The sequence below is a fragment of the Leptosomus discolor genome, chromosome 22, assembly GCF_034619465.1.
Source record: "Leptosomus discolor isolate bLepDis1 chromosome 22, bLepDis1.hap2, whole genome shotgun sequence".
NCBI lineage: Eukaryota > Metazoa > Chordata > Aves > Leptosomiformes > Leptosomidae > Leptosomus > Leptosomus discolor.
The window spans coordinates 6,307,536-6,379,624 of NC_141412.1; the positions used below are offsets into that span (position 1 = coordinate 6,307,536).

The 72,089-nt window shown below is 45.4% G+C and overlaps 1 protein-coding gene across 1 annotated transcript; it reads right to left on the minus strand.

The window, feature by feature from the left end:
• Window positions 1–22,601: 22,601 nt before the first annotated feature.
• On the minus strand, window positions 22,602–57,087 carry BARX2 (BARX homeobox 2). The gene is made up of 4 exons (XM_086476884.1): window positions 56,901–57,087; window positions 26,787–27,084; window positions 24,098–24,182; window positions 22,602–22,853 (listed from the first exon to the last, which is right to left on the minus strand). Exons 1-4 carry the CDS (start codon window positions 57,085–57,087, stop codon window positions 22,602–22,604), a joined length of 822 nt encoding a protein of 273 aa, XP_086333010.1.
• Between the last annotated feature and the right edge of the window lie 15,002 nt (window positions 57,088–72,089).

The window sequence follows — 72,089 nt, forward strand, 5'->3', positions numbered from 1 at the left end:
GCTCGGAAGGGGCACTGCGAGAGGCACCTCCTTTTGTTGCTCCTATTCACTTTAACAGGATAACATGCACATTTGGGTGGAGGGGCAGCTTATCCTGGCACTTTGCCCTCATGCAGCAAGATTTCCTGCTCCAGGGAGGGAAGGCTATTGCAGAGGGCCCTCAAGGATGGAGAATTTTGCCACACGTCCTCTTATCAGCTTTGTCCTGTCACGGCCCTCTTCTGCATCATCACATCCCCCCTTGTCCCTCTCCTTTCGTTATCTCACCTTGTCCCCACCACAGGCTCCATGTTCTCCCAGTCGCTTTCTCTTCTCATCACTGCTACCTGCTCCTCTTACCACCTCCAGCCCAGCCCTCTTCTTCCATCATGGCAATTTTAAGCGCAGAGTTCTCACTCTCACCCCAAACCCCAACTACTGTTTGCAGTCCATCTCATACCCTATTTGCAATTTGCTCCTCTTTCCTTCCCTGGAAGCCTTGGGAGCTCCTCAGAGCAAGTGGGTCACAGCCAGCTTCACAACTCTCTCTTTTCCACCCCCAGCTATAGGGATACCCCAGATTCTTCTCTTTTTCAGAGGTTCTGTGTCCTAAACCCAGCCAGGGCAGAAGTACTGGGTTCCCCTTAGCACTGCGGATACATCGCCTCTTCCTCGTCACTCTTCCACAAACTGTCTCCAAAGGACCTCCTTGTGCTGCACTGCTCTGTTCCCTCCTCCAGCACAAAATCCCAGAACATCTCATATATCTTCTCATTTTCCTTTCTTCAGGCCCAAATCTCTCCCAATCTGCCCTACACCAGGTGACCTTCCCAGCAGATCCTCCCCTTCCCTTTACATTCAGCTGCTCCCAAGCACACACTTACCTCCTCTCCTAGATTTTCCTAATGATTTCTCCCGCCAGGACAAGCATGGCCTAATTTATACCCCTTGCCTTTCCCAGCTCCCACCCATCCCCAGTTGTTTCTCATCAAAAAAACTCATTGAATGTGCTTTTGGCAATTGCTGCCCCAGCTCCTCTTCTCCCCTCCTCTGTCCAGTTTCTCTTCTGCCAGTTGCCCACCTTCTCCTTACACAGAGTGTTTCAATCCCATTAAATCAACATTTCCCAAAACAAAGACAGCCAGTATTGAGGTGGAAAATTTCTTTAAGAAAACAAATTAATTCTGCTCTTGAGATGAATACGCATTACCAAATTGTTTCCCAGCTACTCTGTTTATGTAACCTTGAAGCTATTTTGTACAATCCTTTAGTTTTGACAGCTTAAGATTTGTTATGAACTAATATTTTAAAATCAAAACCACTCAGAGGTACAAGAGATTGTTAAAGATCGCCCAGACAATCTGTGCAGGGATTAACACCGAGAAGCAACATTTTATTTTTTTTTAAAGGAAAGGCTTTTACTGGGTTACCTTGTCTTCAACTCAGGAGATGTTTGGGTAAAGTAAACCCACTCCCTTTCCAATTTGATGGCCTTTAGGAAGTTGAAAATATACACATGGATACACGCTTATTGTCTTTCTACCTGGCATTTCTATGTGAATAAAGGGCTTCCAGCCAAAACCAACCCGATAAAATCTTTCAGGAACTTTTACAATGTCACATACTTGTGCAAATTGCCAGTGTGTTTATAGCAACAGGCACCACAACAGACCTCTATGCTTTCAATTAGGCCAGGCAGATCAAGCAACCTCCTCGTCTGTTTATGTGTGCGTATTTGCATGTGGCATCCTGCGAGAGCTCACCCCGCCAAAGCACGTAGGTGCTCGAGAGGGGTGGGGAAATCACTGCTCTCCACTGACCCTCCTGCCCTTAGACCCTGAATGGACCACGGACACGTCTGCAGGAACCCACTGGTCTGTGCAAGAGGATGCAGCCCAGCACGGTGCTCAAAACAAATCAAACGTGATGATTTCGGGTCCTTTTGTGGCAAGGCCCTGAACTGCTTCACCAATTCCTGCCTGTCTATATGAAGGTGATTAAATAACACTTAATCACCTCGCTGAAAGCGCCATGAACTGTCAAAGACCTGGAAATCCTGAAGTGAGAAGGAAATACTATTATGCATGATGGTGTGTATCCATCTTGGTGAGGAGTTGCCTAACGCTGGATATGGAGAAACGAGCTTCCAAGCTGCATTGACAGAGGGAAAAAAGATGTTTTTATTCTGGAATGCAACCGTTCCTACCAAAATAATTATTCCAGAATAGCTAATTTGATAAATATCCCAAAGCAGACAACTTCTGTGTACTGGAAGGAAGGAGCTTCATGACTTTTAGGGATTATTTCTAGGCATGTTTTCGGCTGTTTTGCCAGATAGTGCCTAAAACGGTGGGCTTCCATCTACCTGTGCCAGACAGAAATATAAAGAACATCTGGGAAGATGAGATGGAAGTGATTGATCTGAGTTCTCATTAACAGAAAAATGGGCTGGAAGGATAAGGCCAAGACATCTCTAACCATAAAAACCCTCCCACCAGAAGTGGGATTTTTACCCAATATACTGATTTCTTTGAAGAATAAATTACCTGCTTTAACGTTTCCATTTCTCAACGGAATTCTTTTCCCAAGAAGCTGAGTACAGTCTATTTCCTTCTCGATGGACAAGTCCTTTCCCCTTTGCACCTTTCAGCAAGGTAGGAGGTGCAACCTCCACCTGCCAGGCGTGAGTGCTGCCCTATTGACAAGTAAAATGGGGCAGCGCAGGGTGACGGAGAGCTCAGAACCGCGCGTTAAAACGGGACGGAAAAGTGTCCGGGCTGCTGCACGGGGGAGCCTGGGAAAGACGAGCCTGATTTATTGCGCTCAATCACACAAATAAAAATAAGTAAGTGACTCAAGCATGTGCTTGCCTTAGCAGGGGTCAGCGCAGCAGCGAGACACATCCCTCTTCCCACCTGGTGGAAAACCGCCCCGGGGGATCCTCCCAGGATCCAGTTACTGATCTGGGGAACATCACTTAAGCCAATGTATTTCATTTCCAATCCCTCGGGATTCCAGATGAACAATCAAAGGGGTGAAAAGGGAAGCTCCACCCAAGTTTGTATTTCACGGGATAAGAGGCGCATTATCAAGTGACAGTGAAACGAGCCCGAGGCGCAGCGAGTGCCGATAGAGTGCCTACGTAGCCATGAGGTTTTGATTAATCACTGCGGTACGGTTTTATCTGTCTCTCCAGCTATCATTGAATTAACCGCAGGCACCGGGCGGAGGAGATGCTCCCGGCCAAGAGGGAAGGCGACAGAGCCCCCACTCCCGGCCTGCAAAACCCTCTCTTGCTGCAAACCCCTTTGCAAACAGAGATCATTTTGGAAGGGCTACGTTATATGGGGTTTAAACAATAATTACGCAGGGCCAGGCTGTGCACACGCAGCTCAGCCAGAACTGTCATTAAAAGAAGAAGAAGAAATGATTCACTCCATCACCTTTCAAAGTGACACTGTCTCGTTGTGGGTGGATAGGAGAAAGTACCAACTGCCCACTCACCAAACCCCGCTCTCCTTACTCAGAGGAAATTTTTATATTGCCACCCACACAAATTCAAAAACCCATGACTCATCTCCAGGGATAATGAGATCAGCTTTAAAGCGATGAGATTTTGAATACAATAAAGGTTGCCTCCTAAGTTCTTCACTCGTAGAAAGCACTTTTTCCAGCTTTGCCCACCTACTCCAAGAGGTAGAAATGTACTGATTTATTTCCATCTCCACCTCTCTTGGGCTCCCAGGAGATGCCATGACTCCTAGAGCCAGGGCTTTTTGGATGAACACCACCTAGCCTTGACACACAGCAAAAAAACAATCACAGGAGCTGGCAGAGCCCTCACGTTGGTGGGAGCACTGCCCGAGCAGGAACCGAGAGGTCTGGCCTGAGATCAGCTCCATCTCGAGACGTTTCACTCGTTCCTGGCTTCCCTCCCACTGCTTCATTCCCAGCTCAAACCCAGCGGTGGAGGACAGAGAGAGGATTTAACACCTGAATACACCTCCTATCCTCTGCAGCTGCCGTTGCAGGGCAGGGTCTAGCTATGAATCACGGACCCCTCTGGATTTCGGACAAGAAAATCATTCCCAGAGGGATTTTGAGGCTCAGCTTCACGTTTAGGGTCTCTTGAACACACTGTGGTTGTGTTGTGGTTTTGTTTTTTTTACATTACCCCTTTGGGCTCAGGCTTCCAATTACTCCTTTTCATTCCTTTTTTTCTTTAATGATTTGGAAATATTTGAGTGACAGATCTTTTATTAAAACATCGTTATCAGAAAGCATCCAAGAACGGGCAGGGCTAGCACTCCACTCAGGGTTTCCATGCCTCAGGGAGAGCGAAGCTCTTCCTGGCTCTCGCCTGGCCTCTGATGAGCAGAGGTTTGGTATGCAGGCTTGGGTAAAGAAGGCAGAAAAAAAGGTTGATAGGAAAACAAATGTCCATCGCACCAGAGAGATAAGTGGCGAGGCAAAGGAGACACCCTTCAAGAGCTTCTTCCCATCCCACTCCTGGCAGGAGAGCCGTGATCAAGAAGGACAGCTGATGTTGTTACTCACCTTGTTCCTTGTCCGCTGGGTGACCACCTGCCCAGCAAAGAGCTGCGTGCTCTCGCGCTAACGCTTCAGGCGCCCAAGCTAAATCCAGTGGTGGTCATGTCTTAATCCCTTCTTTCAGAGCACAGCTTTGCATGGGTCATCTTCCCTCGCTTCGCCTTCTCTCCTCCTGCTTTGCCCATGCAGACTGCAAGTTCCCTGGGACAAGAAGCCCATGATGGTCCATCACGTGCTGGTGCAATACTCAGTGCCATGGTCGTGTCTTCTGACACAGGCACTGCACATAAAGGTCTATATATTATGTTCTGTGGGAAGTCAATTAATTGCTCATGGATCTGATGGAAAATTATGTTTTACCCATCCATCCTCCCCCCCGCCGCCCCCTGCCAAGTGCATATTTTTTCCATTTTTCTCCAAAGATTTTTTTTAAAAATGAGACTTGGAACACTGGGGCCGGAACCTGAAACAACAATGTTTAAAAGGGCCTTACCAGGGGTTGCTATTGGGTTGCTGCGTCTCTTCTCAAAGCTCTCCATCTTCCGCAGCGTGTTACAGCTGCAATTTCCAAGAATCTGGGCAAAAAGAGTCTGGCTGCTGTCTCCAGCTCGCCTCGCCCAGGGGGTTTTGGATTTGGGGATGGTGGGATCGAGTGCCAAACACCAACTGCTCTTTGTCAGAGCACACACTCGTCATGGCACCGCTTCCCAGTCCTCCTGGGCTGATGTGGTTTCTCCCCAGTGAAGTCAACATCACACACAACAGTCGTGGAAAAAGAAAAAAAAAAAAGCAGCCCAATTTGCTCTCTTTTGCCTATCCATGAAGCAACTCCAATTATTTAATGGACTAAATGAACCTGAAAGCCACAAGGAGCAGCTGTGGTGAGAGGAGACGAGTATTTCACAGCTGGATGCGTTTGGCGGGTCACTCACAGGTTTTGGCATGGAAGGGCATTGCCAGCATCCGGAGCTTGGCCGCACCGTCCCTCCGCTGCTCCCAAGTGGGAGGAGGTGGGGAAGGGGGAATTTCTGATTTTCTAATTACTCTTGCTGAAAATTTCACTCTTACTGAAATTGGATGGATGTCGGGCAGGTTTGCTCAAGGCACGGGGCTAAGCCTCTTTCCTAGAGGCCACCTATCTTTCAGGAGATGAGGTTTTTGGGAAGCTAACATGCAGCTTCACCGATGAAAGATAGGAGCAGAAAAATTCCACCTGACGTGCAGGGACAGACCTCACCGAGGGCCCGGGGCTACACACGCCCCCGTCACGGTGCCAGGGGGTGCCAGGCATTAGCATGGCTCCATCCCGCTTATGTGCTCCCCAGTGCATGTTCTCAAATCCTTTTTTCCAAACCAAAAATGATTATCAGGGTTTTCGCCTCCTTTCTTTTTCTTGGCTGGGTCACCTCTGTTTATTGTTTACCGCCGTGCTCGGCTCGGCTCCCGAGCGGCTGGAGACAGGCTATGCCAGCGGGGAGGTGCGGGACGGGGGAGAAGGGTCTGGACACGCAGGATGCAGCGCTGCCTGCACGAGGCTCCGCTTGTGACCCGAAACGGTGGGAAAAATTCAGCCAAAACTTTGTTTTGACAGAGGACTCAGTTTCCTGTGCGGCCCCAGAAACTGTTACATCACCATCATTATTATTACTATTAATTATTATTTTCTTGTACTGAAATACCCAGCAACAACAAGCTTTTGCCTTGTTTTCCCAACAGAAACACGTGTATTTATTTTTGAGGGGAACTCATGAACTAAGCAAGCAACGGGGCAAAAACCACCTAAAACTTTCAGAGCGAGGTGAAGCGAGCTGGATGGGAAGGAGCGTGGGAAGGGGCTGGGAGCAAAAGTGCTCAGGTTGGAGGCTTTGAACCCAAGCAAGAGACATTAGGGGAGAAATACCAATAGAGAGGGGCAGAAAATAAATGTAAAGCACCTTTCCTGCACCCCTGCTCACCCATGAAACTGGACGAGCAAAACAACGTGCTCCACGTGTGCCAAGGGAAAGGGGAGGAGCGGAAAACCGACAGCATCACCAGCTCAGCGAGATCTTCAGGAAAAAAAACAAATGACCTTTTGTGCCATCTGGGGAGAGACTCTTCCATCATCTTTATGGATTTCCACCTTCGGCAATAACTAAACAGCCTTGCCTATCTACCATCAAGACACTAACAGCCATGCCATAAATCTTAACCCTAAACCGTCGTTACTCGCAGGAGAAAATGAATGGTTTGCTCTGCACGTGAAAAAAGAGCACAGCTTCTGAAAGAGGAGACCCCTCTCGGGCTGGGCATCCTCCCTGGCTGCATTTCGGGCTCGCTCCTACTTGTCGGTGGGACGAGTGCTTCTCAGTATTCAGCTTCAGAAACATCCACGAAAATGGGCCGGTTTCTGTTTCTTGAAACTGCTGTTATCTGGATATTACCTGCTGCTCGAAAGAACGAGTCAAGTTGGAAAATGATGCTGGGCGGTCAGGTCTCAGTCGCTCAGCTGCAAAATGGAGTTAGATCAACTCATTTGGAATAAACACTAGAGATTATTGGGGTCCCAGAAATGATAATAATCAGGGTTAAATTCATCGATACAGCCAGAGAAAGGGTCCAGAGCTTGTTTTGCCTGCCTGCTCTCCCCCAGGAAGGACACCCAGCCCAGGTACGGGCTGGAGCCAACTCCTCGTGTCGGTTCTGGGGCAGCTGCAGCGGGATTTAATTCCTCTCCTCTCGTTACCGCTTCCTCAGCCGGGATGCCTGCGAGCCCTAAGGGAGAGCGGGGGATGAGGGGAAAACATCAGTTTCTTAACAAATTCTTGTGTCATCTTCTTGACAGCACCTTTAAGCGCTGAATGACACTCAGGAATGATGTGGCTTAACCTCAAGAGTTCAAGCGAGGGAGCATTTCCCCTTGCCAAGGAGCAGCACTAATCACCGGAGAAGAAATCCTTCCCAGCCCTCCCTGCCAGCAGCAACCGATCGTTTTTAACCCACGTGGCAGGGACACAGCCGAGGCACCCGTCTCCCTCCCCGCTGTGCCACTACGCCAGCGGTAACGGCTGGGTACGGCCGCGTTCTGGAAGAGCGTTGGGATATTCGTGAGTAAATGGGATATAACACATCGCGCAAAACCACACGAAACAGCGCAACTGACCTCATACTCTCTCTTCCCCCGGTGCAAACGGAAAATAAACGGGGTTAACCCAAAGCACGGGGAAGGGGAGCACGAGCGGAGCGAGCGTCGGCAGCGTCCGCGGTCCCGCGGGATGCGCACGAAGGGCGCCTGGCTCGCTGCGCCGGCCCGGCGGGCGAGGAGCTGGATGCGAAGGCTTTCCCGCAGCACTCCCTTTCCATGCTTATTGTCTGTCTGGAGACCCATAAAAAGCCACAGTCTCCAAGCCCAGGGATTAGAGGTTTATCATGACCAAGGAGAAGCAGCCTGGAAAGCATTAATTAATGTTTATATGTGGTTTCTACCTTCTCTTCACTTTTTCTTCACCCTTTGTCTGCCTCAAAAGATAATAGGTGGGAACAGCTTTTTCTGCCAATGCCAGGCTTCGCGGGCTAAGACTCTTCTTTCTCCTCTCCAAAACCTATGTAACAATTTAATGCAGGGGCTTATGATTCATGTGGCTTTCCCAGTGTTTATCTGCAATTAAGGCTCCCTTTGTTCTCCAGCCCTGGCCTTTTCTTGGAGGTTATGTTCTCCACACGATGATCCCTATCCCAGTCCTGCAGCCTTAGCCTGGGAAACACTCGGCATTGCTGCCTCCACCACTGGAGCACACCCTTCTCCTTCCTCCTCTCCGAAACAGAGAGGTAAATCGCATCGATGTGGCATTAAGAGCAGACATGGCTGCAAATTCCCACCCTCGCTGACTTCTCAGGAGCCGGTGTGCGCAAGCCTGACCTTTCTTTCTAACTTCTTCAGGTCAAAGCTACTCCTTGTTCATGGGGTGAGCCTTGGGCAGGGAGGATGAAGGATGAAATACCTAATCCCCAGCCAGATACTCAGATAGCATAAATGGCTCCCCACTGATTTATGTTGGCTGAAAATACAACTCTACTACGTCTCTAGGTTTCTATATAGCGTTGCACTGCGCTGCACTCAAACCCAGTTATTTTATCTAAGCAAAAAATTCAAGCTACTGCATCAGGTGAAAAGAATGAGGGGCTGTTCTCTTCTCCTGCCTCGACAGAATACATATTACCACCTTCTTAAAAAAAACCCACCAAAGCAGAACACAAGAAAAGAACAGAAAGAAATCCCCCATCAGCTCTTCATCTAAGCTCCTGAAGTTTTTTATACTGTAATATGCTTTGGTTTTCATGCTCAGCCAGCAGAGAGGATGCATTGCATGGACCACACTGCAGACAGGGGAGGGCGGGATGGCAGCGGCCAGGGTGCAGCATCCCTGCAGAGATGCCTTTGCATTGGAAAGAGACTTACACTTGGATACGACATTCGTGTTTGCATGAAGAAACTTCAAAACGAACTTCGGGTATTTTAGCTGCAAACTCCAGGACTTGGAAACCGGGAAATGCTGGAAACTGGGTGTTGCAAGAAACGATCAATTAACCTCTGTTTTCTTCAAGAAACATAAATAAAAGTAAAGTGAGTGAGATACGAAAACCTGCGGTAACAGATGCCCTCTTCTCTGCCTTTTCCATCATTCCAGCCTACCCTACCCTCAGAGGTGTGTCCCTCCCCTCTTTCCCTCCTGTCATTCATCCGTTTCCCCAAAGCCCATTTGGAGATGCCTGCTGACGGGGACGGGAAGCAAGGCAGAGCCTGCAGCTCCGTGCCATCCATTCCTCCTCCGCTATAGGTTCAGAAACCACATCACGGGCCCTGAACGCTCCTCGCTTGTAGTTTTTGCATTCTGCTCCCTCTGTCGATAAAGCAGGACGGCCGGGCGAGGCACGCCGGGCAACCGCGCAGTGCCAAGGCAGGATCACGCCTCGCCGCATCGCAGCGATCCCAGGCGAGCAATCGCGGTGCCCCCCGCCGCCGCGCGCAGCCGGGGGCTTGGTACCGACCCACAGACACGGCCGAGAGCTTCCCTCCGCTCCCGGGGGGGTATTCGGTCCTAAAGAGTCGCGGCGACCCCGACAGGTCATCTAATACGGGGAGGGGGGACCAGTGTGACCCCCGCTTTTCACGTCGCTTATAACACAGGCGCAGAACTAATTTTAACTAGAGGAAGTTTGTTAAGAAGAGAAATTTACTTGGGATATCAATGATTCCAGTAATGGAAACTCCACCATAAACTAGGCGCGCTGCTCCACGATCAATTAGCCTCGCTGTTAAAAAGTCTCTCCTGCCGTCTCCATCGCCCATTCTGTCCATTAGGGAAAATCAGTAGATTTAAAAATGAGATACCTGTCATTTCAACTTCTATACCATTTTTAAATGGAAAAAAAAAACCCCAAAAACCCCCAAAAGTATAAAGTTAATTAAAAAAAAACCTTCCCCAAAAGGTATTATTTTCCAGAAGCTGCAATTATGGATCTTTTGCTTCTGACTCTCGACCAGGAGCTAATGAACTCATTGACAGTATAACGAGCATGCAAGGAAAGGGACTTGGCACAGCAAGAAGCTGAGCCCTATGAATAGAAGGTTTCGTACAGCCTCAGCCACGTTAGCGCTGTCTCCATTCAAAAACATTGTGCCTGAGCATGGGGGAATGTTTCCACGTCTGCCAAATGGAATAACCATAACAGCGAGTTATTATTACCCCATTAAGCAACCGCAGGTATTTCTCTCCTCTTTCCCCAAGTTAAAAAACAAAGGCGGAGCAGAACATACCTATTCACAGCCTAGTTAGCAAGATCACCTATTTTTAATGCGACATCTGTTATTACGCCAAAGTACCCATCGCTCCTGAAAAAAATAAAAAGCAGCTGGATAAAAATAGAACTTTATTAATTATTATCACCAGCAATTAGAGACAATGGGCCCGATTCTGGTCTCACCTACAGTCACCACAAGCGCACGATGCCAGGGGAGGGAGGGAAGGCAGGTCCGTGAACCCAAAGGCACACGAGGGGTTGCCCAGGGCATGTCCACGCACCCATCCTGGAAGAGCAAGCAGCGGATCGGCGCAGGAGCGAGAAGGAAGGGTGTCCTGAAGAGCTTAACGAGGCTGCAGGACTCGCTGCCACACGATGCTTCTGAAACCCAAGAGCAAAGTGTAATTTATGTGGATGATAATACCTAGGGTCGTTACAGCCAGAAGTAAGAAGCGTTTGGAAGGCATGTACCATGTCATGTACGGGGCTGAGCCAGCTGTTAGAGGTTAGGAAAAGGGCCATTGTGGAAGACAGATTGCTTTGCTTCTGCCTGCTACTGTTCCTCGAACAGTTCCCCATGAACCGAAAGCACAGGAATTTGGGAGACATCATGAGAAACTCTGGGAAGATTTACACCTCGGTTCACAAGCCAAAGCTTTTCAAAGGAGTTAAAATACATTTCTTACGAGCAGCTGAACTCACGTCCATGCTCTTACTGCTATCAGACAATCCCCGAGTTCTCCACTCTCGCCACTCTTGTCTTGGCTATTTTGAGAGTTGCGCTTCATCTGTTTGTGCCTTTGGTTTCCACATCTGCAAAATGGGTGCCTCACCTAACTTAGAGGGTTTGCATCAACTCATGTGGCTAAAGCGTTTAAAATCATGGCCATGGAGTTCTTGTTTCTTGATTTCACCCTGTAAGGACAGTAAAATTAGAGCTAATTGCACCAGAAAAAAAGCCTTTGTGTCTCATCTTCCTCCATCAGATTAAGTTTCTAAGGTATGTTAAGAAATGAGACCCCATAGGGGTTAGTGGTGTCCATTTAAATCTCTCAAATACCTACACGCAAATATACCCAGTGCACGAGGATTAACTCTAAATCTGAGTGGATTAGTCAAGAAGCCTTGCATGGCCATGTGGAATTGCTGGAGAAAAATACATAAAATTGTCATTTTTGTCAACTTCACAATACAACCTGATCCCCCGTGGATAATGAACTGTAAGCCTGGCAATATCCCAGGATCAGGTGAAGAGCAAACTTTCAGTTGGGGAAAAAAACAGCGGAATTCACAGGGTCGGAGCATCAGAGACAGGAGAGATGGGAAACCTGAAGCCACCTAGCTCCCTCACTCAACACCCAGCAGTCCTCACCAGCTGCATTCCTGGAGCTCATCCAGTCCTTCTTCAAATCTATAGTCACATATATATATATATATATATATATTTTTTTTTTTCCTCTCCCAAGTAATTAAAGAGAACTATGAAGGATTAGGATGTGAAGGACATGATTAAACATACAAAATAAAACCTTGATCCATCTTTTGAAGGCTATAGACATTATAATATCAAAAAAAAAAAGGAGACAATTCCCTTTCAAGAAGAATTTAGAATAAAGCAAGCACAGTTTCCTGCAGGACTTCCCTTGCTTATGAAGTGTTTCAGCTGAAGGAGAGCAGAGATAACCACTCACGGTGACCTTACTGGTCTGTGCGCTGACCCATAGAAGTTGCTACCGGGCTACAGGGGTGGAAGAAGCGACCAAGGGAAAAGTCCAGCTCTGACATTTGGCCTGAAAAGTTTGTAGCTCTGCGAATCTATTGGCAGAAGAAAGGACGCACCACTCCGCCCTTCTGCTGGGTATGGGGCAGAAATCACAGAATCCCAGTTGGAAGGGACCTCAAGGATCATCTGGTCCAACCGTTCCCAGGAAAAGCATGGCCTAGGTAAGATGGGCCAGCACCCTGTCCAGCTGAAAATATTAAAAGATTTATTTTCAAGGTTACCAAGGTCAGAACTGCTCCCAGGCTCCCAGAACTGGGATGGCACTTGAGCCACAAAACTCTCCTCATTTTTTTCCTAAAAATTTCCCTGCCTGGAACTGGTTGTCAGTGGCTGCATGACTGGTCACAGCTTATTCATAGCCTTAATTAGCAGGTGTGTGACTGCCTGTTTAGCCACATTTTTAGATCTCCAGGCTCTTGCAAGCTGTCAGAAAGAAAGGCATCATTTTAGGTAAAATACCACTGCAAAAAGAGTGACATTCAGTTTGACGTGTGAGGATAAATTAAGGATGAAGATACGTTAAAGAAAACTCTGAGCGCCTTCGTCACATTCCTGTATTCGAGGAGAAATGCAGCTGAGTTTCAGTTGATCTTGGCTTCTTCACTGACCTGTAGCAGTAAATTTTCCCCCTTTTTAGTGTCGAAATAGTTTGTCAGTGAATGATCCCATTCATAAAGTGCTGGTGATGACAGTTCTGCAAAGCTAAATGGCACTTAACTGTGCACCTAATAAATCTGCAACAAAAATAAACAGAGAGAACGAGGGAAAAAAAGATTAACAATGCCAAAGAGCTAAAAAACCAAACCAAACCAAAACAATCACTGGCAGGTATGAAAGGATATTGTCATTAAAACTGTTTGAAATGGTATTGTGCGGGATTGCTCCCATTTCCCACCCCTGTTTGGCTGACCTTTGAATTCTCCGAAGAAAACGGGCTTGGCTGATATCTGGGAACTCTGTGTTTGGTCAGATAAATTTGCTGCAGACAGTGGAGATCCTTCTCTCGGTGTCTCTGTGCAGGTACCCGCTTCCCCTGGGACCTCCTGAATTAGCGAAAAGGCATCTCCACTCTTGTGGAAAGCAAAATTTGCATTTATGAAACGGTAGCCCTGATTCCACATAGGACAAATGAATGCAAATACTGAAATTCCTGAAAGCAGGCATCCAACTGGGGGAGAAATTAGGGCAGAAAATCTGGAACTACGACAATCGACTAAGACACAAATCTCAAGAGAGCGCAGAGCTCTTGTGTCGCAAACAAGACGCTTCTCTCAGAACCACAGATTCCAAGAGCAAAGTCTTAACAAATCAACCCAGCCGAAGGTGGCACCAAAGAAACATCAGGTATATTTAAGAACTGGAAAGAAAATTTGGAACAGACTGAACACTGGTTTTAGTTGCTTGGGAAAGAAAAAGCAACCCTAAACGTAGAGAAGATACAGGGGAAACGGGATCATGTGGAAAGAAATTTGCTATGCCTAATCTCTTTCTTCAATAAGATAATGGATTTTCTAGACAAAGGAAATGCAGTACACCAGTAATTTGTACGGACTGTATAATTCTGTGTAGGGAATTAATAACTTCACTGGCTAAAGTGGGGTTTTGTATCAGAGGGTACAGAGGCGGCTAGAGATCAAAGGAAAACGTGTTCAGAGGGAGACAAGTGGGCTCAAGGAAGTTTATTAACAGAGTTGTTCAGGATTCAGACTGAGACTAATTTCATATAAGTCTTTAATTAAAACCCTGGGCAGAACAAGCAGAGTTGAGCCATCAAAGTTTGCTGATGACAAAATGCTGAGTCAGATTGCCGTTACCGAAAAGGATTGTACAACCCGCAGGAAAACCAGGAGATGGAGGACTGGAGCAGAGGAACGAGACATGGGAGGAGCAAACCACGAGTGGGGTAATCGGTGAATGATTAAACAAGGTTTCTGGCCAGCAAAATCAGGTGGCCCATATTAAAAAAACCATGAAATTTTAAGCCGAAAATGAGCCAGATAAGGTATTTGTGCTGGAAATAGCACCGCTGCGAGACCTTCTCTGTAGCAACGTGTACAGTTTTCATCACCTATGTTCAAGAAAGATAAATTCAGCCTGGAACAGAAGCAGCAAAAGGATAGAGTGATCGGAGGAAGGAGGTTATCTCATGAGACAAGCCTCCAAGAGCCTAGCAGGATGAAGACTGCATGGAGATATGATCCCTAGCTATAAATACCCAGGGAGAGAAGCAGCAGGGAGGGAGAACTGTTTGTGCTAGTGGACAGTGCTAGTAAAAACCAAAATAAATTTTAAAAAATTACAGTGAAATGGGGCATATACAAGTGTAGATGGAAAATGTAACAAAAGACTGCTACAGGAGTTAGCCTCTGAAACTGCTTTCCAAGAGGAGTAGAAATGTACAAACCTCCTTGATTTGTTTTTAAGCGGAGACAGAAATATTTATGAAAGGGAAACTATGAACACACACACGCAGTCCCAACAACCTCCTCTTCGTAACCCAAACAGACCCCGCTCATCTCGACCTTTCACTCCTGCCATCAGATAGGATTCCATCTTGACGAAGCGCCCCTCAGCACTAACAGCGGAGAATCCTGTTGCGCGGGCAAATGGGGAATATTTGTATTACATTTCACAAGCATCCATTTCCCAGCTTGTTGTTATTGTGACTACGCCGAGCTTAATCAAACTAAGCTGTTAGGAAGAACAAGCAGGAAATGAAAATGATAAAAATAGGATCCTCCGAAGGGGACAGCACGGCTCTTAGAAGCACTTGAGGAACATCACTGATTTGGCAACCCTCCCCTGTTTACCTGCTCCAGATTTATTGTTCGAAACCAGAGCTTAGTTTCTTTGCTGACAGCAGATCTTTAAAAAAGGGCTGTTAGGAAAGAGTCGGGACAGCATGCGGGACACCCTCAAAGGAGCTCTATCTTCGGCGGCAGCATTATCTGCTGCTTGAAAATTGGGGTCTCTCTTGGGTGTTTCAAATTCAGACTCTGAAGACTTCTCTTGGCCCCTGGTTCCCGGGCCCATATCCCACACAAACTGCACACAGGGCTGAGTATATCAGGCTAAAATCCCGCTCTCTGCTACCTCGGGCTCTCCACAAATTACTGCCTGAACAGATGGACTCCGTGCTGCATCCAAAAGGTCAACGCGTTTGGCCTAATCCAGACCAGGGCTGGGAGCCAGGGAGCAGAGCATTCCTCAGGAAGGGGTTCAGAGGCACAGCTCCACAGCTTTCAAACAGCTTTTACGAAGGGGAGGATCAAGTTCACGGGGCTTTTGTTTATCCCCGGGTGGCAACGCGGCAGGAGGAAAGAGGCAGATCCTTGGGAAGGGGAATAACGAACCTCAGATTTAGCAGGGAAATGTTCTGGCTGATGCTTCACAAATGAGTTATCCCATTTCTCCTGGCAAGAGCTTAGAAAAAACGTCAAGCTATGCTCTGCTCTTTGACATCTTCATCTTACTGCTCGGGCTGGGTGACTTTTCACTGCACAAATGGATCTAATTATTACCTCAGGGGTAAATATTCACTCGGGCACACAGAGAAGAGGGCAGATAACTCCCAGCCTGGGCTTCTAGACCCGTTATCAGACACCTCCTCAGCATCATTATCCTAAATAACATAAAATGAAACACAGGGGGGAAAAAAATACCACTGTATTTCCAGTAATGAGAAGCACGGACAAGAGAGGAAATAGTTTCTCTGAGTCATGCTCCCCACCCAAATAATAGAAATATCTCCATGTGGAGAAGCAGATGACGTTATGGATTAGTTGCACTTAATTTTCATCATGAAAGAGTTCCTATGTGCAAAACCCAGCACAGAAAGCTGTCTCTCCCTACTGAGGTGGCCTGGATTCCAGCTATTCACTCTCCCTCAGGTTTGCAGGGAGCTGTACATCCCTTGTTTGCAAGGGATGGGTCCTCTCAGGCTGAGGCCATGCTCCTCCGATCATCCCACATCAATCCAGGGACGGGCAGAGCCGCAGAATAAAGGGAGCAATTGTTCTGGAGGCAGAAAGCAGTTCTGATGTGGCAGCTTGTGGTTTGGAAGCAGACGCAGGATCTGCTGCTCAAGACTTGGCAGCATGGGTGGATCAGAGCTCCTACCTCCGGGAATCCTCGAAGGTGCAATCCCCCAGCTGCTGAAGCCCCAAGGACGTCCTGCAGGAGCAAAGCTGACCGGGAAGGGGCAGACACAGGAAGGTTTGGAAGGGAAGCCAGAATTACGAGCGATTCAAGCTTCCAGTAAGAACAGGGAAATTCCCCTCTCTCCTGGCAGGAGACTTGTACGTGCACGTATATGCTAGGGACAGGGACGGGTGATGGAGGAAAGGTTTCTCTCTTCTCACCGAGCTGGTGCCATCGTCTCCCAGCAGAACGGCTGAGAGTCAGAACCCCCCAAGCCTGTGACCTGTTTGTGTATTTATCACTTTTAATCCACCACTTCCAGCTTGTTTGTTTCTCATTGAGCTACTAGACATCCAGGAGAGTCTGTATTCTCCAGAGGCACCAGGAGAGCTCTACAGAGAGCAGCTGTGTGATCTGGCTTAAAAATAACCTCCCCCCCCCCCGAATGTTAGCTTGCTAAAAAGTATCTGAAAGCCACAAAAGCATCCAGCAGCCTCAAGGAAGAAGCCCTGCTGTTTTCATAAGAGTTTACATCTTTTTTTTTTTCCTTCCCCCCACTACTTTTGCAAAGACTACTACTGTAATATCATAATTATGAGGTGACACTGCTGGAACAGCCACCCAAGCCACCTAGCTGCGACATGACAAGATGTCGCTGCAAACTTTCTCCCAAGGGTTTGCTTCCTGCAGAGATGCTAGGACCTGACTGACTTAAAGCAGCTCTGGGACCCGCTTTGACTTAGTTCACTTGCTGCAACAGCCTCCCTGACACCTTGCAGGGGAGGCAGGATCTCTTGCACGTTCCTCTACCCTGCCAAACCCACCCTCGCTCATCGGAGGTCTGTAAGACTCTGCACCCATCGGAACTGGGTACCACAGCTCCGATATAACTAAGAAAAGCTTTGCTTTAGCTGCCTAAGAGCTGGGATTTGGGTGTGGTGAGAACCCTGTGAAACCTTAAGCATCCAAGAACTTGTAGCATTCACCACCTGACAAGGATGCTAGCTACCGTTTGGGAAAAACATTATGGGAAGCATAAAAGGCCTGAAATATTTTAGTATTTACTATCTACAAAGGTTTGGTTCCTTTGGATTTATGCAAATATGAGAAGCATTTGCCCAAGGGATAATAATTGCTTCCTCTGCTTTTGTTAGTGCTCTGGCATGCTCAGCCGCCTTCCTCCCCAGGAAATTTTGGCTTATGGAATTTCTTTTAGATAAATTTGTTTCTCGCTAACCTCTGGAGGAAAAAAACCTCCCCGCAGCTGCAAGCAGGAAGGTAGGCTGTCCAGGACCACGATGACTTCAGGAACCTCTCTTCTTGAGTAACTCTCTCTGTTACTCTCAATTGTTTGACAAAACAAGAGCCTCAGTGTTTCCAGCAGTTAACTGATGTGTCAGAACAGCCTAGAGGGGTTAACTCTCTCCATTGGCATCCGCCTAGCAGCACACCTTCTCCCTTTTGGCACCTATGGATCCCAGCAGTGATAAGAGCTTCCTTCCTAGCAGCTACTGCCATGCTAAGGTGTAATTATCCTATTGCGCTGGGACAGTACGTTCAAGGAGACTAACAATGTGGGAAGGGACTAGAAGTGGGGGAAAGTCTAGAAATCACAGGGTATCTGGTTATGAGGAAAAAAAAAAAAATTAATCTATGTGTGGCCAAAGATTTATGCCCCCAAACCAGCTATTCTGCAGCTTACAGTAGGATAAAGCCTACCTGGCAGTACCAGACCTTGGGAAGAAAGCAGAGTGAAGTTCTTAGAGGATGTTCATGCCCAGCATCTAGGATCTAGGCTTCACCAAACCTCTGCCTTTGTCAAGACACAGATTTGGGCCCAAATCCTGTATTGTAGCCCGAGTCCAATCCAACTGTTCTTTACTCAGCTCTCTAAGTTATACAGCATAAGAGGAAACTTATGGAAACCCTGTTATTCACCATCCTTGCATGTATAGCTGAACCCCAGAAAAATCTCTCTCTTTACACAACCAGAGCTTTATCTGTTAAAATTTGCCAAAAAAGGTGGACTTTTCAGCCTTATTTTTCTCCTTTGTTTTTATTTTTCATGCAGTTTGATAGTTAAGCTTTTCACCTTTGCTTTTTCTTTCACCTCCATTTTCTCCGCTCTTCTTTCACCCATTCCTTTCTTACCACCCTTTTCCATTTTGATTCCGAAGAAAGATGATGAATATAAGGGGAAACACAAAACCCACCCAAACACCCAATTTCTTTGTACTGCCCTGGAGTTAAATGAATACTTTTTTTGTTTTGTTTTAAAAAAAAACAAACCCAAACCCAACAAACCAGGATGAAAGCCCATTCATCCTGGCTGGGACCTGGGGGGAACTTACTGTCTTGCATGATGAGCTCAGTGCTTTGCAAAATTATCTAAACAGTGGGTACAATGCGAGGTGGGTCCCCGCCAGCACTCCGGATATGAGCACTTTCCATCCCTGTAGGGGAGTTCGGATTGCGACACCGGGGCTTGTTTCTTGCTGTCAGAACTGGAAGCCGAACACCCCTGAAACACCAGCAAGGTTCAACGCCAAGGGCACACGTCGAACTCCTCCGACAAGGGACAAGCAGTCCTAGGACAGGAGAGCTCAGTGCCTGGCGGGCAGAGCAGTCAACAGCCTTTTAAAGAAATAAAACCACCTTCAGGACCAGCGCAAAGGCGCTGGGAAGGCCCTTGGCTGTCACTGTCGGTAGGGATGAAGCCTGTTTGTGCAGAATTCTGCAACGGCGACTGCAGGTAGCAGGAGGCTTTGGCTACGCTTGGGAACAAGGGTGCCCAAAATGAGACTTGTCATGTTCTTCCCGGGTCTCAGGAGCACGAAGCAAAGAGAACTCTCAGCCACCAGAGCTGGGCAGCACCGCAGCCCCCTTTCAAGGCTCAGCTCAAACAGCCAGCCTTTCTCCAGCCCAGCCTTGAAGCCTCTCTCCGCTCAGCCCAAAGCAAAGGGCAAGAGTTGCTCAATTCTTCGCATTTCAGTGACAAGACCAATGGAGGAATATCTTAAAGCAAGAGGAAAAGGAGCACTTGCCTACCAACAACGGCTGGGACCAGTACGTTCAGTTCTACTAAAATTTGTAGATGCTCTTCTCCAGCTGCAGATGTAACACAGAACAGACAACAAGTATGAAAAGATTTAGCCAAGAAATAAATCAGTAGTTTTACCATATCTTCCCTGCTGTTTCCTTCCATCCAAACACATGCGTTTTGAACGTGCTTTCCGTGAACATTCAAGAGATTATCAGGAAAGTCAGCGAAAGTAACTCAGTGTGAGCAAGTACTTAAATAATCACACTGAAAAATTAGATGCTAAGATTGCTACTCGTCCAAAAGAGGAACAAAAACATCTTCAATGTCTTATGGACTCATTAAAAACTAGCCCAGACAGCTAAAGTATTGCATTTTTACCCAGACTGACTCATAAGTGATTAGAATGGGATTAACAAAAAAAAAATAAATCACTGAAACTGTTCCCACTGTAAAATGGGGTTGAGTCAGAAACAATTATTTTCCTCTGGGAAGTGGGAAATGTCGTTTTCTAAAGCTTTACTCTTTGCTGGAAAATGACTAACTTTGCTTTGCTTGTGATTTAGAAACGTAACTTTAATATTGTTTGAAATTTTCTGTTTTCCTATTTATCCGTTTCACTGCATAGCACAGAAACACCACACACCACTTCCTATTTCAGGGCAAGAAAGTGATTTTTGTTTTCTTCTTTCTACTCTTCTTTTCCCCTCGCCATATAAATCTATCCAAATTCCTCAAATTAGACAAATCCACTGGGTGCCAACTGCAAAAAAAAACCCCAAACTTCCGCCAAACCCACATACATTATCTATTTTATGGAAGACAATTTGCAAATGCCACATTGCAAATACACCTCTGAAAATTTTTTGAAAAATTCACTAGAGGATGGTTCAACTTTGAACTCAGAGAAGTTAAAATATCTTTGGTGCCTTCCCTGACCGTCAGCTTTTTATGTTTCTGGAACGATCTGCGCATAAAATTTGATTTACTGAACTAGTCAGGCTTCCAAATAAACCTAGTAGAGACTCTTGCAGACTTTTTTTGCAATCTGATGATGAAACTCATTAGACAAATTATTTCCAGTAAATTGCTCTCTTCACCCTCACCAAGTACTGCCGCATTTAAGACTTGTGGAAACATTTTATTTTGAGATAACAGCGCTGTTGCTACTATCCAAGAACAATAGAGGACGATTATAGATTTCATAGACCATCTAATCTAATTCCTGTATAAACAGGCCATAGGCCTTTTTTAAATTAAATGCCATTTCCACTCTAATAGATACAGTTGAACTAAAGCACAGTTCTGGAAAGAAGAAAAAAAAAAAAAAAGGAAAAAACCCCAAAAGACATCCAGATAAAGCCTGTGCAACAACACGCTGTATCACAACACCAGCCAAGCGCCAAAATCCTGCCCCACCACCCTCACCTCTGTGCCTGTCACGAGTGTGTCAGGGCTCAGGGCACAGACCAAGGGTTCAAAGACAAACTAATTTTGATGGCAGAGGAAAGACTTTGTAGTTCACACCCTGCGTTTTCAACACAACGGGCAGGAGGGAAAGCTTTTATCCCATTTCCGTCTTTCTGTGCCATAAAATGAAGAGCTAAGTGGCACCAAACGCCTGAGATTTTCAAAGTTCCTTGCAAACGAGCACTTCCCAACTCTGGTGAATTTGTTTCAGGTTTAGGTGCAAACCTTTAGTTTTCCAAAGCTGATTCCTGCGTATGAAATACACAGTGAGTGGATCAACGTCCCACCCTGGCTTCGCTGAAGTCAGCTGGAGTTTTGCCGTGTAAGTATTACCCGATGCAGATGCACGTGCCGTTGCAGAGCTAACGTGGAGGTGGAACTGAAGTCTTACAAACGCTCCTTTCTCCCCAATCAACACTCCTTGGATAAGACACTTGGGATCTATGTGTGTGAATCATTACCACCACCCCAAAAAAGGGATATTAAGAAATCATCTTCACCAGGTCACAAAGACACGTTTATTGGATGTCCAGGCGCAACCGCAGGAGGGGAGGTGACAGAAAACAGCTGGACCACCAGTGCTCTCCTTCTGACACACTCATCTGCACCCAGCGACAAGGCGGCACTAACACCACCCCTCACCTACCTCCGCAAGGTGCTACAAGGACGTTTGCACAGGAGTGCCACCGAAAGTCTGATGACTCCCATTTTCTCCCAGCTTTGTTAGAACAGAAAAACCTAGCCCAGAAAAGTCTCTGTCTAGCATTCTGAAAGAGAAACAACAACAACAACAACAGTTTTATTTATATATTTCATTTTTAATTAAAAAATAAAGGTTATCTTAATACATCTCTTGCAGCCTTTGGGCAAAATGCACCCTTAACAAGACTTTATGAAACACGATGCACATCTATTCTTGGCACACATCTTAAACAAACGCGAACTTTCCGCAGCAACTTCTTAAATCCATCCTTCTCCCAAACCCCTGAAAACATTTCAATGTTCTTTTAAAAAACCCTACAAAAATAAGAAGTGGGCCCAAAGCAAAAATCCCAGATCCAAGCGTCCCGAAGCTTTTGGAGTAGACTCAAACCCAAACCCTCATCTCATTCGAAGTTTTATCCTGGATCACTGCAAATTCACAGACACGGCACCCAAACAACCGAGAGAGATGAAATCTCAACGCTGACCCGGGTATGAATCTCGCCTCGGAAGCTTTACACTGGGCCAAAGCGAACCTATGGGTCTGAACTCCTTCCTAAAATTCTTTAAGCTGGGCCCCTCCCTAACAGAAATAAGTGCTGGTTACATGCTGAAATGGTGCTATCAGAGCCCCCCATTTCCTAGCTGTCCCTGATCTGAGAGCAGACCAAGTACTCCGTCCATTTGCACCACTTTTAAAGGCAAGGGTCAAGTCAAGCGATCACACTGAACCCTCCAACACAGTCACATCGAGACGCATTTGCCTCCCGCAGCGCGGAAGGAGCCCTGGACTTCCCCTTCGCTTGCCAGGAGCTGTCTCGGGTTTCCAGACGCGGTTTTCTCTGGGAACAGGATCAGGCCCCCGTCACTAGCTGTGGGAAGGCTCACGCACGCCGCGGGGGGGACGGGTCGTCACACGCACGCGGGATGCCTTTGTTCCACCGCGGCCCATGATGGCTGATTCCCAAAGGCACAAAGTGACCAATCTTTAGACTTATACACAAGGTCTACATATATATATATATATTTATATATATATGTACACACACACAATTACATACATATTTAAATATATATATATACATATATATATTTGGTTTTGGTTTTTCTCTTTTATCTTTTTTTGCTTTTCTCTTTCCCTCCTTTCCTTCCCTTTTAACCTAATGGTGTAGTCTCCTCTGAGGAGGGCTCTGGTATATGTTCTGGAGGCTCCTCTGTCTCCAAAGGGACTTCTGACTTCTCCTCTGTCAGTTTAGGCTCCTCAGGGGCTTGAGATCCCTCCAGCTCTTGACTCTGAGCCTGGCTGTTCATCTTCTCTTCTGCTTCAATTTCCTCCGAGGTGGGAATGGAGTTCTTCTTTGGACGGCCTTTGGGCTTTGTTGGAGCTTCCTGTCCACCCTTCAGCACCTGGAGCAAAGAGAGGAACTGTCAGGACCAACCTGAACTCCGCTGCCGTGAGACATCCTTTAGAGAAGGATGAAACTCAGCTTTGACCTCCAAGTTAATCCATGACTTGGTCACCATTTCAGCCTCACAGAAACGTCCTGCATTCATGGAGTGAGCTCACCCATTTTCTCACGTAAATAAAGTGAAATGCAAACATTATCAGCAAGGACACCCAGAGATCTGGAGGTCTCTAAGTCAGTTCCTACAGGAGGCCCAAAAGCAACCGAGGCACACGGTCCTCAACACTACAGACAGACAGGATTGTATGCAGAATTCAGTTCCTTTCCTGGGTGATTGCTTTATTCAAAGCCCGAGTAAGAACAGCCGTAAATCTTAGCCAGGATTTCCTCCGACTGCCTTTCCTCCAGCCTCTTTGCCTTCTGAAATAGCCTTTTGGTTTTTGGGTTGTTTTTTTTTTTTGGTAACACCTGTATTAAAAATGCATGAGACCCCCCCCCCCCCTCATCTGAGTAAAAGGCGTGAGTCAGCAAGACAGGTCTGTTCTGATGTTTAATTCCCTCTCCCTTCACACCATCACTGCAGCGACAAGACACTTCCATCCAAAGATCTGTATCCAAGCTAACCCCAAATTTGTTTTACGTGGCAGTAACTTCTGCAGCTGTGACACACATTCAAAGACAGGGTCTAGAACTGCATCTCCTCTCCCGGATCAGAGCACATAAACATCTCCACTGTAGAATGTCACAGTACCATGGTTCCCACCAGGATTTATTGGACAGTTGTCCTTTCTGAAAGCATTTTAACTGGAAAAGGGCCATGAAGCTGAGAATAAGCGAAAGAGGTGAAAGGAAAATATGAAAAGCAAGAATTAATGATATTAGCTCTCAAAACTGCATTGGTTTCCATGGAGCAATACAACCTTTTTTGTCTATGCACATAACCAATCCCACAAGCCTTAAGATCCCAGGAATGCCAAAAATGCAGAGGGAGATATTTTGGTTCTCCCCTCTGTTCTGTTCCCATTACTTTCACCCCTTTGCTTTGTATTCTGCCTATGGCCCCCTCTAGCCCACCACGTATGCCGCAGTATGAATTTTAAAAAAAGGGTTATGTCTGTACAAAAAGTGACCAAGAATAAAACAAAACTTGGTATAAATAGACACCGACACTACGCTCAGCTTCCAAATCTGTTCTTTTGAAATCAGTTTTTAAGGACCATGGAGAAACGGTAACGAACCACTTACCATTTTCTTCCACTTCATCCTGCGGTTCTGGTACCACGTCTTCACCTGGAGCTGTGTCAGCCCCAACGACTGGGCTAAGTCAAGCCTGGGAGGCAAAACAGACGTTGAAATGAGTTTACAGAGCACATGAGCAGCTCAGATGACAAGTGCAGCCAATCCAACGCTGTAAGAGCGTACAACAGTGGGACCACCAGAAAAGACGGCAGTAAAGGTCAGACAAAAGCGGTAAATACTGTGAATTTAGGATGTAAAAACAGATGCTCTTATGAAAGAAGCAAGAATACTTAGGAGTTTGCAGGCTACCTTTTCTCCTCTACGACCGCTGGACAAACGAGCAAGCCTAGAAGTCGCAGAAGTTTGCCTGCCCTCTTTGAAACACAAGCCTGCTGTACTCCAACTGCTGACACTCCTCGCTTGTATATGGAGCAGGGAGCTACTGTACACCCCGTCCCTGAAAAACAGGTCTATGGTGTCTGAAGCAAACACGTAAGGACCAAGACACCCAGCATCAGCCTGCCTTTGAAAGTGCTGCTCTTTGTATCGTATTTCTTCTTCACTACCTACATAATGGGGATAATAATACTTTCTCATTTCTCATGGAGTATTAGTACATCTAAATCTATTAATTTCTTATGCATTCTGCTATTATAGGCAATTTAGGCTTATAAATTCGTCTATTATTTGCGTGTTTAGCTTAAGGGTATATGTGGCAGACAGCCCATAATCCCGATTCATCCTCCACAAATCTCCAACCTATGCAAGTTCATCTGAAACCATTCATTATTTCTATATTAAAACCCTGGATATGAAGCAAACACAGCTCAGAGTAACTCTTTATCCTTCCCCACAGGTGACAGCACCATGCATCTGGCAGTTTTGTAATGGAGTTGCACAACAGACGGAGTTGGAAATCCTCAACGACGCTGGGCAAGTGCCCCACGGAGTCACGCAAGTCCTGCAGGTAGGACAGCTCAAACTCAGAGTCACATTCCAAGGTGTTCTGGATGGTGTGAGGTTTTTTTGGCAAATATTTCCCTGTCTTTGGATGGGGAAACACAGTTGTCAAGGCCAAGTTTTCCATAATAAAACTTTTGTTTCAGCTGGGCTCCTAGGGCAGACTCACTCTTGTATTTAAACACTGATGTACCCACCACCAGCTCTCTGTGCTCAGACTCACTCATGGATTCGTGCCTTTTCCCCACTTTGGATTCACTCTAGACCTACTGCCTTGGTTTTCCTGCTGCCTATGCCACTACATGACGTCTGAAAGACACCCCATTGACTTAAAGACACGCTTACTGTTATTTGAAGTGCAGAATCTAGCAGTGGCATTACCCTGTTGTGCTGCACTCCCTTACTACTGATAAACCAGGTGCTCCAGTTGCCCTCCCAGCAGTACAATCTGGCGTCCAGGCCAAGAGCTGCGGGAGCCAGCGCAGATCACAATCCACTCCCTTGCCATCACGTTTCCAGCCATGAGTTGACAGAGAGAAACACTGCTTGACTAACTCTTCTTGCCTTAGTGCACGTCTTACCACACTTTGATTACCTGCAACCAGTTGCCATCTCTTGCCACACATGTTAGTGTAACCAGCATTGCCTGGAAACCCGAGGAAACAAACAGAGGGGAAGTGCTACACGGACAGGAATTGCTCACCAGCCTCAAACACGTACAAAACCAAGGAACAGTCATATGATAAAATTAATTAACAGCCTCGAGTGCTTCACCAGCCGTGTCAACCACCCGGTTGTGCGAAGCTGCGAGGAGTCAGTACAGGTGCATTAGGAACTCTGAAACTGTATGAGACAGCCTGGCCATGCCCACGGAATTTGGTGAGGCTGTGATCCTTGGCTTTGGTGACAGGCAGTACAAGCAGTGGATGCGGATCTTCCAAACCGATTTAAATATTGGGATGCTGCCATCTGTGGAGTTCAAGGTCTGGTGTACCTTTCAAACCCTCTCTAGGTTTACAAACTTCACAGGAATTGCACAGGTCTTTTCCCCCATAATTTAAATTCACAGAGTAGGATTCAAAGCCTTTAAAAAAGCTAAAGCCTTTGTTTGGTTTGTCCATTTGGTACCAAGTATTCCCCAAGAACTTGCCTTTTCCTTCACAAAGACAAGGTACTTGCCTGTGCCTTCACAAGGGTAAGGTAGCCTTCAACTCTGCGCAGCCCTGGCTTTGTTTTCCAAGTGGATGGACAGGCCACCACCTTCTCATTTAAGTGCTGCCCAAGTTTACAAGATGAAAGCTAGTTCAGCAGCCAGCTGAAGCTACAGCCAACCTCTCAGCTGCCATGGAGACACAGCCAACCACCACCAGATCCCAGGAGGAGACAGGTTCCACCTTTTTTTTTCCAAGTGTGCAGCAGGAGCAGGAAAGGCAGAGACCCTTCTGCTCCGTACCTTGCCTATCTCTGAACCTGGATGTCTGCTAGCAAACACATATATCCCCATGTGGCACTTTCACTGAAATAATCTATTCGTGTCACCTCTGATCCCAGGAAAAGTTAGCCTTGGAGTTGATTCTGGTCACCTGCCCACGTCCTTGGCCAATGGTAGAGGCATCTCTGTGGAGCCAGAAGGCAGCACACTACAGCCAGGGAGCGTTCAGTAAGGGAACAGCTCAGGAGGGCTAAAGCAGCCCTTTTGCTCATTCTTTTTCCCCAGTGTACAAGACAGACCTACCTGTCAGGGGTAGAGAGATACTTCTGCTTCTGGAATTTCTTCTCCAAGCCCATCAGCTGGAGCTCTGTGAAGATGGTCCTACTCCGGCGCGGCTTTTTTAACCGAGGTGTGGGCTGCTCTGCCTCCGACTCGCTGCTGGCATGGGTCTCACTGGCAGGCGTCTCTGAGCTCGCAGTCCCCGAGGAGGTCTGGGCTGGCAGCACGCGGGAGCTGGTGGCAGCTGGAACGAGGTGAGGGACCACGGAGGGCTGCCTGGTGATGACGGAGATGAGAGGATACGCCCTCAGAGAAGGGGACCCTGGCAGGGAAGGAAACAGAGGCGGATAAAGGCCAGTTCAGCGGCAACACAGTTAAGAAATGGGAGCACTGGAAAGAGCAGGGAGAGAGCAATCCCTTTCCTGGCTCTACCATTCACTTGTTAAGCAAGTCAATTCCCCTCTCTGGACCTGCTCCTTCTCCCAAATTGCGTGTGTGTAGTTTTCCTTGGGCTGAGAGTGTGGATGTGCATTTCCCCAGCACGGGGAAAGGGGGGCCTGAGTTTCAAATGCCTTTTCTCTTTTTTTTCGGAGCTATTATAACACATACTGTTGAAGTCATCTGTCTAATTACCCCTAGAGATTAAACTCAGCAGATGATGAAATCTGTCCTCATTCATGCTTCTCTACGGACACTGGGACAGGGTTCACTTGAGATAATTACCTGATCTCCCTTGACAGACAATGGAGTTCGAGACACAATTCATCTCAACCTCTAGTAGGTAACAGAGTCAAGTGAATCACACTTTCATCCCCCGATGTCTATACTGACCCCGTTGACTACACAGGCAGATGAGGATGAATAGATCGGAAGCCGAGTTCTTCACCAACTCTTAACTCTACATCTTACACCAACCGGTTGCTACCAGCCCCAAAAAACAAACCGGCAGTTCTGCTCCAAGCCTTTCAGGCCAGGGCCAGTCTGGGATGACAAATCTAAATGTTCCCAAACACTGGAGGAAGCTCTGATTCACATCAGACCTTCCGAATTTACAGCTATAGACAGATTTCTGCTCAGCCTTAGCCCCAGGAAATCAAGTGTTCCTTTAAAATTCGGGCAGGGAAATAGGGCCACTTATGGAAAACATACATCCACTGCAAGAGGACACTCCATACAGCTTTGGAAGCAACCTGCACAGTCTTGGGCAAGTCACTTTCTTGCTCTGTACCTCAGTTTACCTCATTTGCCAAATGGAAACAGTCCTCCTTACCTACTTCACTGGTGGTAAAACATGGATTGAAGCTTAATGTACATAAAGTATTCCGAGATCTTTCGATAAAAACGGTACTGTGCAAAGGAACATATTACACCAGCAGGCCTGATTGTGAAATTCTTAATATGAATCACCACTAATGAAAATAATGATCAGCACATCTCAACGAGTCTATTTTGGTGAGTAACTTGTCACAGTGGAAGAAAGGAGTTGCCAAGCTGGCCTGCTGATGACCTGTATTCCTCACCCTCCTCCCCCGAGTGAAGGGCTGTGATCACATAAATGAGGTCCCAGGTGAGCTGCAGCCCACAGGGTACAGCAAAGGATCGCACAGCATGTTGACCATCACTTTTCCCCACAACCGCTGCCAAGTTGTGCAAAATCCAGCCACTTACAAAGCAAGCTTGGAAAAGTACTGCCAAAACACCGTAAATCCCAACAGACTGGGATTTAAGCAAGACTGCGACTACAGACTGTGGGTTAGGCAGACCGGGACTTAAGCCTTGCTTTCTCCTCCACATCTCCGCAACACTAAAAATCAAATTATTTCCGTTAAATTTAAATTATTCCACTTACACCACCAAGGAAGTACTTGAGAGGTGAGATCAGAACTGCCAAGCCAACCTTTAGCTTGGGTAAAGCATTATCTACCTTTTCCTTCTGTGGATTTTTTTTCAGCTGAAGACCGTGCTGATCTACAGCATCACCGAGTAACCTTGTGGAAATTCTGCCTTGATTTACAACCTCGGTGGCTGTTCAAAGACCATAAATTAGGATGGAGCACGTAGTCCTTTGCTTTACACTACCAATTCTGCCCTCGCTGATATTTATGCACCCAGTGACACCAGCCAGCTGTACAGAAGGTAAACCAGATCCTGCTCCCATAGTCTATATCCTCCTTGCCAGTACTGACTACGGTTAGTTTCTGCCATTGCGGGATGGCAAAAGCAATGCTGACCCACCAACGGATCAAACGGCTTCCTCCGTTTCAGCCAAATTTGCTGAAAAGAATCAGCCCCTCTTCCCTTCTTGAAGGGCACCTCCATTGCAAGAGTCCTGTGCAGAAACCTTGAAACCACTTCCACCGTAAGAGATGTTCCAGGGCGAGTGATGGGGTGTGTTGATGGTCTTTTCATGTGGCAGCAGTCCTGGGATTTAGCCCTTCTGCACTACTGCTGTTCTGCATTAGTGCTTTTGTTCACAGAAGCTCTAAGAGAAGAGACTTCACGGATCCCAGTTCCAACCTGCTCTGAATAAGGAGACTGAAAACTGATGCCCTAGCTTACGCACCATGAAGGAGTGGGATCAGTCTTATCATATACCCTTAACCCGCTGTTAGGGGGTCCTGGTTCAAACCTTCCCATCATAGAGCTCCTGCTCCCCTGCAGGTTCATGCTCTGAGCCTTATCTCATAGCCTGAAACCCCACTCCTGTCCTTGCACATGGGTGGCTTTTGGCACCAGATCACTGGCTAATTGATACTTTTACCCTTGAACCCCTGTATATTTCCAGCAGGGCTCTCCATAAACCACAAGATTACTAAGGAGTAATAAATCACCAGAGCTCAGAAACCCCTGCAAGGCTCCAAGTGACTGAAACCTCTGGACAAAAGCATTTTTACAAGGAACCCTCTTCAAGGGAGGTCAGCGAAAGGTACTTGATATCAGAGCAATCAGGGATATTTGCTTTCCCGTATGGCATGGTAGCAGCATGTAGGACTGCTTGGAGTTGGGGGAGGCTAGCTACAATGGCTCCAGAGCTTAAGATCTGCCTCCATCAAACAGGAGAAAGTCTCTTCAGGCTATTTTTCTAATAATCAGGAATCAAAAAACCCTGCTCTCCTCCTTCCAAGATCAGCAGCGATAACTCGGCTATTTTTGCAGGGTAAAACAGTGCTTGGTTATTAGAGGAGCAGATGACATCAGAGTTGTTCACGTCTACGTTTCCAAGTGCCGAGCACCTGAATGAGGGGATACGTTTTCCAAAATGTTCAGCAGCCAGCAGCTGCGACCTGGCCAAATGCTCAGAAAAGCTCAGCACATGCTTATTTTTGGTGCCCACGTCAGGACACTTATTTACTCACGGCACTTCTGAAACCGCTGTTCTACTTCTGGGCAAGTAGTGGTTTGCAACTGCTGAGTTGCTCTGAGCTCCAGGTGGCGAATAGATTTGCGAGGCTGTTGACACCAAGTGTCTTATATTTGTTTATCATTTGTGCTCATAAGAGAAGCCTTTGCTTATGGTTTGACACCAACAGTTGCGACAGTGCTTTTAGAAACCACTGTAAATAATGAAAGCATCTGCTGATGCCCAGCCGTATACAAGACTTCTCAGCTTTCTGCCCTCAGGCTGATGAGGACACAGGATGGTTAGGGCATAGAGTAAGGGCAGCATTCAGAGAAAGACCTGGGGTTCAAGGCTTTGGGTATTTTCTGGGGCAAAAATTGCTGCCCAGAAAGGGGGCAATGCTTCAGCAGCCAACTCTCTTTGCAGACAGAGTAAACCAGAAGTAGTTAGCCTCTACATTGCACCAGCTAGCTCCTAGATCACGAAGAAAAAAGCATAAGTTCAGTGTCCTGTTCTGGATCTAGTTATCCCGAAGTTCAAAGGTAGCTGAAGTTGAGCCAGTCCATTGTCTCTAGGTACGCTGTTAACACGACTCCCCTCAAAGCATCTATACAGTTCTTACCCGGATAAAGCCTTGGCTTCCAAACACTATGAAATCTGAGGCTAGATCTATATTTCACATCCCCCAGAGTTCAAAGGTATTTCTAGACTGACACGGTATTGTAAGAATGGAATAATTTCTTAATCTTCAACAAATTAAAAGCTGGCAAGCAGCTCTTGTCTGCTTAGCACTGTTGTGACATGCTCTGTCTCCCAAAATGGGAAGGAATGGAAATGAAGCGCTCCTCCTCTCCGTACCTGCCTTGCAGAACCGTTTCAGCTGAACGCGTACTTTCCTGCCTTGCTGTCCGAGTGCCTTTTCCAATCCGGACCCACTGGTCTTTTGCACTTGAAAACCAAAAAGTAGCCCACGTAAGCCAGAAAAGGAGGAATTAGTTTGCTACCCTAGCAACACACCTCAAGTGTTTTATTGTTTCCACCTAAAACAATCAACAGGCAGCACGGGCCAATGGTGAAGCCACCAGTGGTTTAGGACTCGGGAGGTTTCAACGCTCTTCATAGGGACAGTGGTTTTATGCAAAAAGTCCTAGTTTTATCTATTAGAAGAGTCTTAATCGCCCCAAAGTTTAGGGTAGTCTCTGGCTCATTTTGCTGCTGAATGCTTCTCAAATACTCGGGAAGTGCTGGCATAATCCACACTTCATACCACGCACAACTGAGGGAGTGGTGCTTGAGCAACAGAAGTTTTCCTGCAGTTATTTTTTAAGCATTTGAATAGCCTCAATTTCAAGCAGCAATAAAGCTCTTATTTCTGTCCATCTCCATAAAGCTAACATCTGGCCACTCAGTTGCTAAAACTAACCAAGAGCTAAAAATAAAAAGGACATTGGATCTGCAGAGTGTTTTCTAAGGATCCGAAAACATTTTGCTTTGCTATTTAAATCACACCATGTTGGCAGCTGCCTTGCACAATGCACTGACCACACCGACGAGTTGGCTTACTCTAGCCACCCAAGTCTAGTAGAACCCTGGACTCCCATTTCCTAATTCCATGTGAAATATTCGTCCTAGAAATGTATCATGATCTAACATACCTAAAGATATGGGTTTTTCCTCACTTGTTTTGCTTTTCAGCAGTAACACCAAGAAGAAGGACAGAGAATTCACCCCATTTTCTCCAGAAGGTTTCAGTCAGGAATGTCCATTTTTACTAGCCAAAACAAGCCGATATCCCAGGTGTAAATCTGCAGTGTGTCAGCCTTTTAACTCCTCCTTAGCCCAGGTGTGAACACACGGGGTGAGGCAGCAAAGGCTCAGCCCTCACCCTGCTGGCTCCACGAGCAGGAATTTGGAACACTTGCTTTTCATCAGATCAACCTAAAGTCATTTCTACTCCTCTGCTGGGACATTTCTATTAAACTTCTTCGATATGATGCGGAAGGTACACCACCACTACACCAGATCACCTTGCAAAGGTTTTAATTAAAAATAAATACTTCAAACAAATTTTTTCCTTTCTTTCTCCCCTTCCCCCTCCTCCCTGGCTCACTTTCAACCCCAGCAGACACAGACTAGAGGGAAGAGAAAAGGGAAAGCACTAATTAATTGCACTGTTTGACTGCCGGCAATGGCAGAACAGTTTTCCTCCTAGGCAAACTCAGCTAATTCTGTTTTGGAAAGAAAGAAAAAGGAAGGAAAGATTTATGGATCAGCTCCTCTTGGCAGGTCAGCCCTGCTCGGAGGCAGAATGAAATCTCACTCAGAATGGGCTGCAGTGAAAGGTAAATAATAAAAGAAAATGAACTTACGACTCAGGAAAGTCTATAAATCTGCCGTCTCCAGAGTGTCAAAACAAAAGGGAATCAAGGAGTTGAGTTCATTTAGGAAGGAGCTTCATTTTGCTGAAGGAGCAGGCAGTCTACTGAAAAGCAGCAAGCCCCAAGTGAAGGTAAAAAGAAGCAAGACGACGTTGAGAACAAGTTGAACCATACACTGATTAGCAGGGAGGGTGTAACATCTAATTTTTCCACCACAGAGCCCCAAAAGCTGAGATTTGCCAGCCATGCCATTCCCACGGATCTTGGCTGGACTTTACCACCAGAACCAGAGCTGAGCATGGACCTGGTACAATCCAGAACCTCAACATGGCCCAGGTGCCCACTGGTTAAACACAACAGCCAAATACCCACTGTGTACCCCAGGACACAGGATGTCCTCTCAGGTCAGCGTGGGCTCGTTTGCCTCGTGGTTGCTTGAGCTTGCCAAAGGCTGGCCAGGGACCTCACGTGACTCATGTAAGGGCTGTGCTCCTCCTGCTTAGCATGCACCACATGGACCTGTAGCATCTCTCTTGTCCATCAGAAACCCCACTGAGGGTAGCAAAGCAATTCTTGCTTTCAGGTTAGGTCTTACCCTATCTATTTTTGCTGGCATTGGATTTAAGCCTTCTCTGCTCCCTCTGTACCAGGCTCAGGCTCTGAGCAGTCCCCGGACACAAGGGCCTCTTCCTGCATGTCCTTGCCTCTCCTTTGCTGCCCCTCAGCACCCCAAGCACTGGCAAACGTGGGATCAGCGTCTCCCCGGGCATTGCTGCCTGTCTTTCCTGGAGAGGTGACTTTCTCTCACCTGGCAGGGCTTGTCTCAGCCTACATCCAGCGTTTTGTCCTTGCATAGCCATGCTGTTGGCTCTCTTCCTGAGTGCATAGGTCATGAAAGCAATCACTTAAGCCACTGTGTAAGGAAAAAACCCTGCACTCATCTACTCTTATTGTTTTCCTTAAGCTCCACTTTATGATCATTAACTATTAGGAGGCAGCTTGCATCAGGTTCTTCCCGAGATCAATGCTGTGCTCCACCCAGCACCCTGATAAGGATGTAAAGGCAAAAGGAACGACAACAGCAACGGGCCGTGCATACACCAGGCAAATTCGTTTCCCCTTAGGAACAAGCGCTTAGGAGAGGGTCGAAGGGTCCCCCAGCCTCCTTGCAAATAGCCCAAGACCCAGCCCTTTCCTAGATGCCCCCTGCCCACTGGAGCACTGTCATTTACAAACACTTGAATCCCAAGTTAGAAAAACGACCTGGGTGATGTTTACGCTATGCAGCATGGTGCTGCGCACAGATCCCTCAGCTATCACTAGAACGAGAAGCAGCACGGCCATGCCAGGGTATGATTGCACCTGAGCTAATTATGGTCTGAAGAGAGGTGGGCTAATTAGGTTGTGAACACTGTGTCGACAGCTTGACAGTTTCCAAGACTTGAGTTGGTCTATTTGCACGGTGCAGCCCTTGCAACGTGTTGACACAGATGGTTTTTCAGAGCTAGCCGCCCCTCTTGTGTCCTCTCTAATGGGCTGAAAGTCCAGGCAGAGCCACAAAACCTTCCTGAAGCTGTCCCCCGCACAAGTCAACTGAGCCTCAAGCCCAGAAGGGGAACCTAAGTATGGACCTAAATGCTTTCAGCATCTCTGTCAAACAAAGCTTGGCCAGAGAGGTGGTGACAGATAGTTTGCCAGGAATCTGTCATATCAACCAGTTCAGACACCAGTTCTCTGCTCATTCTTTCCAGTCCTACTGTAAGACAACCCTACAGAGCCTACCTCTCTTTGAATACTGAAATAGCTGGGAAATCTGCATGCAATCCTCAGACCCTTTAAAAGTGGCCTATCTCGACACTATAATCAGATCTTTCTGTGGCTATTACGTATCAAATAGCAATTCTAGAACTGGAAATGCTTGAGAAAGCTCTTTATTGCCATTCCTAGTCTCCAGCATCTCGGCACCGAAGAGCTCAGTCACTTCACTGGGTTAGCACTGTTTTGGGAGAGGAGATTTGTCTTTATTTTTGTTGTTTCTTTTTCTACTAGCTCTCCTTTTCTTTGGTTACATGTGGAAACCAGTTGTAGCTAAGCAAGAGCCAAAGTCTCTGCACATGAGCAGAGGTGAAGGGCACTTCTGGGACATCTTGAAAGCTTCCAAAAATAGTCCCAAGACTCAGCCCAATTGCACAGAGCCAAAATTTCCATGGGAATCGTAAGTGTCACAGAGGCTACAGGAAAGCAGAGCAGTCAACCCTGGAAATCAACTCTGAAATCTAAGTGCAGAGCTGGAGCACGAAGAGACACTGGTGGTGCTCCAAAACAGCATGCAGCCAAGTTCCTTGGAGTAAAGTCTAACTGCTCCTCAATCAAAGATTGCAGGTACAGTTCACACCACATTCTGCTTCCACTTCAATTCAATGAACGCTATTAGCCTGACAAGGACCATAAGTCTTGTGAAAATGAAACCCAACTCAGCTCCACAGCAGAAAGTCTGTTTGGTAGCAAATGGCTTCTCTGCTCCGTGGAAGAATCCAGACCCAACTGATGTCCATGACAAAATGCCCATCAGCTTCAGCGGAGCCGGGATTTCACCTGTGTGCGTCCACAGGAGGAATACTGAAAAGAAATTAAAATTAGCGCAGCTAAAATGATCCTTTTTGGGGGCATTCTGGCTGAAGACCAGTTCTTCAGGAGTCTTACACCTTCTGTGACGAGCCAAGTGTAAGTGGCAGAAAAAAGCGGCACCTTATCAAATGGTATTTTTTGACAACAGCCTCTTAGGTGGGGGAAAATCAGGGCTCATCCAGGGGTCCTATTTTACCTTCCCTGGGCACATTAGAGAACAATCGCTTTTCTCTTCAATCACATTTTTTTGAGGGAGTGGGTTTTCAGCTAAGTCAGTTGCAAACAAAAACGCTGATGTCTGTAAATGTTAACTTTTATAATAATGAATATAACATATTGCAGCTAAAAGGTGCTCTTCCTCCAAGCATCTCGCATCATGCAACTACCTGTCCAGCTACCCAGGGGCGAAGGGAGCTGGACACAAGCTTCAGGTCCTTTTCCCCAAGCTGTGGGGCACCTAGAGCTGTGGTTGAGTTTGGCCCAATTTCAAAGCCACAAGTGAAATTTCCTCAGCGCTTGGAGCTGCAAGATCCAGGTTTTGTTTCAAGCCTGTCCCCATTAGCAATTTATCAACGTAATGTTTCAGTATAACTTCTACATAATAACAGCAATTAATAAGTTTGAATGCATCTGAGGCATGCATGCCGGAGGCCTTTACAAAAACTCACCAGAAAGATAATTAATCCTTACTTAATAATGACATTTGATATTTATATTGTGCTTTTTTACATGTTTACATGTTCAATTGGCCTTGAACAAATGACGAGCCCGAGAGCCTCCCTGAATGAGAACTTGTCTCGCTCCCTGCTGCCACAGGCAGATGTATAATACCCTGCCTTGGACAGGACTGGATGTGGGGCAATCATCTGTCTTAAAAATGAAAACTCACCTACAGCATCAGTGTCTCCACGGATGCCAGATCCCTGAAGGACGGCACCAGGGTTCTTCTGGCAGGGTTGGCAATAACCATTCTAACAAGCTGGCTTTCTTCGAGGGCCATACTGGTGAGGGAGGAGACAGGAATGCATGTTGAGCCTGGAGCCCAAAGACTGGGCTGTGCTGCTCTCCTGGGGCTGGTCGCTCCGCCACGGTTAGCACAGCACAGCAATGCTCATCTGCTGAGTTCCTTCTCAATCGCCGGGAAGATATAGGCATGTATCATCCCGGTGCTATAGGTTGTTCTCCTTGCACACAGCAGCCTTTCTTCTAGGCTGTCTGTCAGACAGGGGAGTGTGCCAGGACTGTGTCAGATCCTCAGTGAAGAAGAAAATTTATACATAAAGAAGATTTTTTTTTTTTTAAAAAAAAAAAGAAGCATCTAAAGAACCTATTTGGCCAGCACTCAAGAAATCCTTTGTAGCAAATGTAATAAGCACCCCGGCTTAATCAGTGGAGAATGAATCGGAAGAACATGAACCACAGTTCTATTTGTAATTATTCTGCTCCATGTCTTCAAACGGCAACCTGCCTTTTGGAAGGGAGCCCCTCTTGACTCAAATCCACACTCTTCAGGCAAACTGAGCATGGCTCAGAGAGGTCCTGCTCTTTGACTGAGGCTACAGAAAAGTGATTCTGTCTGGGACTCCTTATCTTTAGCAGATGATTCCTTTAAGTCCTACTCAGTGGGAAAGGAGGTGCTCTGAACCCAGGCAGATCTGTCCTAATATCTCCTATTAGGACATAAGGGCCCAAGGCCATCGTGACTGGAAACGGCTCCAAATGGACAGTGGGTTTGGACAGAAACCTCCATTCCAGGCTCTTACTGTTTAGACTCTGAGGGAGTTTTAAGACCAGGCCACATTAGTCCCAGAGAAATAAACATGAGCATAAATAAACATCTCCATAAATGACAGCACTCAGACGGCGCAGGAACGTTACTGGGAAACAAGCCACCAGCTCATTTACCATATCTGTATCGAGGGACACTGGCTCCATTAAGTCAACTTCAATTTGAAGCTCTTTCTTTTGAACTATGTCATGCTAAATACTTCAGCCAAGCATTTCCTCCATTACCAAGGACAAGACTCAACTCTAGAGCTCATCACCCGTTGGACCCAGATTTAGCAAGCAAAACAGCCAAAAGATGACAGAATCAAATAGCTAGAAGGAATGGATTTACAGGCACGCTTTGGTCTTGTCTATCGGGGGTGAAGGAAAAACACTGCACCAAGATGACACTACTCTCTGGGTGTCTAAGCTTAAGTTACGACAAGTTTCTGTCTTTACAGATGACAGTCAGATGACTAGACATCTTGGGACACTGGGGAGAAACGCAGAAGGCCAAATCCAATCCTCTGTCCAGATGGTGTCACCGGTCAAGGAGCAAGATTCGGACTTAGGTTGAGAAACAGATCATCTGAGCTGAGAGGGTACAGTTTAATGGAAGGATAAGTCACATTTTGTTCTTTATACTGCTCCCTAAGTATCTCTTACTGGCCACCGTCCAAGACACGAGTCTATATGGACTTTGGACTGACACATTATGACCATTCTTATATCCTTACACATTTGATAAATCTGCCTTCTCTCAGGATTTCACAGATTCTGTCCAAGTTCAAACGCATAATGCCATGCATGCATAAATCAATCAGTCCTTTACTTCCTGCTCTGTTAATTATTATCACAACATCCATAAGCAAACACTAGCCTTGGACAGCTGACTAGCTGTGCACACAAAAGCACTCTTCAGGTTTCTCAAGCCCACCCTTGTGTGAGCTCCAGCAAAAAGCCTGCCATAAATATCACTACCTCTTCCTGCTTTGAGCCTCTCAAACACTCTGGTGAGTGACACATGGGAAGAGAGAGAGTTCAATTGTTTCTCAACACCAGACCGTGTAAATTTTGCCTGATGGAACTTTTGGAAACTGCTTTTTTTCTCTCCTCAGGAGAATAGTAGATCAGTGTTTAATACACACAGACCCCGCGCTCTTTTCCTCCCCACTGAACTGAAAGGGGGACTTCAGCGAGTACTAGTGTTAACCTGAAAGAAACCTGTCGCACCTTGGCAAAGCCTGTGCCTCTTACAGCTGTGGTTTACCATCTCAAGGGTCGCTTTATTAATAATCTTGCCCCCACCAGGACACGCTTAGCAGAGAGGCTGGTCTCTCTGAGCCGCATATATCGTTCTTTGATCTTGCATCTGCCCTAACAGAGAGAAAAACTCATCTCTGCTTCCTCTATGGACAAAAATAAACTCTGTGGACGATTTGGCTGAACAGCTGCACAAACAATGCAATTTAGAAAGATGCAAATGATACACGAGCAGGTTTTGTTCACAGCCTGTCTATCCTTTGTGTTTGCCAATTAGATCAGCAATCTTAACCCAGCTCTTGTGGCTGGGGTAAGGAGGAGAAACATACACAGTGAATAAAGCTAAGCGGGATGCACATCACGGTATTATTCCAGAAAGCTGAAACCCTATTATCAGCATCTAGAGCACCCTGGAACAAGGATTTCCTCCAAACCTGATCTTTTTGGCCGAATAAGCTGACAAAGACTGTGTCACAGCTTGCACCGGCACAGGGCATGGCTATTTTTATTCCCTCCACATAAAGTAACAGCACACCCATGTCACCCCATGGATTGAATCTTAACCTAAACAGAATGAATCAAGGACAACTAAGCTTTCACTTTTTGGATAGGGAAGAAAAATACAGCTGAATTCCCAGTTTACAGAAACCTTTCATTGCAAACCATTCTGCAACACTGCTAAAAAAATCAGTGCTGGTGGCTTCGTTCCCAAAGCAGCTTCCTTGACTTCAGGACCGTCCACATTATATGAAGCTGGTCATGAGCTGAAGATGTTGTAAGAACCCTCAGTCGTACGGCTTCCTCGCTGCCTCTACCTGCAACTGTGACTATCCAGTACGGACACGGGGAGGTGGGATGCTCCCGTCGGTTACACCTCCCGTCTCCAGGCAAGCTGATATTCCACTCACTTCAACATCTGTACTTAATTAGCCTGCCCTGTGGCTCAGAAGCGAGGGAGGATGAGGAGAGCTGCATTCACTACTACAGACATCATGGAAAGAGCATGTCAGACTGCAGCATTACACATGTCATTTCACTGCAGAGTACAGCCGGCGCATGAAAACACAAGCAGAGCAGACAAGGCAGCTACTAGGTCAGTCTGTAGCAAGGAAACAGAGGTAAGCAACAAGCAGAATAGCCAGTCACTCGGCGGAGAAGGACCTAGAGGACTCCGAACAACAGCTCAGTCCACCCGACACCAGGGTGTACCAACCGCACCAGATCTTCAGCCTGTACAAACTTGCATAGCCCCCACCATCAAAACCAGTCTGATTCATAGCAGCTGAGACCCAGCCTATTCACTTCAGGGTGGGTGGTATCGTGGGGCTTTTTTTCAGCCGAAGCACAGAACGAGTTTCGCTCCTGTTGAGATTCATCTAGTCTCAAAAAGCAAGCTGAAAAATGTCTCAAGGACGGGCAGTCTCGAAATGGACACACCCAGAATCAGTAATTCCATGAGAAAAATGTCAGCCTTGGAGTTGTAAAGCACTTTGGAGGCATGAAACAGCTTACATGTCAGAAAAGCGATGACAAGGTTTTCCCAGCTACCAGGCTGCCCGTACCACAGCACTGGAAGAAAGATGAGCCAGAAATTCCAGTTGGTGAGCTCTAGCTGTCCCAATCTCCTAAGAATATGAGCCCTCACTCATGTCATCAGTGTGTTGAGTTTTTTTTCTGTTCTGATAGGAAGTCAGCCAAGGAGACACTATTTTCACATCCCCAGACAAATACAGATTAGACTTTGGGTGGAGATAGGCCCTAATTAATCATAAGGGATTGAATTAGGTTTCTACAGTGCTCAAATTCTGCTAGCTTTAATTGGGAATTAATGCCATGACGGACATAGATGGTAGAAGGACACCTGATTCCGACAGCTTCAATCTAGAACTACAAACAAGCCCCTAGAAATGCTCTGATTTACGGATCCAGATGGGAGACCCCTCCTCACCCTAAAGTTTGGAGGGCTTTGAGTCAAAGCTTTGGTTATCACCCATCTCTGGTTTTCATCAGCACATCTATTTACCTCGGATTCTCCTACAGCACCTGCCACTGAGGAATGCAGCATCGCCGTGTTCCACAGGTACGTCTGTGACTTGATCATCTCATTTAAATACCAATCATAAAAGTCAATAGGCAAAAAACAATGCAGCCCTTTCTTCCCCCAGCACGTGTGTGGGTGTACAGTTCCCGCTAGCATTATGAACAACTCCAGGCTGATGGGAATATTGTGTCATTCCCACCGAATTTATTTACTCTCACCTGCCCCATAAAGGACCAAAAGAACAAAGTCCTGTTCACTTTGATGCAGGTTTTGGGGAAAGAGGACGTTAGGCATAGTGTTTCCAACCCTGCCACTGCCTTAATGTTCCACCTCAGCCAAGTCCCTGAATCTCACTGGACTTCTGTTTTCCCCACGTGCGAAATGAGGACGATAATACCTACCACACAAGGTGGTTGTATGGTCTGGAAAGTACTCAAACGGAAGCCCCAAGGGGAGGTAGAGGTGTTATTATCTCACATTAATGGATTGCATGAGCACCGCATTGAGATCTCTCTTTGGTGTCATATGATTACGAAATTCCTTAGTGTGCCATTAATATATATGGTAATATTGAAGCAATGCAGGTATCCAGCAGTGTTTCCACAGGAACTCCTCCGACAACAGGCATATGTGCAGCACATAGTTTTTCAAACCAAACTAACTTTTTTCAGCTTCCCCCCGCCCCCCTCCCCCCAACTTCTTCTAAACCATGAAAGACATTCTGCCAAAGACGAGCCGTGGCTGCCTAATTTTACATGACGGTGATCTACCTAAGTCCGCAGGGAATATTTTCTGTATTTCCCAAATATCACCATTACCAGACTCTTATGTGGCCCTCCCGCGATGAAACTCAGCTTAGATTTGTTATTTTCATGCTCTCCCTGCAGACAGCATGACAGACTCTTTACATTGCCCGTGTTTTCATTAAGCTTCCAGGCCCACCTGGAAGGTTATTAGATAATCCGTCCAGAGAGCTTAGGCAATTATTGACATTTACTGCTAAATGATGAAAAGCAATCAACGCTACCAATCCATCAAGCTGAATTGGTTTCCTTTGCTCAGCAATGGTGTAATAGTTATGAGGGAGCTTTTAAATTCTGAGAGCTAAATGAGCCTTTAAATTTATGTTTGGTGAACCACATACGAAGAAGCGTTTCCATTCCAACATTTAAAAAAAAAAAAATCCTACTCATCTTTTTCTCTCCCGAAGTACCGACGCCAGTATCGATGCCATGCCTACAGCTGTCTCTGTTCCCACCCCGGAAGATCTGCTGGGAAGCCAGATCCAAGGTCTTTCAGTTTACGTAAAGCTTTAGAAATACTTGCTTGGGCACTGCAACCAATTTCACTGTCTTGAAATAGATTTTCTCCAATTAATTCCAGAGTGCTTTTTTAAGTCTTTTTCCTCCTTCCTCTATTAAGTCATTCTATAGAAACTAAAATCTTCAAGTTAGATGGATGCAATGTCGAATGCACACAGATATAGATGTTTAGTTGGGTTAATAAAAAGATGACTTCTCTTCTGTGCCTAGCCTGCGTGTTCAGACCACCACAAAAACTCCACCACAACCTCCTTTACACATACAAAATGACGCAGTGGAGGCGGGGGGGAAGTGCAACTGAAACTAAAGCAAAATCAGAAATTTATAGTCTAATACAAGAATTAGCTCAAAATAACTAAAGATTTCAAACTATTTTAGTCTTTTATTAAAAATAAATAATTAAAACGAAGACAGACTGAGTTTCAGGCATTTAAATAACTCGCCCCTTCCGAATTTATTAAGTTTTAGACTGACAACACATTCCTACTCCTTTCCAACTTGGGGGGAACAAAACAAGAATCTCTACAGAAAAAGAAAAATCTCACATAGGAAAAAAAATTCTCCACGTAGGTTATCTTCGCACACATTACAAAGAGGAAAATAAAAAGGCATCGTTTTAATTATTTTCTCCTCTTTGTGGGTCACCTTTCATTAAATTGTTGAGAAGAAAACATACTCCCACCAAGACATTAACATCTCATTTCCAGCACTGCTTGGGTGAGGAGACCAAATAAAAATAAATGGCTTCAACAATAAGACACATCATCCGTCGTCAGCGTGTAAAACACAGTCATTAATCACAGAAGCAACCTACTTATTACGGGTATTCAAGCACTGGCAATACAAACGCTTATAAAACAGGGGCTCCTTTCATAATTCCCTGCCCTTGTCTCTCAATAGTTTAGAGGATTAACCCTTTTACAACGAGGGATGGGCAAACTGGTTTTGCCTAATTCCAAACTAACTTGACGTCATGGGTTCGAAAGTTCGACTCAAACATTACCAGATGCAGCTTGTGCTGAGAGAAGACAGAGGGAAAGAGCTCAAGGGGAGAAAGAGGAAGGAAGACAGGTAAAGAGCAAATTGAAAAACCCAGCAGGGCATGGCCAGAATGAAAAAAAGTCCAGTAGAGGGTCAAAGGGTGGAGAAAAATTGCTAATGAATGAGTTGAAACCCCTACAAAGTAATAAACGCAGCTTTTTCTTAACACTTATCTTAATGTGATTTGTGGGGAAGTCTCTTCCCTCCTACAGACTTCTCTCTGGTGGGAAAAAAAAAATACAGATTTTATTTGTACTTAATTAATCCTCGTGAAAAGCACCGTTAATGCCCACTGACCACGTTACTTTGGGCTTCTCTTGCATTTCTTCGCAAAGGATTTTACAACACTTCGCACAAGTGTGTAACGAACTGCCTTTTTCCTTGAACTAATGGGAAAGATGAGGCACGCGGCGAGCATCTACCTGGCTCCACATCATACAGCGAGTCAAGGACAAAGCCAAGGAGAGATGGCCAAGCCCCCGAGAGTCCACTGCAAAGTTCTCAGCTAGTCCACGGGCTCTGTAAAATCACAAACTCCATTCAGTTATCCCCGTTCCCGACAGCGGCACGTCCCAAGCTGCCAACTAAATGAATGCTCAGCAGAAAATGTTTGTGCATTTGCAGTCTGATGCAATTTCTTTTCTTCTTCTACACACCCAAAACTTCTGTTGACTTCAAGGAGTAAATAAGAAGTGGGGACAGGGGAGAAATCAAGAAGTACTGCGAAAAGCAGTATTTGGACATGATCTGCAGCATGCAAAGGGTTAAATCAGACTGTAAAATACATAAGCCTCACTATTTACTGACCGTTGTGAAAAGTGAGACATCTGAATGAAGAAAATTCTTGTGGAGAAAAAACTAGATGAGGTATGTATTTGAATTTTCTTACAACGTGCAAACCGGCCCCAGTTTAACCAGAGGCAGTAACTTTTCAAACACTTAAATTAACTTTGTCATCAACTGGACAAACATTTCCAACGTCTGTATCAATTACTGGAGGCAAACGACCCATGATCAGCTTTGGGGAAAACAAACATTTTGAGAAGACAAATTAGACAAGTCCACCACATTTTAAGCCACACTAAAGATACGCGCCAGGTACTGGAAAAGAACACTTAAGTTTCTTTTGGATGGGTTTTTCAGGTGATTAACAAAGCAGCAATAGGCAGCAGCAGGTATTGCATTATATCTTTCTTCATAAGTAAGAAATACTCAGTGAATACCTTGTAGGCACGACTGGTTTCAGGGTAGAGTGGACTATGTCCTAGCAAATCGTCAGCAAAAGTTCAAATCACAGCAGAGGTAGTCAGAAATTCAGCACCAGCTCTCCTTCCTAAGAAATACCTTCTTAAGAATTCCCCTAAAGGAAATGTTTTGCTTCATCTGAAGTTGCCATCAAGGCACCGTGATGAATGAAAGCATTTTCGGTATCCTTCACTGTCCAAAAGGATTTTCGATCCTGTAATTTACTACAGGAAAGCACCATTTTTATTTTGCAGGCGTATACTCAGAGACAGAGAAACACAATCTGCAGGTAAAAACATCACTGGTTTTGCTTGCTGAAAGGTAGTACCAAAGCTAAGATCGCTGCTGAGTTAATTCGAGTCAAACAAATCACACCTAGGCTCTACGACGCAGTCAGTGTCTGTGAATAGATAACCGTAACGCTCAGCTTTTAAATAGCTCTCAAGTGATTTTAAAGCATTTTGACAAGTCGTAACATGACTAATTGTGCCAATATTAAGAAGGAAGAAATAAGGCATGGATCACAGAAATCAGTTTTTTCAAACTTATAAAAGCCATAGGTCGTCAACTAGAGTCACCAAGTTATCTGAACTGTTTTCGTGGTAGTGTCTTTGTGCACCGACGGGGAAGAAAGCCGGCAGTGTTTTTTCCTAAGTTGAGTACGTGCCACAGAAACCCTACATCAATGTTGAGCACGGCTGTATCCCTTTTTCCCGATTAATATTGCCGGATGGGTATCACTTTTACGCTTCTCTGAAGGACAGAAATGTCTATTTCGTAGTTGCAAGCTCTTCAGAAAGTGTTAGTGGAAGCTATTAATTGATCCTGCTATTAATAGAAATGCATGCAAAACAGAAAAGGGGAAAAAAAAAAAGGCGAAACAACCGTGAAAACTAGGACAGCGCAAAAGAAAAGGAAATAATTTGCCGAGCTGAGTTTGCCAGTCTAAAAACAAAGCCCATTTAGGCAGCTAAACAGCTCTGAAGACACTCCAACACTCCTGTGCTAGCTGGGCATGCCGTCAAACCGATCTTTTTCATTTCCACCCACGTCCCAGCTTCTGCCCTTTCACTGCAAACGCCCAGCACCTCCATCCACCACAAAGACCTTTCACAGAGCCAGACCGACGTCGCGTCCGTAGTTCAAACGAGGATCAGGCCTATCTTTCATTTTAAACACAGCTGCTTACGAAGACAGACAACAAACCAGTCCCATTTCAAACCCTGCAGAGGTCCTTTCAGCGCCTGGCATGGACTGGAAGATCATCTGTCTGTGAGGACGAATTTAGTTCTCTCAGGGAGAGAAGAATGACCCCAGTTAACAGCTATTCCCTGTGGTATACACAGCTCACCAGGTCCCAAGGTTTTGATGGACCTTTAGGGGTGGCACTGGGGATGCGGCGCTAAAACCTCCTGAGACAGCCTACCCCGTCAGACAAACGCAGGCCAGGAAACCTTATACCTGCCAACTTTGAGCTGCTCCAAACAGCGGGAGATGCCTTCGCCCTGCTGGAAAAGGGACCGTGAGGAGCAATCCTGACGACAGAATGAAAAGGATCAATCCTGAATTTACAAAAAACCACATATATATCTATATATATACATAGAAGTGGTCTTAAAGCAGGCTTGTGAATCACAATTTAAAAGATAATCTCCCTGGTTTTCTGAAAACACCACCATATGTTGTTAAACTTGAATATATTTATAAATCCACCTTTTTATCATGTAGGGTACCCCTTTTTAAATAACATTTTGGATGCTGTGCTTCGTGCAGCTGAGACAAAGATGAATATCCATAACCATCACAGTTTTGAGACCAGCTCATGCACAAGTTTCAGTAGTTTATGAGCTGATACTTACACAAGTAAGCACTCTAAATCCTGACAATTAGATGAAACAACACCGGCACTTCTACCATCTCTTTTCAGCAATCTTTGCTGTCTCCTCTCATGCAATCACTAGCCAGCCAGTCTCTGGTGGACAGAAATACATCTACAGTATCGCTTGCTGTGACATCTCTTCACAACAGACAGGTGCTGCAGGGGTTAGGCACCAGCCTAAGAGGTCCCTGTCTCCCGGCCGCAAGAAAAAGGGTTTCATTAGAGCTGTACAAATAAAACCCTCTCAGTCTGGGGTTTCAGAAATGCTTTTGTTTTAATGTAATTTAAGTGCTAAACTACCTTATAATAACGTGCTTCTAAATGTTTACAGTTAAGGCATAATTGAGTTTGACTCATTTTGGCCCCGATCCAACTACGATTTAATTGACTTCAGTGGGAGTTGGATTGGGCTCTAAGTAATTTTAACTAAAATAATCCATCAATTGCTCCTCACCCACTTCATCAAACTCCTTCCCAGCATTTATGATTGCTCTGTAATTTATTGCAACAAGGTGAAATCAACCCTTCTAACTTTTGGCACGGCTTCCTGTCCCTCAGTGGAGAATTTTACTACTACCCAGCAACCTAAACCAAATCTGCTTAAGGAAAGCGAAAGAGCCCAAGGAAGAGCAGGCAGCAGAGACGCAAACCCCCTAGTACTGTCCTCTGCTGTTACGGAAAATTTCAAATATCAGCTCCTCCACTATTTAGTCACCGCAGGAACAAAATGAACTGTTAGCAAAGCTGTCAAGAGGAGGTTTTGAACACAACAGACAGAAGGGTGAAGCGAAATGTATTCACAAACTCACGCAAATGTTTTGTGGCCAAAAAAAAAACCAACCAACCCCATTTGCTTCAGACTTCTCACCATTCTGTTGTATCAACGATTACGTTACTCGTTTCTATTTCAGGGGGACTTTTCATATTCCTCCTCTTTGAGCCACATGAATTCATGTAAGCCAGAGCACTAGGCCCTCCTAAAGACGTCTAAGGTCATGCAATTATACGTACGTGATCGGCACGACACGCAAGCAGATACTTTTCGTAAGAAAGTACCACCCCTGCTAATTCTGCTTCAAAGATGGCAGGTTCATCTGTCATAGAATACCCAATTTGAGTAACCACAAAATAACACACACATTTCCCTGTCCTGTAAAAGAAAAGGAGATGCTTTTATTACGGCTTCAACCCTTCCGTGCTTTCACAACTGTGTTTTGGTTTTCAGCGCATAAACGTAGGCAGCTGTACACTAGGTGTGGCAATAGTACCTGCACACTTGAAGCTACAGGGACCTGTCTGTGCTTCAACAATCGTTCTGAAGATGTCTATTAAAACTTAATTCGGATGAAATCGAATTCCTGTGAGGTGAAATCCTAGCTAAAAAAAAAAGAAAAAAAAGAAAAAAAAAGAATTTGCATCAGGAGGAAAACTAGCCATTAACTACCCTGTAACTTGCAAGATAATCGCTAGTAGAAATATCCAAAACCAAATGGTGAGCCCAGTGTTTAAAGATGACTTGATGACTACGTTGCAAAGTCTCGGATTTTGAAGAAAATCCACAAAATGAGCAGCAAGAGTATCCGAGTTACAGGGCAAATACAAAAGCTTCCAATTCAAATCCTTCTCTGCATGAGTAGTCCTGTTGAAGTTAGCTAACTAACTACATGAATAAAAACCACTGGCATGTTAAAGAATTTACAAGATAAGACCTGAATACGCACATCCAAACACATTTTAAGGTCATTGTAAGGTTGTTGCTCTGAATCTCACAGGAAAAAAAGAGCCTATGTATTCGCAAATTTTCTGTCATCACATTTTCAAAGGGAATTTTATTTTTGTTGTATAGGAAGTTCTGGAAAACTCTTTTTCTCCTTCCTTCAAAAAAAAGTGTGATTTTTCTACAGAAAAATGAAAAAACAAAGCAGAGATTTTGTCTGGGAGCTGTTAAGGGTAATGTTCTTTCAGGTTTTGTGTTTTAGATAGAGCTCAAATATTCTGGAAATAAATACTGCCAAAACCTTAGTTTTACAAAAATCTTGTACAAGGAAAAGACTGTGTTTTCCCACTCATCATGTATGCCATGACATTCTTCTAGAAAATGTCGTCTTGTTTCTACTGAAAGTACTTTCTTCTTACTGACCTATATATATATTTATCCTCTACAAAAGTGTCAACGATGAAGAGGTATGTACACACCAGTCACAAAAAAAATAATTAATTTGGGGGTGGTGTCTGTGGGGTTTTGTCTGTTTGTTTTGGTTTTTTTAATAAGGAAGAGATGCTGGACTGCCTTTCTACGTGGCAGACTTCAGAGGCAGATTTACACAGACAACTAACTGGTACTGACCCCGAGAACACTACCACCCTCATGGATTCTCATCAGGTCGCTAAGAGCAGAATCAAACCTTCAGCATCCTCACGGTGCATGTTCTACCAGCATCACCCAGACCCCCCCCAGACTCGTCTCCTCTGGGGGCCAGTATACCTTCAGAGGGCACGTGAGAAGCAGCAAGTATGCAACTTCATTTGCAACACCAGGATGTGCTAACCGCAGTCGGAAGAGGTTTGAACACCAGTGCGGAGGTCCATGTTCAGGAAGATGGAGGGTTTTTTGGGAAAATGCTGCTCTTCACCCTTCCCTTCCGTCACTTAAGCGGGTCTCAGTGCCGAGTACCTGAACACCTGTCCGAAATATCAGCAAATGGTAACTTGGTCTTCCGAGCTGTGTTCTGGCCAAGAGAAATGAGGGAAAAGATGCCAAGAATCAGTCAAAACAAAAAGTTACACGAGAGGAAAATATTAAGTATTTACTGTGTTAGCCAGGTTCTAGCCCCAAATCTCTATGTATTTTTAAATATGTCATTAAAATGTAGCTTTAGGAATTTCATATCCCTCAACAAGGACTAAAATCCTCTCAGCTAGGTTCTCCCAGAGTGCCAGGAACACAAGAAATAGATAACCCATGGAAGATGGGGCACGGGGAGCGATCCACCTCCATTATTTCCCCGGATGGTAATATTAATGTGACCTCACAATTTATTGCCGCTATCAGACACGCCACGGAAACTCTTCGAGCAGAGCGAGAAACGTGAGCAATGCAAAAAGGGGACACTTTCCTCTACAAAGGTGTAGAGTGGACGCTGTCGTGCCCATCAGCAGGAGGCAGAACTTGGTCTGTCTCATCTCAGCGATGCAACTCTGTGCTCCACTCCCCGCCGAGTCAAAGCGTACGTAGGACATCTACTGCTCAGCTCCCTTTAGCTTGTTCTGGTGATCCTGTTCTGCCACAGACTTTGTCTTGACCACAAATACAGCCGAGCTCACAAACCAGGTCCTACACTTTCCAAGGAACTATTATTTCCTAGCAAATGAAGCTCACGTTACCGTGTTCTGGCTTCTGCAGTCCAGCTGGAGCAATTCTTAAATAGAACTGACTGAAAACGTTCAGTTGTAACTTCCTTTCATCAAAAAAGAAAAAGACAATTTCACAATACAGAAAGTAACTTCATTGCTTTGCCAAATGTCTCATATAAAAAAGGAAAGCGTTAGAAAGATTCGTTCCAGCCTTTAGAAGATACGTTTTCAGTATTTATTCCAGATCAAGTACTTTCTGTGATCCAATTTCCACGCCCACCCCCCACTTTTAACTTGCCAAAATAAATCTAAAACGTTTTGCTTCACTCTGAACTGAAAAAGACAACTGATTGGTATTTCTTCTATCTACCAACAAACCAAAACATCCATTTTTCTGACTACTCCTAGTATTTTCACTTTACACCGAGGCACGCAAGCGACTTAAAAGCGGATCCATGCGCCGATCAACACACCGCCATGTGATCACGATACTGCGAGCTGTCCTTCACTGGAAAACAAGTGTAACGCTCAACACAAGCAAACAAAAGAAAAACCAAAAAGCGTCCTTCGCTACTGCTCTGCTCAGTTCCCGGTAGGCTGGCGAGCTGACTGGAGCTTCACACAACTTATTGGCTCAAAACTGTCTCACTTCTTTTCCCCCAGCTTCCCCAGCGAAGAGTCTTGCCCTTGCTCACACCCAGCTGGTACCGAAGGCTGCACTGCTGGGGGACGTTTATTCTACTAGACAAGTCTGTCTTTTCCTGCGTTTTACAGCAGCAAGTTGAATAAAAGCCATGAAAATAACAACCACAACAACTTGAGAGCTGGGGCACTAGGTCTGTATTGCACAGCCTCCAAGAGCGGTGTCCAAACTGAGGCTACTTTTTACAAATCTACAGCGTTTAAACCTAAAACAGTGTCTAGACGGATTTAAACTGTGCTTCGATGCAAGCCGTGAGGCTCTAGAAAGTAAAGTATAGGTGTCAGTTTTCCCAGGGGAATCCCACATTCATTAATACCTCCTATTATAGCATTCCTCCACAACGCTGACTCGTGCTTAACCACAACCACAACGCTGATTAGTTTCCTCAGTAGGTTTTATTGCAATTGCTGGGGTATGATTTTCTGTTTTGTTCCACGTAGTTTTGCCTTTCAGTAATTTCTTTTATTCACCATTAACTGTACCGAGATACAGAAAGCTAAATTCAGTCTCCATTCCAAAACGTTTAATATCTAGCATTGAAACTTCGTTACAGCCAGATTACCCTGCTCAGTCTAAGTGAGACCCGTTTTCGAAACCAAATTCTGCTCTGGCTTTGCTGCTGAGATACCACCTCTAATATTACATATAGTCTGATAGGGAAAAATGACAGACACTTCTCTGAGTAGATAGTTACCATTAGCCAGCCCATTATCATCCCTCATATGGCACTTTTCGCCATTTCTGAACTATGTTTTCTGCTAAAGACATCAAAACATGTGAAAATCAAGGCAAACATCCTGAAAAACGCCAAGCTCTTTAAAATTAAATTTCGTGGCCAATCTTTAGCAGTTACAGATGAATTCACTTTCGGAGTTTACGGTGTTTGTTTCATTTACCTCGGCCGATAAGCTGGTCTTCAGCACGATTGCTACAGAGAGACTTCTTCTTGTAGAGCTAAAGTGGACAAGGAGTTATTTGGCTGCGAGTTTTGAGAAAATTCAGACCTTCCTGAGGCTGCAGCTGAATAAATCGCGCTACAGGAACAGGGAGACAGTCCCAACAGCAAATTCTGACTTTTCTAGGTTTCCAGCGCTCCAAGACACCAGTGTAAATGTGACTGCATCTTCTAGGATCTGTATGCAGTAACGCCATCTCTGAATGATCTTACCTTTATTAAGGATACTCAATAGCTCCCCTAATACTGGATCAGAGACACCAACATAAGCAACACTTTGTGGTTTTCAGGATTAATAGATTTCCTTTGTTATTTTGTCTTTACTTTTTGCTATTAAACTATAGAATCATACTGATCTTTGAAAGATAAACCTAATAAACATCAGGAGTTTATAAAAAGGGGGTTTTTTCCTTCATATGTTTGCAATAATCAGAAAAAACCCCAACCAGTATTGCAGCAATGTAGATTTCCACACAGAGACACTTAGAGCTTTGCAATTTAATCTGGCACCTATCACTCCCTGCTGCCATATAAACAAGCATATTCATTTTGGCCTGCTTCCCTCAACAAACACATTTTGGGACACAGGTCTTTAACAGACCTCCCGAGTCATCGGGTCCCAGCTCCTGCCATCGCAGGCACACAGTTAAGACCTCTAGGTCTCCTGAGCATCCACTTCCCACACCACCAGACCAAAACTCTTTCCGACGCCTTGTAAGAACGATGCCGCAGCAAACCTATTACATCTGCAGCGTACAGGGTGGATGGCAATTCAACCCCAGCTGAGGATGCAGGGCTGCTGGGAGGCTGGGCACACTCAGGTTCAAGTTAGCCTGGTAGAAGGTGGACCCACAACTTTGTCCTAGCCTTATTTAACAGGATTAATCCAGCTGTTATGTTTCAGATAACCCGCTTTGAACGGAGGGCATCTCATTTTTCCCCACGCTGGGACATACACTACATGGATACCCTTTTCCTTTCCCACAGTGCCCTGCTTTCCCCCAGGAACTCTGTAACAGTATCCCTTCAATTTAAAGGAAAAAGGTTCAGGGACTGTTTCAGCAAAAGAAATAGCTTCCACCCCAATTTTAAATAATGTCCCAGAGCAAATTCAAACCTTGCCTATATCAAGGCCTTTTTGAAAAGAATCAGAAGGAATCTCATGGTGAGGTCACACATAAAAACTGAGCTGTTTTAAGAAGCAATAAATCTACTTTCTCACCGTGGTTTCCTAAAGGGGCTGACAAGACTGACCGAAGACCAGAAATACCAAAGCTCCCACAATCGCTTAAGCAGTGATTCCCCGCAGGCCCCAGTGGTTGCAGGTATCGCTTAGTTTAATCCAGAAAATATCAAATATACCAGAAAACTGACCGCTCAAAACCACTTTGGGATAAGCAGTTCCCAAATTCACCCTAGGAAAGAACAAGAGAAGACAGACAAAAGAACTAGAAAAGAAGAATGCAAGTTTTGAACAATTCTATACTAGACACCTGCCTACATTAAAAGCCCAGCTGCACAAATACTGAACGAGGTCTCATCCTCACAAAAATCCCACCAAATAGGGAAAAAAAAAAAGCACCAAACCAAAAACCTCAATAATAATTTCAAGGAAACAAATCATAATTATTAGTATTCTTTAAAGGCAACTTGTTCCACAGACTAGCAAGCAGAGTAGTAAACTTTCAAACAGATGTGAACAAGCTGAGAAAATGAAGGTTACAGCCACTTCCCAAAGTTGTAGCACATTTAAATCCACCTAGAGCGGTACGATCCCCTTACACAAATGGAAATATTTTGAGATCAAAGTCGCTAATTCTCTCAGAATACCGATACAAGGCATCTCTGGGCCCGTAAAACTACGTTCATGCAAGGCGTCCTTGTAGCATAGCGACTGTAGCAGATAAAAGAGAAAGCAGCGCAGTCTGACCTGAGGTATGTACTAGTAAAAAAACGTGGTGTAGAAAGGAATCCTTATTGGGGTTTAAATTCTAAATCACTGAGATACCTCCAAATCTGAGGGGGTTTTTACAAGCTCTGTAATAGGTCCTGGTAGAATTGAGCGCACGGCACAGACAATAAATAATTGGTACTACCAAAGTTACTAAAATAAACTGAAGACACTAGAAGAGCTCTCCCGAAAAAGGCAATGCAAGTCTTTTTTTAATCCAGCCTTCTCAATTCATTTGGATAATTTAGAAAGGACATGCAAGAGCAATATTGTTGATTATTAATACACAGTGTCATGAATTCCACTATCACCACAGACAGCACTCGACCTCCCCCCCGCACCTGGCCATGACGAGCCTGGCTTTTATTTTTCAAGCTATTTTAGTAACTTTGATAAATACGAATAATATCTAGTTTGATCTCACAACATCATACACTCACAATGTCCTTTGATTGTTTGTCATGCCCAGAACTGCAAATACAGCAAGTGGATTTTGAATGTATGGCTAAACCAAGATTTTTAAAAATCCAGGAAACAAACCACAATTGGTGTAGGCTCACCTACGAATATTTTTAAATGTAAAATTGAAAAATTATATAAAGACAATTTGAAAAGTGATTCCTACAGGACTGTGCGCAGTCGAAAAGCAACCTTCAGAAACCCCTGTAACAAACCAAGCACAGTACACATTAACGCTGTAATCATTGCTTATACAAATTAATTAGATATGACACAACATGAAAAGCCAATTAAAATATAAAATCTCACGAAACAAAATAAATAACGTTTTCGCTAAGTCATCACAAGCCAAAAAGTCATAAATCAAAGGGGTATTAACCACCACCTGAAAATATTTGGTTAAGTTTTGTTTGGTTTTGTTTTTTTTTTTTATTATAGCGGGTCTGAACTTGGAGCTAGCATTTTGTTCCAGACTCAGTATCAGTACAGCCTTGTCTATTTGTCTCACAAAATGCCACAATACATGTTCATACACCAAACTTTAAACCAATGATATATCTTTTTTACAGGGAATTACATTTTCCTTTCCAGTGAAAAATTTTGGTTGGGGCTTGTTTGCAACGGGCATCTCCCCAGTGCGATCGTGAGCTTTGCATCAGACCTCCCGAATGCTCCTTACAACTACAATGTGCGTCTCCGACCTCACGACACACAGGAAAAGTCCTGAACGCTCCTTCCACCCCCATCCCCCTCTACTCCACACATTTGTTTTGACCCAATTCAGCTGCACATGCTTAAATATGTAGCATTTGATCTTAGCCAAGGGAAAAAAATATTTTCCATTTGGTCACCAACGTTTTTCAGATCTCTTCACTTAACAAAGGATGTTGTTGAACACACATGCTGCACAACGACAACATCTTCTATCTTTCAGCTCCAAATAAATTATAAAGGCATATCAGGCTTCTCTGACTTCACCCCAGATGAAAGAACTATTAACTCTTTAGCCCACGAAAACGCCTACAATATTGGACTCCCGAATTGAGAAAAAGCCGTGCTGGTGGAAATAAGTTCAGTTGAAGTAATGAATTACTCATTACTGTTTCAGACACTCCCAGGTCCCAGCTATGACTATACCAGCAAGGTAAATTTCGGAGATTTAGGTTAAGACTAATTTTTTTTTAGAATGCAAAGAGACTAAGTGCTCACTCCCTTCCTGAGTAACTCAAGAGACAAAGGAAACGCAGGCAGTAAGTTAAATGCCATAGTGCTGGGTTTCTGCAGTCTTTGGTCCCTAAGAGGTTTTGGGTTTGGTTAGTTGGGTTTTGTGTTTGTTTGCTTGTTTGTTTTTTTAAAAAAGAAAACCAACAGATTTGTATTCTATTTTTCAAATTCTTTCACATTCAGTTATCTTTTGCGGTACTGTCCATTTCTGACACAACGACAGAATTTCCTCTCTTTTATAATTAAAAGAAAAATAATCCCATTACCTAATACATTGAGGGCTTCAACTACCTATAAACCTTTGAAGGCTTACAATTGGGAAGCATGGACTTTTGCAGCAGTTTCTTTCATGGCTTTAATCCCGCAAGCAAACCTCTCTCCGTACTTCACTTCTCAAGCACAGCAAGTCCATAAAGCTTATTCCATAAGCAGATATTCACAATCCACCCTGACAAGGGGACAGGCCAGAGCATGGGCTAGAAACACAACCTTGAGGGCAAATTCATTAAAGATCCCAGGCTCAAAGAGAAATAAGGCTTTAATTGAACAGTAACCACAGAAGTCTTGCTAGCTTCACTCAGAATCCGCCGATGAATCATTTGAGGATTATTAACAATTATTTAATGAATATATATTAGTCTTGCAAAGACAATGTTTGCTGTACTTGACACAGAACTCCAGATTAAAAAAAAAAATACCTCTTTTTTCCCATGGGGGCAGTGAGAGTCAAAACAGCTGCTGGGACGCACCGCACCCATCAGAAATACTAAGGATCCCTCAGCCTAAAGGTGACATTCAAACCATATTTTTGGATACCCAGTTAGTGGTACATGCTTCAGGACGTTGGTAAATACTCAGCTTAATATTCCTTTTGGGTGCTAAAGGGAGCTTTCTTTTCTAATACTCCCTCCTTCTGTCCAGAGAGAGAGAGAAATCTTTTTCCTCTTCCTGGTAGACCAAGGTCTGTGGAAGTCACGCCACTGACTGCGACACGAGCAGAACTGGACCCTCTCTGTGTAACTGCAAGCTGCCACACACTGAACCCATTTGGGACGTTCATGCCTATTTTGGCCAAGCACTGAATTTCACTGCCTACGCGGTAGTGAGGGATCAGCTCCGAAAAATTCCCCTGTCAGCAATATCTTAACAACCAGACCTTCTTGTATAAAAATATGTCAGCGATTAGTTAGAGGAGGCAAGGACCGTCACGGGCAAATCGATCAGAAGAAATAAATGTGGACTGAGGATCACACCATTCACGTAACTACTTCCCAAAAGCTGGTCATCATGGCTCTTAATTCTGACCTGGCCTCCTAATCACTTCTGGATCTTCAGTAATTGGTATTTGCAAAATAAATGTTGAGGTTGGAGGAAGACTTATGCTTGGGCCTACTCTACTCATCAAACTCTTGGGATACCCTAACAGCAAGTTTTCTACTAGCACAGCTCCACTAAGACCTGAAAAGCGCCTTCTTATTTATATTCAGCTAAGCAGTAAAAAAACCAAACCAAAACAACAAACCTAAGCCAAACTGCAGGCCTTGAATTTTTTAAACACAACTTAATACACAAAATGAGCACTCCCAGGAAAGAGAAAGAGGAAAGCCAGAGAATTTTATGACCTTGAAATATATATTATTTTACTGGGAATTAGTCCTTGACAAATATTTTTCAATAGTGAAGATTTTTCGAAGAACGTATTTTTAATTTTCAGTTCCATCACCTGATTCTCTTAAAACATTAGGTGACACCACTGCAAGTGTGGTGGCCTTATGGGAAGCATATAAATCTGGAAAACCACCTACTTCACCAGAAACAGAGGGATTTTTTTTTTTCTTTTTTATAATCTGGAATGCATTATAAGAATGATATTTTTACTTTTAACGTCGATTTTTAAAAGCTGACATTAGACCCGTCTGTTTGTGAAATTTAATAACACCCATGGTCAAGACCCAATCGCTAATTAAAATCGGTGGCGTCCGCAGGGGACTGAGCCATTTGTACGTATTTATCTGTGGTGTCTATGCCCGCAAAATCCACACAAGTATTTTCCTATCGTCGCTGTTAGAAATAGCCTAACTTCTTTCAAAGCAAGAGAGAATTTAGGGTAGAAAAAAACCTGTCTCTCAGTAGTATTTTTTTCCAAATTTTCTATTCGTTTCATTGCACTCCCACAGATGGCAATGCAAAAACCAACCAGTGGGTTCCACGAGCACAAGACCGAAGCTGCTTTCTAAAGGACCTGTTAACCCCTCACCGCTTGCACCGGTTATTTATTTGCCAACACCCCGAGGAAGACGAAGGCTGAACCCCACCACCGCCCGCCGAGATCAGCCACGAGGATTTAACGAACGGCATCTTCCCTGGAAAACGGCGGATGCAAAACGCAAACCCTCCCGTTGGGGATGGGGCGTGAAAACTCGGGTTTGGGGGAGTCTCCCGAGGAGCGGGGTGCGGAGAAGTTTGCTCGCCCACCGAGGGAAGCCGTGCCTCCTCCGAGCCCCTGCCAGGGGGCTGCTTCGCTCCCCCGTCCCCCTGCAGAGCCCCCCACCCCCGGGCTTCTCCCGCCGCCAGGGCAGCAGGCTTACCGGCGCAGGAGTGCAGCGGTTTTGGCCGGACCAGGAGGGACGGACAGACGGAGTAGAGGGAAAGTTTCTCGAAGTAATCGCAGGTCTCCTTGGAAAGGATCTCGTCGATCATGAAGGTCTTGTAGCGCCGCCTGCCTGCCTTGGGGCGGCCGGGAGCGGCGAGCCGCGGCTGGGGCTGGCAGTGCATGGCGGGGCCGGCCCCGGGGCTGCGGGGCTGCGGGGTGCGGGACCCGCCGCCGGCCGGGCATGGGCGCCCGGCGCCCCGAGCGCTGCCCCGGCTGCTGCCGCCGCCGCCGCCGCTGCCTCCCGCTGCTGCCTGGCTCGGCTCGGCTCGGCGCGGCTCGGCTCGGCTCGGCTCGGCGCGGCGCGGCTCCCCCCTGCGCTCGGCGGCGCCGGGCTCCCCCGCTATATAAACCTTCCGATAAGCATCTCTCCGCGTCCTTTTTAGGACGCTCCGGCTGTCAATCAGGGCGCCCGCTGCTCCCCGGCGAGCACCATTGTTACCCTGCGCCGGGCTGGGAGGATCCCGCCGGTCCTCTCCCCTCCCTGCTCTCTATTTTAAGATACTGGGGTGTGTGCGTTTCTTTCTTTTTTTTCTTTTTTTTTTTTTTTTTTTTCTTTTTTGGTGCAAAAACTGGAAAGCATCCAGATTGGGGCTGGCTTTTTTTTTTTTTTTTTTTTTTCTCTTCTCCCCCTTCCCTCTCCTTTCTCCTCTCCCCTCGCCTGTAATTAGTTTTAAAAAATTACACATCCCGCAAACGCGCAAGGACAGCGCCTCTTCCCAAGCCTCTGCAGCTTTCTGCGATCGGCATCAAACCTATTCCCCAGTCGCAAAGAGCTGGAGAGCGGCAGGGGGGGGAAGGAAAAAATCCTATTTATAGGTGCCTCGCTGAAAGCGCTGCGGCTTTACTCGGTCCCTGGGCTGCTCCCACAGCCTGAGATGATCTACTGGCGATCGCTGCTTCTCTCAGCTGGATTTTTGCAAAGAGGAGCTTTGAGCCCCCCTGCCGAGGCCAGCCCCAGCGCAGCCCAGAGGCCGCCGAGGTTTCCCTGCTCCACCGAGGCTGGTTTTCCTCGCAGGCTGAGCCCTGAGCTTTATTTCTCTGCCCTGCGGCCTCTCTGCAGCAGCTCCCCTGGTTTGCAGGCAGGGCTGATCCCAAAGGGGGATTTTAGCCAGCTGAGAAACTACCCCGCGCCCCGGTCAGTGTGGTTTAGAACACCTTATTGAGGGGAAAGAGTATCAGGAGTCCTCCTCCCGACGAACCAGCTCTGCTTGGCTTTCCAGAAACCACAGCCGGCTCGCCACTGCTTGCGGCCGCAAGCTTTAAACGGGTAAAGAGAGGCTCCTTATGGAGATGTGTCACACACCCCCCCCAACCCCCACCCCTCCCCCCCAAAACATGATTTCCAGGCTTTGTACAAAGATTTTAAGTATAATCTGCAAAACGTTTTCAGCCACCCTTTAGTTCTCATGCTTTGGTGATCCAAATGGCAGCAAACTCTTATCTCACTGTTAGAAATCTCAACGCTGCTCTTGCAGAAGGCACCAACCACCTCAAACTCTCATAAATTATTTGGGCCACTTTTATTTTGTTGATCTCTGTTTTTAAAATGTAGAAAATCTCTTTAATCTCTTCTGTAAAAGCACGATTTCTTTTTCAATTACAAGTATCATCCGGCTTTAACTTCAGAGATACATTTGCTGATTTTGCAGAACCAAAAAAAGCTACTCATGTTGTCCGCCCGCTGTCAAAACTAGAAGGCACACACAAGGAAACATACTACTTTTGATATATCCTTTGAACTTTTTTCTTAAAAACTCGTTACATGGTTTTAAAAAAAACACGGCACAGCAAATTATATTAGAACAAAGACAAACCAAAGCATTTTGCTCATTAAACCATTCGAAAGGCATTCTCATTTGAAATAAATGGGTTGGAAATGGCTTTATTGCTTTTTATTTTGAGAAACTAAAGCGATGTTATAAACAGGGATTTAACTAGAATGGTAACAACAACTAAGGAGGTCAAGGACGTTTTCCCCCGATGATATAACTCTTTTTAAATTACTTAAACTGTTGCTTTAATTCCTAAACAAACTACAGCTATTCAAGGAGATTCGCTGACTCCATTATTAATGTAGCTTTATGGATACTCACTTCTTAATTCAGCCATAAATCATTGTGGGAGCATATTTTCTTTGCCTCTTTTCAGACTTTTTTTTTTGAGGAAACAAAATAATTACCAATAACATTAACTTAAGCAATTAGTGCTTGCTGGTAATTGTTGCAAAGAATATTTCTGAAGGAATGCCCTGAGCAAGCTGCGGATTTAAATCCCAAAGCAGCAACAAATAGCATTTTGCTCCACCGGTGTTTCCTCGGTGTCCGGGCAGGAGCTGCAGCCCCCCTACCCTCACTCCAAATTGTGCATTTACTGGCTTCACAAAACCTGACAAGACGCAGCAGAGGAATGTTTCCTAAATCGAGAGTGCGATACAAGTGCTGGAAATCAAAGAGCCTTCCATAAGCCCGACTAGATCCAGCTCAGAAGTCAAGAGGGGAAGGAAACCGTCGGCTCGCCTAACTCTCACACAACTGACGGCAAGACAAGAGTCTCCGCTCATCTTTAAAAGTTTCTTTCTCCCATCTGAAGGGCTGGATATCCAGAGACACGGGGTCGGCCCCTCTGCCCATGCTCTAGAAACAGCAATGCCCTCACCGGAGCCCAGGGAGACGACCTGGCCGGTGGGATTGGCTTACCCTGACATGTCTCTAGAAATTTTATTTCTTTTATTAATGATTTTTAAAAAAAAAAAAAAAAGTGGCCAGAGCAACATGGTAGGTTATGCCGTATGAAACACACACTGGCTGTCAATCAAAAAGGGGGTGCTTTGGTCAGGAATAATCAGGGGTTTTGTTTCCAAAATTAATGAAGTGGCTGGAATAGCGAACATCTGCCAAGGGGACTCAAACCCCGAGCAGCTGTTGGAGCCCCCAGTACTCTTCCCATGTAGGACAGCCTTGCTGGTAAGTACTTCTCCCTAAGGTTTCTCTAGTGGTTGAGAAATGGGGCCGTATGGGAGGGCGGAAAGCAAAAGGCGTGTTAGGAAAGGTTTGGAGGGCAGAAGACTTGACGCAGTCTGTGTACGTGAGCCCAGCACCTGCACTCCACAAATGGCAGCGTGACAGCAGGATACCAGGATTTCGGCGCATGCCCTTTCCTAAGGGGGAATTAATCCAAGCGACACGATCCTGCAATTTAGGGACCGAAGCAATTGTGGTGTGTGTAAAACCACTATCAGAATTGAGGAGGAAACCAGCACGGCTCTGAGCTTGTCAGTCAGTTGTTAAGGATGAAGAGCAGGGAGTTCAGCCCTCCACCAGAGACCTGAAAGGAGATCCTCCAGGAAAGCGATCGTGTTCAATCAGAAATGATAATGGCAGGAGACTTGCTGAACTAGGGTTTCTGGAGACAACTTGTTTTCATTTGGGGACAATTTGTGCTACGAGGCGCTTTTTGTGCAGCACTGGAACCCCACTGGTGCAACGCACCTTGGGAAAATGATTAAGCCCCTTCGAGTAGACTTTGTTTACTCCCAGCACAAACAGTATCATAAGATGGTGATTAAGGCCATAGGAATTAAGCTGGTGCTGTATTGCTAAATTGGTTGTTTAGGTAGTACCCAAGTACCTGGCTCTGCTCAGGGAAGAGTTAGCTGGCTGTGATTACTTGCTCCTGTATTTGTACACTGCCCAGCACACTGGGATCGTTTGCTCAAGGAGAGGAATTCTGTCTGCTGTGCTTTCAGCCCACTAGTTTTCACATTCAAACAAGAATTTTAAATGCAAAACCCCTTTTTTTTTGCTGCCCATTCTGTAAAAAAAAAAAGTGCCAAAGCCTTAAAGTGCATTGGTTCTTGTTCTGAATTCCCTTTTCCTTATCCAAAGGGCAAAGATACTTTTTGCAAGCCCCTGACATTAGCATGTTCAATCATTAGAAAAGCCCCTTTTCAGTGAAATCCAACCACCTTTGAAAAGAGATACATACAGACATAACCAATCCTGTTAAACACCAACACTGTGTTTTTAAGTGTATGCCTTTTTCAGCATGACACCCAATCCAGAGTAGAAAAATCAAATGTGTGGCCAGAAAGGGGGAGGCGCAATTTGGGCCAGCATTTCGCTCAAGGGAATCCAGAGGCTTTGTCCTCTCAGCGTGAAAGGTCTCAATGCATGAGAGTCCCTTTGAGTAAAAAGATCTCAGCGCCCATCTCACATAATGAAAGCAACTTTCTAGTAACTGCCCTATGCAAGAGAAAATGGCACTGCCCAGGAAGCTGGTTTTTTTTTAAAAAAAAAAAAAACAAACTAAAACCCAGGAAGAATATAAAATCTCCCCACTCATGCACACGTAAGGTGAACCCTATGAGCCCCTTAGTTGCCTATGTTCCCCTGACCGAAATGCTTTTTGAGAGAAGTAAAGGCAGTCAGACACCTCTGAGCAGGGTCTCTCCCCCACGGCCTGGAAGGCCTCTGTAAAAGCAGGATCCCATGATGGGATGGAAGAGAAACTGAAGAGTTTGTTGACTCTGAACTTGACCTTGGTCCCTTTGCACATGGCAAGGTGATACCACTGGGCACCAAAGTGAGGGATGTAATAGAAGTCACAGAGCAGAGAGGTAACTGCACATGCTCGTGCACTCCATTGGCTTCAGGGAGGCTGTTGCTTCCAGCTTATCTGTGGAAGCAAATTTCACTCCTGGCCTAAGTGACATCGGAAAAGGACTGCTCCAAGTCCAGCCATTTCACTGGAGTTTTTTTTGCCAGCTCCAAAAGCTACGGAACCTGTCTCAAATCCTCACAATTATATTACTCCTCCTGTCACCTTTAAATCTGTCTGCAGCCTCTTTGAGTGTTGACAGACCTCACTCTGAGCCCGACTGTTTCTCTCCTATTCCCCCTACCCCACTGCGACGCTGCAGGATTTGTGTGGTCCAAACCAGCCCTGGTTTCACTAGCAGGTTTTGTCCCTTAATGGTCAGACCTCGGCTTATGGCAGCAAAGTAGCCCTTGATGGGGTCAGAATAAAGCAAGGCTTGAGTTACTTTCTTCAATAAAACTATACTGAAAGCTGAATTATCAATTGGGACACCTTTGTTTCATTTCTTGCTCTGCCACAAATCATAAGCCTAATCTCCCTTGCTTCAAGCCAACTTTGAATCACCTAGAAATAGAGTATAATGGTATTTAACATGAGAATGAAGCCATTGGCTAGTCCCCAAATTAGTTAAGATGCTCTGCTTTAAAGCACTAGTACAGATAGTAATTTTTATCAGAGCTGATAGCAGGCTCAGAACGCACAAGCCAGATTGTCAAGCCAATTGGGATTGTACAATCTGTACACAGATTGTAAAGTCCCTTAGAAAGGAGATACAGCTATGGTTTCAGATCTACATGCAGAGAAACTGAGGCAGAGCCTCCCCATGTTAACCCTCAGCACAGAAGCCAGACCTCGCTCAGCATCATGCACTCTCCAGGCAGACAGCGTAGTCTAAATCCCTGTATTTCCCTCCTGCGACCTCATTTTTTCCCCCCACAACAGCACTGGGGGCTGTGAGACAGCATTTTGATATTTTTCCAGTTACCTCTTTGCAGGGGCACACAACACCCCAGCATCTTCTCCTTACCTAGGCTCCACTGCTACCGAAATCAAACCAGATCCTGCCATTGGCAGTGGCGCCTGGAGTGGCTTCCGTGAGCTCTCCGGGGGTGTTGCCTTACCTCTATGCAGGGCACCAAAAAACATACCAAACCGGATAGAATAAATCATTATGAATCCTGAGAGAGACTCACTGGCAGAACTGAAAGCATTTAGAGAGATATTTATGGGGTGGCTCTGATTTTCTGGGTGTTGTAGAGATACCACGTACACCTGACTTCACGCCAAGAAACATACGCCATCTTTCAGCAAGTGGGGATTTGTTTTCTCATGCTATAGCTAAGAGGCTAGAATCTGGACTTGTAAACCAGGGCTAAGGAGTTTGGGAGCAGCAACCAGGCATACAAAGGAGCATTCTGTGTCATCCCCATCAGCCAAACACATCGATGGGACTTGCTGTGGAGCAGACGTAGCAGATCGTAACATTCATGGACTGCTGGAGGAGAAAAAAAATCCTGGGGAATATCAGAGAAGGCAACTGCTCCTGCTGCTGTCTTAAGCACAACACCTGAGGGTCCAGTTCGGGCAAGACAGGTGTGCCTGGTCCCCTACTATTCATCCCAAACATTAATGGGACAACAAATATTTTGCCATTTCTCCAGGGAACTCTACGCCGCATGACCGTCTCTTCTTCATCACCCTACCCACACTGCTGTCCTCTCCAGGATGCCAACGGAAACAGAGACACCTATTAGAATGTTCAAGGTAACAAAAATATCATTTAACCCATTTTCCTAGAGGGACTGGAGCCAATGGTAAGGGGCAGCACCTGATCTCACCAGGATGAGAGCATTTGGGATTGGAACATCTTTAAAAAGCACCCCTAATTTTTGGCATGCAAGGCTTTCCAAACCTAACACTGCTTCACTCTTCAACGCAAGCTCCAGCGTAATTTGGATGAGGATCCATGAGAATGCTCGCTGCTTCATCCAGCTTTGCCTAAGGCCAATTATTTTTTGCACAAGGCTTGCTAAATCTCTGCCAAGCTGGATGGTAGCACGTTAAAAAAGGAAAAATCAAAATATTTCCAACTCCTATAAAAGGGGCCAGGATATTTTGGTGCTCTGTGACTGATGCTTGATTCATTATTCACGAGGATTATATCTGTTTGTTTTCTTTTTTCCTATAAGACAATTTACCTGAAAGCAGAGAAGAAAAAAGATCCCAAACCAATAGACCAGAAGAATGTCTCCAGTCTCCATAGAGACACCAGAAAAACACCATGATCATGTGAGTTGTACACAAGAAGCCTATTCATACTGGAATGGGTGGTGTTCCAGAACGTTAAGTAATTTTGACAATCTGCCACTATCTCAGCCTGCAAGAAGCCTAGAGGGAGTTATAGATGCCATCAAGTACTGATCTTTATAAATGGTTTCTAGACAGCCTTCATCATTCTGGGCTCTGCAGGACCCCAAATCCAGACCTGCAGCTGGATCTTAGCGCAGCCTTTCAAAAGAAACCAAGACCAGCATCCCCAGAGAGAGCCCAGATGCCGTGTGTCCCCCATGAACCGCTCAGGCTTCCCCTCCCGAGCAGGCTGCAGAGCGCCAGGAATTGCTGAAAGCAGCCCAGCTATCCCCGTACACAACAAGAGCCCAAGTCTCGCTCTTCACTTACCCAGGCACCACGCTGCTGCCATTCACTGGTGTTCTTAACTCATACAAGGACAAACAAGGAGAGACAAGAGCTCTGGGGGACGACAAACAGAGCACACCAGGATTTACTGTAGCACTGCTGAGTCCCTAGGGTTCACAGGTAAGGCTAGGACTTTCGTTGCCTAGTGCTAAGAGAAAGACAGAGGCATTTCCACAAAGCAGAGCCTGATCATGCCTATTCCTTCTAAACAAGGAAAGAGCAAAACCTCAGCTACAGTGAAAAACCCCTTTCAGAGGTCCTGGCCAAATTTACTCTTTGGAGGTAGCCTGCTTACAGGCCAAGGGCTTGCTGCGTGCATGGAAGCCAGCCAAGGCAGAGTTTGGTGCTTGAAACGCAGACTCTTCCTCCTATTAGAAGTGCCTAATTTGACTACCTGTGATGCACAGTGTCCTTCCTCAACCTGCCACAAAGTCTGCACGAAGTTCCTACCTGTGGGAACAGCTCAGGAATCAATTTCCTGGCCAGAGCTGAAGAACAATGCCATTCCCAGAAGGATTTGTAGCCTGGGTTGCAGCAGCCAGGTATTTCAACATCAGCTAGGAACCAGCACACAGCTCCAAGGGTTCAGGAGTGCTGTGTTTGGGGCGCTCTGCACAGGCAGCTGGGCTGCGTGCAGTACACTCAGATTCATCACCCCCAGCTCAGTCAAAACTACTTGTGGCACTGAATCCCTCAGAGTAGCCTTAGACGGAAGGATTTGGCCCTGAAGGATGACCTGTCCGCACCAGCGCCGTTCTGGAAGCCAATCTGTCACACTCCGGATTGCTTAACAACAGCCGAGGCAGCCACAGGAATCTGCAATCAATCAGGTTGTGCCACGGCTCACCTCCGCAACAGCTGGCTCTGCCTCCCGTCCCTTCCGTTTGCCGCAACATGTTTTCGGATCGAGCTTTTTGGATGATCCCAGCTCCGTGCAGGGACAAGCCCTGCCCCCAGCCTAGGGTTCAGGCTAAACAGCTAGGACCCATGAGGAACAGTGGGAAAGCAACGATAATTCAATTGCCATTCAGTATAATTAGGACACTAAAATACACGTAGCTGTTAAGACCCTGGTGCCAATGGTTAAGCCACAGAGCTTTCACTGTGTTCTCAGTGTAAGTGGGGGCGTAGGACATCAAACAACTGGTGCATGTGGCCAATCCCCTTGCATTTAAGAAGCACCTTCAAGTTCCTTGACACAGATGTCCCATTTTTCTGCCTGTTGTCTCAACTCTATGCTTGACCCTGAGCTGTTCATATTCTCGCCGTTGCCCGTTTCCTTGCCTGCTCTCTCAAAAATGCTCTCAACAGTCCTTTTGGAAAGGCCTTAGTCCCTACTGCTAGGGACCTTACCACTTCTGGGAGCCTCAAACCTGGTATCAGCTACTCACTCATGATAGACACAGTATCTTTCATTCAGGGTTTAACTCAGACTGCACAGATCTTCATTGTGTCTGTTTGGAAGCAAAAACTATTCTCATTTGTCTTCTACTTATTTCAAAGATTTCCTAGGGTGGGTAAAGCTCTACTCCCCAGCTTGCTGTAGACAGCAACAGCAGTAGTCAAAAAGCACCTTTAACACAGAAAAGAAAGCTTTCTAAACTTGAAAGCTTGTTCTTGTTACCTATCTACTACTTTGCCACCAATCTGCCATTAACATTTCTTCCTATGCTAGAAATATTCCTGTTTACTCCACTAGTATTTTACATTTAAAATTCTTCATAACTTAGCTCCATTTATTTTCTTATTTCCTATAATTTTCTTACCAGAATTAAGGCAGTGCTTTCCTTGCTGCTCAGAATCTCATATTTTGCTCTGGAAGTCCCCCTGCTATAAGAAGGAAAACAGCACTCTGGCTAAAAAAAAACCAAATGGAAGCTCATCTTCCCCCTTTTATAAGAAAAGAAGGGTGCCCACACCCCTGCATTTCCACCTGCAAGCACTAATTAGGGGCCACGGTGCTAAAGGCCTTCTGCACTATAAAAAGGGGACAGGACCATCTTAGAAAGACTTGTAACAGTTATAGTTGCTGGTTATGCTGTGGTAGTATCCCAGTAGTAATCTCAGAAATTGAAAATGAAGTGTTATAGGTAATAAAATAATCAAGGTCAATATAAAATAAGTCTATATAGACTATGACTACACAAAAAGGCCTAAAAGGATACTATGAAGAAAAAAAGTCTGGGACCTTATGGTAAGGATATCTTACTCTAGTCTATGCTTTATTATATACAGCTCTTTCATTTCTCTGTGGTGAATTTCAAACAAATTAATCATTGAGCACTGAAAGAAGAACGTTCCATGACTTAATTTCTGAAGTCTTACTAACTCACAGGAAATTTTATTCTCATCAGCCATGGATCCTTGTTGTAGGTAAGAAAATTCCTTACGAGCTACAAGGGGCCAGGGGAGCTCTGAGACTTAGTCTTAATTCTTCTCTGCATCCTACTCTGTGATTTTTATATCAAAGAAAATTTTTGTTTACCACAGCTGTAGATCTAAAGTCTAAAAGAACACTAAATGCTTGGGAAAATATAAGCATTAAAGTAGGTCGGTATGCTGGCACATGGAAGAGGAGTCAAAGCTTATAGAAAGTCTTCTACGAAGTGAGCAGAAAGAAGTGATTCAGCTGCAGCTAGAGAACAAACCAAGACACAAGGTTTCTCACAATAAAACAAGCTTCTCCTCAACCCCTTTATAGCCTGTTAGTGATCATTAGTAATGAAACAGCTCACTTCAGCCTGTTCTTTTACAGTGAGGTGTCAGCTCCTAGAATGACAGAAATAGGTTTTCTTGCCTTATGTGATAGAGTAGCATAACAAAAAGCACAAAAAGGAAACACACAGCATCTCTGCTACAATTCTTTCAGGAAAAAAATTCCGGATGGGCAGCTGGGGTGAGAAGGATGGGGCTGACAGTAAATGGCAAAAGCATCACTGGCTGGAAAGCTTGACAGTAAACTAGCAGGTGTTCCTGTCTCGGTGTAATGCCTGAACGTGGACATTTGATGTGCAGCTCATTCCAAACTCAAGGGCATGCTTTAGACACCAATAAGCAGAGCCGACCTTGCCGATCTGGGTAGAGGAAAGCAAGTTATCAGCTTCAGGTACCTCAACCAGCTTAGAGCAGCTCTTGGTCTGTTCCAGCATAACAGTCTCCTGTCCTGCTTTGCCCATAATCAAAGCAGCTTGTGGATGCTGCAACAGAAAGCAAGATGGGGGAGCTGAGGGCGCTTGGGTGTTGGAAACATGAACTAAGAAGAGTGACCTAAGAAGCAAATAGAGCTTGTAGCAGGACAGAGGTTTGAATGACGCTGCACGGAGGGGACTGGCTAGGGAAGATGGGGCAGGAGGCAGATAGCTCATTCCAATAGTCCCCCTTTTTTTTGATGTTGCCTCTTTGACACGCATCGGCCAACCAAAGTCATCTATAGCATACTACCTTCACTTCAGTCTTCCACTTAACACTTGCTCTTAGCTGCTATGTTTCTGCAGACATGAGTGGGAAAACTCCCAGGGTCTTCCAGAATTGTAGGACTGCAAACAGGATCCAGTTTAACAGATTAATCCGGTTCCATTGCCTGCAGTGGGACTATACTGATACTGGATAAAGATCTGTCTTGTGATCCAGATGAGGCAAAGCTTGAGAATAATCAGCAGCTAATTAGGTCTCCATGGTCCAACTCTTCTCTTGGTTGAATCAGGATAAGTAATTGATTAACAGTAAAGCCCTGCTCTGAGCTTAGCGCAGCAGCCTTGTGAAAAGTTGCTCCTTTAAACTTCAAGTGTGATTTTTTTTTTTTTTCCCCTCTATCTATAGTAAAGGCACAACAATGGCAACCTCAACCAGGCAAAGGACAGTGACTTAAGATGTACCGGTAAGCCACAAATGATTGTTGGGAAAGGCAAAAAGCGGGTTAAAGGGTTTTCTGTTCCTAATTGTTTTAAGCAGAACTGGTACGACCACATTGCTACAAGATGCTGCTGCCTGCAGGAGTACAAACAACTCTGCCATGTTCCAAGGGGCTCTCTTGATACGAGGCGCTGCTTTAAGCAGACAGCAGTTTTGTTCATCTAGCACCCAGTTGTCACTTTGTACATGTAAGTAACAGCAGATAGGCAGCCTGGATCGTGGGCTGGGATAAACCAGGCTGGTTCTGTTTGCTTCGGCAGGGCTTAGCCAACTTCTATTAGGAGATGCAGGTCTCTTGGGCAAAGGTACATGTTGTCAGCTGCTGCTTGCTTTCTCCTCTGCAAGGGATTTTTGAGGTGTTGGTGACGGGCACCCGAGCAATCTGCAGAGTGGGTAAAGGTGGAGTGTTCCTGGGCTGGTGGTATTTGTGAATGGTTACCCCATTGTGCTTTACAAATAAACGTTCTCCGCTCTGAAGCGAGCATTTGTAACTGTTCTAAATACATGCAAATAAAGGAGGATGACAATGTTATCAAAAGCCAGACTGATTAGAAGTCCTGCAGTCTCTCTGACCTTTTCACACCACACTGCAAACTTGAAGAGCAGCTTGCAGGTCAGAGTAACAGCAATCTGTCTTCTGTGACAGACAGACTTCAGTGGCATCTCCAGAGCCTTGCTTCCCCTTGGCTATGGAGTCACTGTATTAGTGGCAGGTAGAGGCAGACCAGCACAGCTCTGCTAATTTTTCCATGAAGTTACCAACATCCATCAGGTGAGAATCCCTGTTTTTCATATCCTGCTGCTAAAGCTTACTCGTATTGTTGTGGTGGGTGCTGACAGCCTGTCTGGGGCACTAACGAACCGGTCATTGAAACGCTAAGTTTGAGAAGACTGTTTGTCAAACACGGGGTGGTGTGTGTGTGGGGTTAGAATAGATAGCACCATAGAAACCCAGATGCTGGCTACAGAGGCAAGAAAACAAATGTCCCTTTGGTCCGCTTCAGCCTCAGATGCCATCCAACCCATGTTCAAACAGCCAGACAGGGCTGCTGTGTTCTCACAACCAATTGACTCTCCCTTTTGCAAGTGCTGGGTCACAGACATGCGGGTTATTCATGTTAAAAGACAGGCAACACAACTCTTCCATAAAAGTCCAACAGACAGACACATTAACCCCTGTAATCCCTTCCTGTGGTGTATATGACGCCACCTAGATTTATTAATTAAACCCTGTTATCCGGTGGCCACTGTCAATTAAGTGTTTCCTTGTAACATGTATAACGAGGGCTCATTCATTAGCAAATGTTTCCATTACATTTAAGGCTGTGAGTGTCTCTGAAGACTTCTCCAAAACGAGGTACACAATTTGTCGTGGTTTGAGATTCTGGGTGAAGGGAGGGGATGGAGAAGTAAAAAGCCAGGAGAGGCAGATAATGGATGTGTTGCTAAACTGAACAATTAATAAATGATCATTGCTGTGCCCTGCGAAGGCACGGTGCTTTCTGCAAACAGCTCTGTTTCAGGAGATGGGTGCAATTCCTGGCTTTGCCACTTGCCAGCCCTGTGACCCCAGAAAAGTTGCAACACCCCCCTGCCTTTTTTGTTGCTGTTCTCTGCTTAGACAGCTCTCTGGAGAACTGCCTGTACAGCTGACCAGAAGCAACCTTACACGTGGGGCCTGCATCTTGATCAATGGCTCTGAAATGTGGCCTCACCATATAGTCTCTTCAGGCGGCCAACGGTGTTGAGGTCTGAAGTGTTTCTCACTCAATAATTCACTGCTAGCACTGTTCTTAAAGCACGAGCTTCCTGACTTCTGCTACTAGAAATACAATCATATCTCTGTCAGATATACTCTGACTGCTGAGAGGCTAAACCACCAAAAGACTGAACAAAAAAGCACAAAATGCTTCTTTCAAGCAGCGTCTGTAATAATAAAAACTTCATGATTTCAAACGAGTACTTAAAGTCCCTTGAGGCCTGATGTGATTTTTTAGATCGTTGCGTTTTGGTAAAACAGATCTAATAGAATAATTAATCCACTCAATGTTAGCAAGAGTTCTTTCCAGCAGCTGCCTCAGGAGAAAGAAGGAAAGGGCTAACTGAATCCAAAGCTTTTAATAAGTACATGCCAGTTGTGCGGGAGCAGCTGTTGGGAGATGGAGCTACAGTTCCCCCTTCTGGCGAAACTTGGAGTTGCAAGTCCTTTTTTAAAAGCAGGATTTAAAAGTTTTTTTAAAATTATATATTCAATTAATCCAGGGCTGGGTTAGGGCTCCTTGTGAATAAAGCTCAAAGCTAAGTATGTCAGGCGAATCACAAAGTCTGCGTGTCAGGGGAAAAAAGAATAAAAATCAAAGCCTACCTGGAGATAAATGACAAATAGCCAAAGAAATTATACTCAGCCAGTAACTTGTTGGCTGACTTGACCCTGGTAATGATATTATTAGTGCTGCAGTGGTGCTATGTCTTTGATACAAAGATCTCAAAACTTTGTGTACTACACCGGCAAGAGAAAGAGGAGCCTCTTGTAGAGATTCTTTAGTTGCCAGAGGTCAGTTGCAGAGCCTGGAAATAGATGGGAGTGGAAATTTGGATAGCAGGCTGAAAAGTTACTGGGTGGTGTCCCTGCGTTATTCCCTGCTTGTTGGAGCGCTGCAGTAGGCTGTTCCATGCCAGCACTTGGGAATGGGGTCGGCAGCAAATCCTGAAAGAATCCCACAGAAAAGATTCGAGTCAGATGTTCCCCCCTCTCCCAGGTCCTCTGGAGCCAGATTGAGTGAATGAGCTGTTACTGTTGAGCACATGGAAAAGACGACCTTATCGAATCAAAATCACTGGGAAAAAAAGACAATACCATCTGGCTACTTCTGAGAGAGCTAGAGACCATGCTGGCACTATCTAAGGCAGACTGTACACTCATCCTTCCCCACGCATTCCTGGGACATTTCTAATCATAACTGTGAATGGCATCCCGCAGTGCCTTTCTGGGATCAGGTTCCCCTCTATAAATGCCCAATCCTGTGTCTGGAGGCAGCAGAGCTCCAACCGAAGTCTGTTGAAACGCAGCCTGACTCACTACTGTCAGAGCTGGTATTTCACCCAGGGCCCGTTAATAAAGTTTTTAACAGATTATAATTTAGATTTTCAGGGTATTGTTGTGTCTGTTCAAGGTTCCATTTTTTAAAGGACGCCAGCAAAACACAGGCAAGGACAAGGTGGCGTATTCCTTGTCCTTTCTTCTGAATCGTTCTACAGTAACATATGTACATAATCAATTATGGAGAGCAAAAAATAGGATTATTTTTAAGAAGCCCGCTTTACTTTTTTCCCTTTTTAGTGTCGGCATGTTCACACAATTCAAAAGGGATTGATGTGATAACGAGTAACTCAGCACATGGCCCTGTCTGCTCAGTTTATTATCATGCATTCCTATCTGACTATCTAATCTAAGATGCTTTTAAAGGACCCATCATCAAAATATCTAAGTGCTGCCACAGGATCTAATTACTAATCTTCAGGAAGAAACACTGGCTTTGCTGCAAAGTTGGAATAAACCCCCCTTAAATCTTTATGAAGCGGAGGGGCAGAAGGCTGCAAAGCATATGAGCATAAAACATAAAACTGTCTGTCTTGTGCATAAGTCTGTGAGCACTCGATGCATGATGCAATATAAAACTATTGTTCTATCAGAAACGATGGTGTTGTTTTACACTGCACGAGATCATGAGTCATTAAAACTGTGTTGCGCCACGTCCAAGAAATGGTTTATATTGGCCTGTGTTATTCATCGCTTGCTTTATTGGTTGGCTTTTCTGCGAGCATGTTACCCCAGAATTTGAGTGCCCTACAAGTACTAGCGGATTCACTTTCACGGCGTCCACGGATCACACAACGCTATCATTTTCTTTACCTGTGG

Bases quoted from the DNA above. Each gene is read 5' to 3' on its own strand.
- BARX2 (XM_086476884.1), bottom strand. From the start codon at position 57,087: ATGCACTGCCAGCCCCAGCCGCGGCTCGCCGCTCCCGGCCGCCCCAAG. The intron at 27,085-56,900 runs GTAAGCCTGCTG...CTTCCCTGCCAG, and splicing joins ACCGCTGCACTCCTGCGCCG to GGTCCCCTTCTCTGAGGGCG. The intron at 24,183-26,786 runs GTAGGTCTGTCT...TTTGCCTCCCAG, and splicing joins TATCTCTCTACCCCTGACAG to GCTTGACTTAGCCCAGTCGT.